The sequence below is a fragment of the Lactuca sativa genome, chromosome 6 (assembly GCF_002870075.4).
Source record: "Lactuca sativa cultivar Salinas chromosome 6, Lsat_Salinas_v11, whole genome shotgun sequence".
NCBI classification, from domain to species: domain Eukaryota; kingdom Viridiplantae; phylum Streptophyta; class Magnoliopsida; order Asterales; family Asteraceae; genus Lactuca; species Lactuca sativa.
The window spans coordinates 35,451,921-35,524,009 of NC_056628.2; the positions used below are offsets into that span (position 1 = coordinate 35,451,921).

Genomic DNA, 72,089 nt, shown 5'->3' on the forward strand with positions numbered 1-72,089 from the left:
GTACATTTGCGTGTCATTTATTTAAATAATGTTCTAATCATGTATTTCGTTAGAATTCCTGTACTGATCATGTTTTTATGTCAATTTCAGATAGTTCGATTAGAGCAGTGATTTGGGAGCAGTTGGATGCACGTTTAGAGCTTAAAATGGAGCTTGGAACTTATGAAGGATCATGAGGAATTCTTGGAAGTTGTTTTGGTCAAGAAGAAATTTGATCTAATTGATCACACGAAGATAGAGTCTGCAATATGAAGCTAAAGGATGTTGCTGATAGCTTTGACCCCCTGTCAATATTTTGACCATATCTCATGAACCATAACTCTGATTTATGCGATTGAAAATGTTCTAAAAAGTAGATGAAATTTCGGACTTCTTAGGCAAAACATACGATCGCAACTCTTTTCCATGAATCGAAAATTTTATTGCAATTTGTGTTCTGAGGTCTTTTAGTGCCAAAAATTCATCTGGAAGTGAAAACTCAAAACATACGATCGCAACCTATGTAATGCGATCGAACTTTGCCAAAAAGTGTCGAAATAGCTTCCTACCGTGACGCGTTTTCTTGAAAACCTACGATCGCAGCCTCAATACATGCGATCACATGTTTGGAGAATCTTGTTCCATAAACTTCCACCTTGAGTATAAATACAACCCTCATAATCAGTTGTAAGGGTTGGACGATTCCAGATGAAGAAAACCACTTCTGAAGGTGATTTTTGAATTCTTTCAGCAACTTTTGAAGATCTGAAGGCTGCGAATCATCACACACATTTAATTTATCTAGATTATTCAGTAAATGTTTCTTTTATCTAGTTTTATTTTGTTTTTGGCCATGTCTGGCTAAACTTTAGTTTTCGTTTTTTTGCAAAGACTAGTACTTTTCATGTGATTAGTTTTCAAATTTGATTTTCGTTTTGTGTTTCTATCTAGATTTTTCAGTTTTGAGATTAATGAATGTTTGGTTTTAAATTCTTGTTAGTCTGATCACCTATATAGGGTTTTATCATTCCAGTTAATTAGTTACTATAATCCGCAATTGTTCTTGTCAACTGGTAAAAAGTAACAAATATCAGATTGGTTCCGTTTTGGGATTTAACTCTGTTATAAACTGTAAAAATCATACATTTACTCTTCCAAGCTTGTGAGAAATATTGAGTATTGCTAGTAATTTTACAAAGAACTTAACACATTTTTTCTGATTTAACTAAGAGCTTGTTTAATTGAATAGTAAAAAGTTAGGGTTAATTCAAAGAGCTTGTTTTGATTAACTAATTTAGGTAAAAGAGAAATTACTAGAGCTTGTTAGTTTTTCTCAATACCAGCTTAGATAGAACGCATCTCAAATAATCAGATCTGGGTTAGTTGCATGAGTAGGAAAATCGCAACAGAACTGAAACCACATTTATTATTGATTTTCGTTTATTTTAATATCACTAGATTTTTTATTTTTTATTTTAACTCAAATCCCCTTTTTATATTTTCTATTTCTTGACTAGAATGTGCCTGATGCACAAAGGCATTGACCATTAGGCTGTGTCCCTGAGGATTCGAGCCTGCTTCCCTGTGTTATATTTTTCGTGTAACCATCAGTGATAATTTATTTTTTTAATACGCGCATGACAACATGTTAACAATTAGGCATAAACATTTTTCCTTGGTCGGAGAGTATAGATTACGTATAGTCATCTGACACTGATCCGAGAGTATGGATTAGGAATAAACATTTTTCGTTAGTCTGAGAGTATGTACTAGGCGTAGTCAATCATTCCTGATTCGAGAGTATGGATTAGACATAATTATTTATTCTTGATCCGAGAGTAGGGATTAGGTGAAACCATTCATTTCTGAATCCGAGAGTATGGACTATGTGAGGACCGGTAAGATGGGGTAAATTGCTTATGAGAGAGAGATATTTGTATATTAATAGTTTTAAGATATATATATATATATATATATATATATATATATATATATATATATATATATATATATATAATAACATCGTGGGATTGAAATCCCCATGTATCCAGGTTTCCCAACGTGACCCACTCAGTTTCTTTGTATCATAGGTATTTGACGTTTGGGCCTGAAAAGAGAATAAAGAAGATATAGCTCTTATAAAACCATAAATTTTCAAACAAATTTTTTTCATTTAAAATCACATAATTCTTATAACACATTTCACAAAATCTCATTTATTCAATTTACAAAACGCGACTCCATAACATAAAAGACCGGTGCCTTCCCGCGATCCTGAGAAAGACCTGAAACACATATCACATAACATGGTAAGCACGAAGCTTAGCGAGTTCCCCAAAATACCACACACAACTCATTAGCCACTCGAGGCTATAACATAAAAGACCCTCCTGTCAATGTGTCTCAGTGGGACCCTCCGGTCCTAACTTAGTAAGCATAAAATAATACACAACATAAATCACATAGACATAATGCAGGATATCAAAGTACTCAATATAAACACATAAGACCCTTCGGTCATACAAAAATTACCACTCTAGGTAAAGTATAGTGAGAAGACTCACCTCAGATGATGAACAACCCCTATAAACGCTGCTGTTGCGCACCAACCTCTATCTTTGCCAAACCCACAATTAAACCAATTAGGAACTAAGTCCAAACTCTCACTTATTAGGTCTAAAGGTAGTCCACTAACCAGCCCATCAATAATCTAAAACCCATTGGGCCCACCAAGGCCTAATAATAAATGGGCTCTATCGAGGCCTAACTCTCAAATCTAAATGGCAAGCCCAACTCTCAAGGGCCCAAAGCACACACACACACACACACATATATATATATATATATATATATATATATATATATATATATATTCCTCTGGTCCAAAACTCTATTGCAACAAGCCCAAACTCCAGGCCCAACACTCAAGGCCCAAAATGAGACTTAGCCCAAAAGTCCACAGTGAGGTTACGTGGGGCGTACCTCTCTTGGTACGCTCAGCATACTCATGAATCCAAATTGGCCATTGGGGACAGTTGGTCAGTACGCGGGGCGTACTGGGATTACACACAACGTACGACCCAACTTCACTCTTTCTACTCATTTGGTCTTAATCAGTTAAGACCTTGGATCTATCAAAGATCTGGAATCCCTAATAGCTCTTACTCCATAAAGTTAGTGATTTTAAGCCTTGGCATGGCTGATAAAGTCACAAACACACACAACTCTCACTCTTCTATCACACAATGCTCATATCTCATGCATGGCTTGATTTCAACGTCCAAGTCTTGATGTTTATGACATTACACCACTAAATACACTAAAAGGGGTTGATCAAAGTCTCTGGAGCTCAATATATCATAAAGTCTCAAACTTTTGGGACAAAACTCTAAAATACTCTACTAAGATGCACAAATCAAAAGAGTGAGAAAGCTTGAAGCTTTATACCTTTATATGAAGCTCCCAACATAGATATGCTCAGATCCAAGGGCGTGGATTCTCACTCCTTCTTCTCCAAATCTTCTTCTTCAATCCAAGAACACACAAAAACACTCAAAGGCTCTCAAATGCACTCACAAGCTCCATAAACGAAGGTTTGGGGTTAAAGAGGGTTTGCAATCTGAGGATGGTGGCCAGGAATGAGGCCATCTCATTCCTTATATAGGGACACCCCTCAACTAGGGTTTTCATTCAGTGCCTAGTACGCCCAACGTACCCTCTGGTATGCCCAACATACTAGGTGGCTCCGCTTAAGAGTCACACACATGAGTACGCTAAGCGTATACATACATACGCCCAGCGTACTCATCTGCCACATTTATCAAATAAGGGACTTATCCTGCCAAAACTTCAAACTTCATAGCTTCCTCGACATAAATCTGATTAAAATGAACCTCATACCCACATAAAGGTGTCGAGATGCCCCACGCTTCTAGTAACTCGTAGCAACCCCGGGGCTTCCTCATGCCTGGGTTGCAGGCCACAAACCCTAATCTCAGACGATCCGAAACAGGATGTTACAACTCTTTAGTATATTGAGATTTTGTAAGTCTCTGTTTATGCTTATGTTTTTGATACCGGTTATGGCATCCCCAGCCTTATTAAATCAATGGAAACATTTCTTCGGAAATACTTTTGCGGGACCAAATTCTGCATTAATGAATAAGCTTTGTATTAAATAATCTTAAATAAAAAGTTCTATAATGACCATGGAATTGGGGATTTCACGGTTTGTATAGGAGCATTAGTTTAAGCGAACCCGGAAATTTAAGGAATTTTATAGACTTAAACTTATAATGCTAAACAATGATTATGAGATGAGTGTCTATTTTTTCAGGTTGTATACCTAAATTGACAAAGAATTAGAATACTTTATGTAATGTGCCTTAATTGCTATTATATGCTAAATGATTTATCACATGCCTTAGATTGCCTATCTAAGTTGTTATTACTTGATTAGATTTAAGGTCTGTTGCTGACCTTGAATTAGGAAATTTTATGTGTTTAGGTTTCTAAACGTTTAATTACGATATTAGAACTAGTATATAACTTTTCAGAGTGATAAGGAGAATTACCCGTCTAAAACCTTCCCTATCTATATTCTCGTCTCTGTAGACTGAACGCCTGTTTTGGTGTATAGAACATCATGATAAGGAATCATAGTTGACTGAGAAAATGGAGGAAATGAGAAGGCTTACGATAGTGAATGATACCTATCAGAAGATATCGTAAAGAATGGTATATCTTCTTTATAATACATCTGATAAATAATATGTCTGGTATGGGAGAAGTAGACATTCGATTGGTGGAAGGATATAACTTTTGCTGTAAATCCATGAATTCGACCCATCGTCTGGCGTTTCAACCTTCGACCAAGTTGAACCAAATTGCTATTAAAGATACACATGGAATAAATGTTAACGGAGTCTAAGAAAATTTGTTATGCTTGTTTGGACACATTCGTATGTGTTAAATTGTTGTGTGAAATTTGGGTATAAGAACTTGGGGACTGTGAGGCAATTCTTGGGATGAGTATGAGTAGGTGTGCAAGGTAGTAGATGCCTATACTACTGGAAGCATATGACTCACACTTGGATCAGGAAGGGTCATAAGGTACCAAAGTACTAGTAATTGATTTCGTTTTGAACGTTTCTGTCGTTACCATCGTTTCGGTAATGACTAAAGAAAATGATTGTTACTCCGACCCTAGTGGTCATACCAAATCGATTCTGGATAAGATTATTCTTAAAAATAAGTTATAGAGAACCATGTTCGATATAGCATCTGACTTCAGCTAGAAAATTGAAGGAAACGATAACTGAAGCGGTCAATAGAAGTATCACAGTCGCCGTTAAGGCTAAAAGAGCTTGTAGCTCGAAGTGCTATGTGCTATAAAGTGATTATATCACATTAGAACATGAATGAAAGGTATCTTCCATTCTAGAGTCTGACTCAAAGAGACCTGAATCTATCATTGCATCGTCCGATAAGAGGTCATTAGAACATCACCTATTGGTCTGTTACGATAGTCAAAGTAGATGGAACAGGAGTTTTCGATGAAGATCAAATGTGGGATGGGTACAAGATTTAGCACCACCAAAAGTCAAAAAGTCTAAGAGTTGGAAACTCTATAGAAAAGACGTAGGAATTACAATTATTGCCCTCAAGAGTTGGAATCTCTATATAAAAGAGTTGGAAACCTTCCCTTTGACAGCATCCACTAATTCAGAACTTAATTTGAAAGCCATATTTCGACCCTGACGTTTTCGGGATGCTGCTAATAAACAACAAATGACAAGTGCTTTTCCTTATGTGGATACTATTTCAATGGGAACTTGCTGAGTCGATCCACCTACACGTCTTGCTTTTACTGCTATACCCGGAGTTACTCCATGTATTGCTTGACGTAAAACAGATAGTGGATTTGTTTCTGTCTTTTGTTGAATCTTTTTCACGGCTCGATAGATAATTTGATAAGCCAATGATTTTTTTCCGCGTTTCACGAAAAAAATAGTATTAACACTAAACGTCTTCAATGCATGACATTATAATTAACACTAAAAAATATTCAATATATATATATATATATATATATATATATATATATATATATATTCTTATTTACCTAGCTTTTATAGATTTTTTAAAGACTAACACTTATATTTATTAAAGCTTTTAAATTTGATCCATAACTTGTTATTAATATAACAGTAGAAATATATATATATATATATATATATATATATATATATATATATATATATATATATATATATATATATATATATATATATATATATTGGCAGAAATGGTCCCTGCACTTTGCTCCTCATTTTTTACATATTTTGATATTTTTGGTCATTGCAATCAATATTTTTATACTTTTTAGGAACCTTTTTAATATTTAAAGTTTGGACACAAAATTAATATATATATATATATATATATATATATATATATATATATATATATTAAAGATATGAAGCTGATGAATAGTAAACTTGACATATTTTTGGCAGAAATGGTCTCTGCACTTTGCTCCTCATTCTTTACCTATTTTGATATTTTGGTCCTTGCAATCAATATTTTTATACTTTTGAGGAACCTTTTAATATTTAAAGTTTGGCCACAAAACTTTAACAGTTTGACAACTTTGATCCCTTTTTTAAAAATTTGCTATTTCCTACCCCTTTAATTCTTTAACCGTTTTGAAACTTCTGATCCTTGCAGTCAAATTTTTACATTTTTTTCATAAAAACATGAAAAAAACGGTCCGGGGCAAACTCCAGACTTTTCATCCTGACACTTTCTACGTTTGCCATATTTATCGATTCGGAAACAATATTGAAAGCTTCTGACCCCCGCTACGCGGGGTAACCTTTCTAGTTATATTATTAGAAATTCATAACGAAAATTGATTATTCGTATATAAATATTTATCATATTATTGAAGCAATCATTTGCATTAAATAAAATTAAATTAAATTTAACACAAAATTAAAATAAACATCATACATTCATTTTTAAAATATTTTACATGCATTTAAATAAATACTACATATTTATGAATTGATATTATTTTTTGATAAATTATAATTATATAAGAAATAAACTAAAAACATGTAAGTTCAAAATTGAGAGACTAAATTGTACTGATAAACTTTAACACTATATTTATTAGTTAGTGTTGATAAATAATGTAATACTATATTTAGTGTTATATTACTATGGACGTGTTTGACACAATGTATTTTGAAGCTTCTAGCGTTTAATAAAATGTTCCGTTTTGAATAAAAAATCTCATTTGACCATATAAGATTTTAGAGTTTAGTTTAAACAAAACGCTCCAAATTTAAAAGTTATCTCACGAAGCATTTAACAAAACGCTACCAGTAGTAACTATCTGCTAACAACTAGTTTTGCGGAACACGCCCTATATATAGTGTTAAATTTAGTGTAGGATTGTAGTATAATGTAACTTTTAGTATAAAAATATAATTTTAATGTAGAGTAATTCCCTAACCATTAAAATGATAATTCATTTGTAGCATCATTTATAAAACCATTCAAGAAAGTGATTTTTTTTTCTTTTTCTTTAGATTTTAATAGGTCAAAAACATATGATTTTTCATTTAAGATATAATATATCACTATAAAATTCAAACTACTTTATTTACATCAACCAAATATTTAAATTTTCTAATAAATATCTATGATAATAGATATTTTTATTTGATGATATGTATATAAAAAAAATATAAAATTTCTAATTTCTTATCACATGGACATTGGTCGTAGAGGAGAACCATACTTAAATGGGCCCAGTGTTTGTTGGGAGAACTTAACATAACAATTAATTAAACCTAATCTGTTCATCTGTTGTGAAGTTAGGCAAAAGTGTATTGTATTATCACATTTTTTAACATAAAATCTCATAACAAATTTGATGTTTATTGTAAAAAAATTAGGACCTGCTACTATCAAAAACTGGATTGCAGAAGACTGTGTTTATATTTTGGTATATATCTATAGTATACACACAAAAAAACGTTACCTACGTAAAATAAAAAGTAACATATAAAAGATATACAATAACATGTAACAATGCGTTATATAATTATGCGAGTACATATAGCTGACACCACCCTACATCTCAAACAAAAAACACAAGAATAGACAGATAAAAAGATGTCGACATAGAGCTACGAAACTGTCATAGGGGTGTGATGCCTACAATAAGGATACGGTCATATTTCGGACCCCTACTTTTCCAAAAATATGATTTTGCGTTAAGATTTGAAACTGTTAACAATAGTACGCCACAGCCAAGTCATAGATGCTTGTATAGAAAAGAAATAAGTACAACTGCACATTAATAATGTACTTGTCTTTTTTAATTAATTTGTCATCGATTTAGTAGTTGATTGAATCATTTGTAGTATCACTTCATATTGGTGTAATATGAGTAGGAATGATCATATTAGTTTTGTGTACTTTTTGTTTATTTTGATAAAAGTTTTAAAATTACTATAAGTTTGGCCAAAGAAACTACTCGGTTAAACTTATCATATTTTCATATCAGTAAATCACGGTTTTGGTCCCTGTGGTTTACACATATCTGCATTTATAGTCTAAGTTTTAATTTTTGTATATGACTCATCCATGGGGTTTTTGAAAGTTGCATCGTTGGTCCTTGAGACTAATTTTGTTTGAAATGCTGCATTCAAGGAGATCTGCCCTTGAGGGTAAAATCATCTCTTCAAGGCACCTTTGCTCATAAGACATAACAGATTACCGAAAGCAACGATCCTAATTATACCTATGATTACACCATCACTCTACATTATAAAATTGATATTTTTTTTCCGAAAAACACCATTCACTTCTTTTGATAACTTTCCTTTGATCACTCTTCTTCATTCATATCATTAGAATAAGAAAAATCAAACGGAAAAAAACTGAAGGAATCAAGATGTTTCAACCCACAATGTGGACCATTCAAAGTTCATGAACTGATGTGGATGCTAAGGTCATTTACAACAAGATTCATGCACCTCTCTTTGTGCTTAGATACTTGAAAATAAGGGACTTTTGTTACCTTATATGCATTTTTTACAAAATATATTCTAAGGGGGTGTTTGGATAAAAATATTTTTAGCTTATTAGCTTATTGTTTATTGTTTATTGTGGTGGGAATAAGCAGTTTTTTAAAAAGTGTTTGGATTATCTTATTGTGGTGAGAATAAGCAATAAGCAATAAGCATTTTTAAGTGTTTGGCAAATAAAACAGCTTATATGGATAAAATGATCAAAAAGGGTTTCCTCTTATATGTTAACATATTTATAATAGCAAATAACAGCAACAACAATTGATGAAGAAAATCAACAATAATCACAGGACAATTTCTGGAACAAAAAAAAACACACACACAAACACAATCGTGAACAGCATGGTGCATCACCGATTAAAAAAAAAAGAAAAAAACACACACAAACAGGGGCATGACGGTTAAAAAAAAAAGAAAAAAAAACAATCATGTTGCATCACCGATCAAAAAAAAACAATCATGTTGCATCAAGAATGAAGAACAATCAATGGTTGCAGGGAAATATAGCAGGGAAGAACAGCATCACCGATCAAAAAAAAAAAGTTAACAGGATGGCAGGGAACGATAGCAGCAGAGAAAAAAAAAGAAAGAAAGAAAGATCAAGAACATACCTGATTGTCAATGGCCTCCAAGGACGATGGCCAAGGGAGAACAAGAATTGCGATCGGAAGCAACCACTGGTGAAGCAAACGATGGGAAATTGAAGGGTTTATGGGTTTTATGTATTGTTTATTGAAGGGTAATTCGGTAATTTCTGAATCATTAAAAATAAGCAATAAGCAATAAGCATTGCTTTCATAGCTTATTAAAATCAGCTTATTTTGCTTATTCCTACCATAATAAGCTGATTTTTTAAGCATCCTATCCAAACACTTAAATTAGCTTATTGCGGTGAGAATAAACAATAAGCAATAAGCTAATAAGCAGTCATTTTTTCCCTATCCAAACACCCCCTAAATCTTTTCACAATGAACATCAATCATGGTGAGTTATTCACTAAAGTTACATGAATAAAGTACTTAGATGGAAGGGTACCATATGCATACTATAAAGTTAGTTTTCCATCTTTTACCGCTTGCAAATGACTAAAATGTGATTAATTTGTCTAGGTAGTATATGGAACATCTTTCATTTGGTATTCTGCAACGGATCTTTCTATCGAATGTTGTTTCATAGCTAATTTGTTACCACATTTTCTATGGAATGTGTTTTTCATAGCAAACATAAGAATTTCTACGAAAACTGTTATCAAATAGAAATCCGTTGGTATATGTTACCGATAGTTTTATGGAAATAAAACATTCGTAGCAAATTTGCAATGATTTTCTTTTACGAAAATATGTTTTATTGTAATTCTGCTATAAAATTAAATATTGTGACTAATCTGTAGCGAAATTTCTAACATAATGAAATTACATAATTACTTTGCTATGAAAGTAGCATTCATATTGTGCTACAAAATTTATTTTCATTGCTTGTTTGCTATGAAAAAAAGCCTTGTTACATTGTTAGAAATTTCGTTACGAAATTAAATTTTATAGCAAAATTGCTAAGGAGTTCATATTCATAGCTATTTAGCTACGAAAATTTGCAACGAGAATAAAACTCGTGGAAGCTTGACTATGGAGTCAATATCCATTGCAACTTTTGTTATGAATTAATATTTTGTAGCTATTTAGCAACATATATTAGCTACAAAAATCAATTTCATAGATAAATTGCTATGAAGTAAATGACAATTGCCATTTTGCTACGAAATTAAATTTGTAACAATTTTTCTAATGAATTATACTTCATAGTTATGTTGCTACGAAGATTTGCTACAAAATCAATTCCGTAGCTATTTTGCTATGGAGTAAATTAACCGTTGATGTTTTGTTACGAATACTGTTAAAGAATGAAATTATGTTGATATTTTGACGAGTTCCATCTGATTTTGATACATTTTTGTGCCTAGGGGTTTAGGATTGAGGTCTAGGGGTTATAGCTTACAACGTATTGATTATAACCCTGAAATGTTACATTGTCTAGGTATTTGGTGGGATGTCAAGTCCACCAAGCAAATTATAGTCTTTTTCTTCCAAATAAAACATAATACAGTAGTAAAAAGGGGATCAATCCACAGGGAAATGATTGTATTCAATAACCAATGCAATCCAATAGAACAAATGTAATAAAACTAACTAACTACAATTAAACTAAAAATGGGGTTTTGTGATTGTTTGAAAACTAAAAGGCTTGAAGAATTAAAATACTTGCAATTAAGCAAGATGGTGAAATGCTCAAATATTAGAGAAAGTTGGTTAACTAAGGCAATTCAACACAATGAACATTTGTGTGTTTATCATTAGGATTTAATATGTAAGTTTATCATTCATCCCAAATTGGTTATAAAAAAGCATGATATGCCAAAAATTCCCCAAAGGTAGTATGGAGGTTGGAGAAGCCCACAACACATATTCTTAAGCAAAATCAAGGATTCAATTGAAGCAATTGAACCCAAGAAAATTGATTAGCCTTAAGAATGAAGGAACTCCTAATTTCTGGAGGATGTCAATGCTTACACATCCATAAAGGAGCCATGATTCATAAGCTAGAAATGATTTCTACCATCGTAAAGCCCTTGTTCTAAGAAAATTCAATGATTCATTGCTAAATCAAAGAAAGAAACCAACAATTGCTCATTCAAGTACCAAGCTCATGATCAAAGTATTAAACAAGTAAAAGAATTATAAACTAAGGATCAATAATATGTGATAAATAACAATAAAAAATGAATCATTAAAACCTCATAAATATCCAAGGGTTTTAGCCTAAGTTAACTAAAATAGAGAGATTAGCCACTCATGGCAACAAGACACTAATCTTAAAAGTATTTTAACATCAAGAAATTAGAAATTAATAAACGAATGAGAAGATGATTGTTCTAGCTCTCCAAAATCCCCTCTTAGATGCTTCAATGGTGAAAATTTAAAGTATGTGCTACAAGACCTAACCCTTAAGGTCAATGATGGACCAAATGAAAAAAATACCTCTAACTGTGTAGTTGTGCGGTTACCCGTGCAAATTTGCATGGGTGAAACCCTACCCTGACAAATAATGATGGAATATTATTGGTTCCTTTTCTCTACTACTCCATCCTACTACCTTAGATTTCTTTTTGTCCCCTCCACTCCTCACATGATTCAAAATGGACCAATCATCTTCAAGCTTCAATATGGATAGTCCAATCCCATTTTTACGAGCCCATGACCCATCCGAGTCTTCAACACACAAAGCAACAATGTTGAAGGACACATGAATGGTGAAGTTATGATAGAAGATATATGTGACCAATGTTGAAAGGAAAAGGTAGAATTTGAGTTCAATAAGGAGTAAATGTGAGGCAACAAATTTCCGTGAAGAAACAAATGAAACATCTTGCTACATGATGAAAATCATCTTGTGGTTTAACCTAATAAAATTCCCTCACTTCTTTTGAGGGGTAGATAGCTAGGAAGAAACAAGTTACAAGTGACGAGATCATTCAGACCTAACAAGATTTTGAAGTTGAGTTGAAACAAGTCCATGTGCTTTAAAGCTTCTTGTCATGGTATGTTGGGCTTGTAGGCCTAAGAAATGCATTAAATCATGAAATGAGATTTTGGTTTGACACGTAAAATAAAGTGAATAAAAGGGGATAGGGACAAAATTAAGGAAGTAAATAGATATTTGGATAGTATGGTACTCGATAGTAGACAAGGAATGATATACATGATTGGGTTATCTTATGGATAACGATGAAAGAAATCATCGTTATTATAAATTGACTTGAAGATCTTATTGAGGGAAAAGTGTAAGTTTTTTCGAATTTAGAGTAAGACCGTTGGGAAGAAAATTAAAATCATTAGTAGGAACTAAGTGATAAAACATAATGGAATGGAAGTTTAAAAGTAAACTTAAACTGGAACGTGTAATGCACTGTAGTGTAAATATCATGTTTTATGCATAAGGTCATAATGGAGTGCAATGGATTGAGAATGATAAGTATTGAAAATAAATTATAGAAATGAAATGGCATGGGTACCATAGTATGTTTTGACATGTAGTCCATGCGAGATGCTAGTATATCGACCTTGTAAATCGTGATTTAGTATGCATTCAGGCCAAGTTGAAGATGCTATGTTATGTTTGAGACTTTAATACTAGTGAAGATAAAAAAGGGCAAGATGAAAAGATATATCAGCAGATAAGTCTTGGTAGTGGCTTACTAATGGAATTAATAAAAAATGGAATGTTTGGTGATGTGCTTGAGCACAAAGGGACATACTTAGGCAAAACATAACCTAAGTATGGAAATAGACAAGTGTTGAATTAAAGGTTGAAAGGACCCAATAAGGCTTCTTACATACTTTAAACTTTGTTGTAATATGATGAGATTTTATCTCTTAAAATAATTGATACCATTGTTATAGTAATTTGTTAAAAGTTCAAAAAGGGGACAAAAAGGTAAAAGTGTCCAATATGGTTAATACCCCTTAATGATGTACTATTAATTATTAGAATGGATTAGATTTGTGAAAAAAGACCAAGGTGATATGGTCATCGAAGAAACTGAAGAGTGATGAGAATAAATCCTAACAAGATGGCACACGATGTAGTTCTGAGGACGAAATCATTTTAAGGAGTAGATAAATGTAACATCCTAAAATTTAAGACTAGCATCTAAACTTAATTAAGTAATTAAATAAAGGATGCTTTAAATAATTAAATCATTAAATGATAATCATATCATTAGTCGATATGAAGCTTAGAAAGTTAAAGGTTGAAATGTTAACATTTAAAAGTTAAGGAACCAAAAGTGCCACTTTGGAAAAGTATGTTTGACTAAGGGTTGACTCACCAAGGTTAAATGGATGAGAAAACTTAAGAGTGTGATGGAAATTAAAGGGCTCACTATGTCAATCCTTAAGTTAAAATAGAAAATAATGGGAATTAACAAGTTTTAGAGGGACTAAAGGTGACAGGTCTTGAAAAAGGAAGCTTCCTCTCACCTCACCTAGCTAGAAAATGTGTGGGAGGATCTAGATCTCCTCATTGGATATTTTTTCTTGATTGGAAACTCTCCCATGGTGTATTATGAATCTCTCAAGCTAGGGTTTTAAACTCCTCAAGTTTTATCAAAATGGAGCGACAATTGGATGGATGAAAGGCTTGTTAGGTATACACTCTTCTTCTCATAGCTCTATTTTTCAAGTTTGTCAATGGGGTAAAACCCCAAATTCGAAATTATCTTCATCTGTGGATTAGGTTTTGGTTTGCTAACCTCTATTGGGTTGGTTTGATGATTCTAATGTCAATCCAATCATCTCATTAATGGATTTGAGGATTTGGAGGATAACCACATAAACCCTAGAAACCCAAATTGGGGATATTGTAATTGATGATGAAACTGGATTGTATTCTATGACATAAATGTTGTTTGATGGAAACGAAATCAACTGGAATACTCAAACACATCCATGATGGTAGAATCATATATAAGTTAGGATTTAAATGGATTTGAAGACAATATGATGAAAACAATGACATCCTTTTTAGTTCAGCGATTGATGAGTAAATGAAGTTTATAATCATAAATGGATACTCTTGGAATGATTTGAAATCGAAAACATAAGAGGTTGCTTGATTCATAGATTAATAAATGGAGTTATTGACCATAAAGGCATTTTAGGAAAGATATTGATAAATGCGTAATGATTTACATCTAAGAAGTGAATGACATTAATTAACATGAATTGCCACTCTAGATATGTTATTAGAACATTAACAAGAAGGAATTCTAGTGAAGTTCTATCTCTAGTGATTGTTTTAGCCCAATGGTAATTTAGGACATGGAATGGAATCGATGATTCCATAGTTACATTAGGTACTTACAGTGAGATTGGTTGTGGTTTTATGTACTTGACAACGTTCATATGAGTGTTCAATAAGTTGGGAACAAGTTTTGGGAACCTTGGAATTTGCAATTTGAAAGTAGACTAGTTAAACTTTCATTTAAGCTTAAGGATCATCATACCATTAAAGGTTTTAATGAGAATTTAATGGATTAATTAGGATGTGTTTAGATTATAAAACACCTCCTAATTACGTGTGAGAACCTATACAAGTGGTGCCAAGTTAATTGGAAAGGGACTTCAAGAACTATACAAAGTACATGGCCGAAATGAAAAAAAACTACACATTTAGGAGTGCAGTAGGGTTCACCGTAGGGTTATAGTAAAACCTCCCACCGTTACGGTGAACTCTACTTTCATTATGGTGAAGATTGTTCCAAAAATCCATGTTGTTAAACTGCATGTTCTGAAACCTTCCCAAAACATTTTAAATATATATCGTTATCATATTAAAGCTTAGGAAAAGTTAAGAACCCTTGTAGGGGTATTTTGGTCATTTATTGACTTTTATCATGTTGTGTAGGTGGTATTTGAGAGTTTCACTCTAAGAGATGAACTAGAAGAACACTAGCTAGCCTTCTTATGATTTAGGTGAGTACGTGTTGGCATTTTCCCATTTTGGGGTACATGGAAAAATGATTTTATGATAATGAAATACTAATAATTTGGTATATAAAACATTTTGAAATGAAAGTGTTAAATGATTTTTGAAAAGTATGTTTTGAAATAATGCCTTGAAGGCAAGAACGTTTTTGAAAACAAAGAATGTTTTGGAAAAACGAATGTTAGATATGTGAAATTTAGGGTGTTATAACCGTGAACCAATTTAGTGGGAAATGGAGTTCCGAAAACTAGACTTAATAGCCGGATTTCGATTAAGGTTTGTTTCCGGTTCGATTGGGTTCCACCGGGTCAAACTCTGATCCTTAGTGGGGTTGGGTAAGTTTTGGTTGGTGGGGTTGGTACCACATATGTTGTTTTAACAGTAAAAAATAAATAAAAGCGTTTTTTAAACTGCATGCTCAAAGTTAATGTAAGTTATATATATAATTAATCAGGTATATGTTTGCATTTCATGCATTGGGTAGCAAGCAATATAACTATGAAAAGTCTTAACATTATTTCAAGGGTATGTATTTTGTAGTCATGTTGAAAATTCTACATTTATGTGTTATTTTGGTTAGGACTATGTTGCATACTGAGTTATATTAATGCTACGTGGAAAAAAGGGGGATGGTAGAGTGGAAAATATGGACCGTGACTTAGAGCTTAAATCTTAGTGTTTGGGGATCATGAATTATGGATTATAACATATGGTTCATGGCAAAGGGTGTAGGAATTAAGGCTTAGGATATAACTTATGACTTATAGTTTGGAGCTTAGGGCTTATGGCTTAAGGTTTAGGGCTTAGCTGTTATGGATTAAGGTTTAAGGATTATGACATAGAGCTTATGGTTTTATGGATTATTGCTTATGCTTGACGAGTTAAAGATATGACTCAAGGCTTCAGTTTATGGCTTAAGGATTACACTATAAGCCATAAGGCATGATCTCCAAACATTCAGAGTTTTTAGCCAAGGTCTACCAAAATAGAGAGTTTAGCCACTCATGGCAATAGAACAATAATCACAAAAGTCTAATTGCATAAAGAAACTACCAATAACTTGGAAAGATGAAAAGAAATGAGTCTTGAGCTTCAAAATCGCATTCTCCTCGTCTCCAATGGTGTAAAATCGAAGTTATGGCTGATAGATCTGATCCCCCAAGATAATGGCAAGCCAAATGACCAAAACTGGGCAGTTGCGTGGGTACCCGCGCTACAGAGATTCAACCCGCGCAAGTGCTGCTGGAATGCAATTGGCTCATTTTTCCTCCACTAACCATCCCACTACCAAAGATTCCCTTGGTCCCCTCCATATGCCACATGATTCAAATCTAACAATCATCTTTTAGCTTCAAATGTGGATGCTCCAAGCCCAAAATAAAAGTCCAAGATCCATCTTCACAAGCCCACTTCATCCAGACCTTTTGTTTTTTAAGCCCAAATCTTCTTTGGTAGATCCGCCAAGCCCAATAATGCATCGGAAAGCCCACTAAGCCCAACTCCAGTCAAACCGCAACCGCAATGAGCTCCAAAATCCTGCAAAATTCCTCATGCGAAATAAAAAGTCCCCGATACGATCCATAATAAAGAAAATAAAGAATATACAATGCAATACTAATAAAAAAGAGTTAATAGTCTAAAATAAACTAATAAAAATAAGGAAATAAAATAAGCTATCAGAATAACAACACGTTCCCTAGGAAACATTGGGGACCGAACCACCCAAAACCATAATTAGATAGCACCTCAAAATAACACCAAAATATGTGACCATAATTAGATGACATCTTGAGATTGGTACATGATGTAACGATTACTGCTTCACTAACTATCACACTCACGTATCACCATTTTCTTTACTTTCATTATCGTGTGCTTGATTGTTTGTAAAGCAGAGAATGGAGGAAGTTGGTTTAAGGAGGAAGAAAAAAGGGTGTCTTTAAATTATAAAACAGATGTTAAGAGGAGAGAAGACATAGGTGAAAAGATGATTTTAATATCATGTGAGGGGCATATAATCTTTTTTAACGGTGCATTTTAGACGGAGTTAGTCTTAGGGACCACCGGAGCAACTTCCGGAAACCACAAAGATGGACTGTGTAAAAAATTCGAAACTTAGACTACAAATGCAAACGAGTGTAGACCATAGGGACCAAAATTGTAATTTACTCTTTCAATGTTTGTTATTTACTATTTCACCTTAAAGTTTGAACACAAATCTGAGTGTCCCTAAACAATGCACACAAATAGATATGCACTTATACACGCTAAGAAAGTGTATTACAAACACTTCTTAGTATTTGAAGCATTTAACACACATACACACACTACCAACTTTCTGAACTCTATTCATGGTAGCATTAAAACTTACTTTGGTGCAATGAGCGGTAAATAACCCTGCAGTTTCATTTTGGGTAATAACATCTTCCCAGACCATAAAGCCCGTTGTTTTATCTTCTCTAATCTCATCCATTTAATTCCTTACCCCCCTGATTTTGTCTATATATATAAAGTCTCCATGCAACCCAAAAACCAACTATGAACAAAAAATAATGGTACTATAAAGAGAGTGATGGAGATAGAGGTGGTGGGATCGTCAATGGAGGGTGGTGGTGGTGGCGGTGGCGGCGGTGGTGGTGGAGGCGGCGGCGGCGGTTCTTACTTGGTATGGGAAGATCTGACGGTGGTGCTTCCAAATAGTAGTAACAAGCCGACGAGGAGGATACTGAATGGGTTGAGTGGTTTTGCTCAGCCGTCTCGGATCATGGCAATCATGGGTCCTTCTGGTTCGGGGAAATCCACACTTCTTGATTCGTTAGCCGGTATACATCTATCCATTTTTTTTTTATTTTTTAACAAAATATACATATGATATATTTATTATTGTTAAAGAAAAAGAATATAGATGTATTAGGTGACACAAATATTTTGTCTTGTTTCTGTGCAACTTTATAATAGTATTTATCTATGTTTTCTTTTTATAATAATTATGTTTACAAGTATGAAGTATTCATAGATGTTCTACAGATTTCACTAGTTTTTGACAACAGAATTTCCAAAAATACTTTTTTGTATTTTTTATAATAAGTTTAATACGTATTTTTTTCAAAGAAAACCAACTTCGTATGTAAAATTTTCGAATCTAATGTTACAATACACATGTTTTTCTTGTTAGTATAGAGTTTTAATCATATATCTGAATACTTGGTTTTCTCATTTAAAGATCAAAAAATAATTATTCATTCCTACTCATAAGATTCATAGAATATTTCAGATAATAAACTTTAATAAATGTTTTGATTAATTTTTATATCTTTAAAGAAATGTTTAATATGTCATAAAGTAGGGACAAAATTGAAAATCCAGAAAATAGCCTTTTGCCTTCTGGTGTGTAATGAATATAATATTTTTGAATGACTCAATCTTTATCATTTACTTAATATTTCGATTATCTTTTTTCATGATTTTACTTGTGAACCATTTTTGTTATACCAAGAAACGAAAAGTTACTTTACTTTTAGCTATTTTTTTTTTTAAACGAAGTGAAATGGAGAAAAGGAAAAGCAACCTTAATTTAGGATTGTGACCAAAAAGAATTTTATATCTAGTAATTTTCCCACAAAGTAAATAACCTTGTAATTCAGATGAACCGGGTCTATCGGTTTGATAGATATTTTACTGTTTAAACCGGTCATATCAAATGGTACACCTATTTAATTAAAAGTACGTGGTTTTATTGGGACAACACATGACATGAATATACAATTATGCTGTTTTGGAATTTTACGTTGTATATCTATATAAAAAACCATGCTTCTACAGTAACTTTAATTAATAAAATAGTGATATATCATCACTATCATAAATAGAAAACGATATAAATGAGTTTTTTAAGTACTGACAAAGAAAGTTAATATGAGGATGAGTGGTAGCTACTGGTGTTTACTGCTGGCAGAGAGTGGTTGTTTGAGCTCATGGGGTGGTCGGGAAGCTTCATTCATTGCATTTCTAAATTCTAATACTTCAAATAACCAAAGTAAAAGTTGGTCAAATAGCATGAATTTGGAAATTAGCTGGATAATATTTTTAATACATATTTAATATGTTGAGAGTAGAAGGAAAAATCATTTTTTGTTGATTTTTTGATCGTGATTAGCATACCAAATATGATATTATTAAGGATAACCAGAAAATACCCAAAATAAGAAGTGCATATTTTTTAAAATAAGGATGCAAGAAGTTTATCCATGGAGCCAACTTTTTCGAAACATTCTTTGTATGCAAGAATATTATCATTTTGTTAATATATATACTGTCTGTTTTGGTCACTTTTGTGACTAGCTTGTAATATTATATAATTAAAAATCAAAGTTGATCATATAAATATAAATTTGCCTCACTTTTGAATAAAAGGATATATATTATTAACACTGTTTTATTTTTATGTATAATAATTATAAATTTTTTTTATTAAGTAATATCCGTAAATCTGAATATATTATTAATATCTATATAAACTCCATTTTTTTTTACAAAACGCGATATTTTTATTTTCTAGTAAATATCTATAGATAATACACTTTTTTGTTTGATGATACGAATAAAAAATTTCAAAATTTTGATCGCATAGACATTGCTCGTGGAAAAGAACCATACTAAAACGGGCCAGATGTTTGTTGGGAGAACTTAATGTAACAATTAAATAAACCCAATCTGCTTTGAAGTTAGGCAAAAGTGTCTGCATCATCATGTTTTAAAACTTAAAACCACACCACATATTCGATGTTATATAACAAAAAACAAGAAATACGTTATATAACTATAAAATAGATACACATGTATCTTTAATGATAAATTAAAATCTCTATAAAAAGAACCATACTAAAATGTGCCCCCACCTTCTTAACCTTTTGCATCCGCGCAATCATATTTTGTATGTTTATTTTTCATAAAATATGACTTCGCATTAAATTTTGAACCTTCTAACAGAAAGATATATTACGAGTCTTTCGTTTATTTTAATAAGAGCCATAATAAAAATAATTTAAAATATAGAAAACTCCAATATTTATGTATGCATTTACCATAAGACTAAGTCATTGATGGTTGTATAAGAATGAAATAAATACCATCATACATATATAATGCATCTGTCTCATGCAATATCATGTGATTATTGTGTCATTGATTGAGTCATTTGTAGTATCACGTCCTATTGATGTAATAAGAGTAGGTATAAGCATACTAGTTTTATGTGCTCTCTATATTTTAATAGTGTTAAAATAATGAGTTTTGTTTGGCTTATGAAAGTAGTCGATTATATATATATATATATATATATATATATATATATATATATATATATATATATATAGAGAGAGAGAGAGAGAGAGAGAGAGAGAGAGAGAGAGAGAGAGAGAAAGAGAAAAAGAGAGAGAAGATAAAGTTTAATAAAAAAATTATTATTAATCTTGAAACCAAAATACCAGAAATTTTTTTCAATATTTAAAACTTGTTTTTTATTAAAAAAAATAATAATAATACAGAAATTATAACTTTTTACCTTTTTCCAATTATACTAAATTTGATGAAAAAATTATTTTTTTCATCAAATTCATAGTATGAATCTGTGCATATTCACGATTTGAATTTGAATTCACACAAGTAAATCCGAAAAATATATATTTTTTAGCATTTTCAATTTAGATATTTTTAGTTTTTTTTGATAATAAATAAGCTCTAAAATTGAAAAAATATTTGGGTCCTTAGAGAACCATTAATATTGGACTTTTCCACACACACAAACACACACACACACACATATATATATATATATATATATATATATATATATATATATATATATATATATATATATATATATATATATATATATATTGTGTGTGAGTATGATGAGTATTGGACCATTAGATTTGATTTATAGATGGTTAAGATTATATGGTGTACCATACAATAAAATATAATACATATAAACATTTTATTTTAATAAAAGAAAATTAAAATAATAATTATAAAGACATAACTGACATTTTGATTAATTCTCAATAAGAAAGTTGAGATAATTAAGGAGTACAAAATTATCATAAATCAAAAAGAATACCCGGTTATCAAAATCACTAACATTCTTTGGATATGTAAGAATTGATAGTATACAAATCATACCGAAAAATCGAAGAATTCTTTCAATAAATAGAGAAGACCGAAGAAAGAATGTCATGAAAAAGAATGTTTCCTTATAATATTCTTAAGAATATGATTTCATTCAATATATATATATATATATATATATATATATATATATATATATATATATATATATATATATATATATATATATATATCGCTATTCTAATAAATGAATAGATATAATCTCCTATTGACAAGTGGTATTACATTATAACTCTTCATTAAAATTATATGACCCTATCATGTCACTTGTCAACATATTAATTATCCATTTCAAATTTCAAAATTTAAATTTCTCACCATAATTACATTAAATTTTATTTTTTTTCACTTTAGTTATATTAAATTAAAAACATTAGATTAAAAAATAAAATATAATTAATACAGATTATAATCTGATATAACTTCACGTATTTATTTAAATCAACGATAATAATTTTATATAAGTAAAAAAATATCTTTTAAGTAAAACTTTTAAAATAATTGCTTAATAATTTTAATTTTTTTAATATGAAAGTTTATTTAATTTTAAAACTGTGGTTCTCATGGGTTATAAACTAGTATATATATATATATATATATATATATATATATATATATATATATATATATATATATATATATATATATATATATATATATATATATATATATATATAGAGAGAGAGAGAGAGAGAGAGAGAGAGAGAGAGAGAGAGATATGATAAAAGGGAATATGTGGGTGTTAGTTATGGAATGTTGGATACAGAACCCTCGATGCATTGTTGTTTTGCAAGATATTCTTTAAAGTTGTATCCTAAAATTTTCGTTTTTCTCCTCTGGTCGTGCCATATATCTATTACATGTTAATCAATATGAATACTTAATCCTTATTCTTTATCACCACTGCTTTGTTAATCGCTTTATTCTGCAAATCGTGCTTGAAACCCATAGTTATGAATTGTTAGTTCTTAAATTTAAATCAAGTGTGAAAAGATATGTGATTCGCCATTCAAAATTTAATGATAGAAATTTAAATAGCTAAATTTCCTTTGAAATCAGTAATGAAATTTGCACATCTTTTTAAGACATAACAACACTTATGTTAGGCATAAATGAAGAATATGTTAGAGGTGTTATCGAAGTAAAAAAAAAAATAGCATTCATCTTTTATTGAGATTATCATAGTTTACATATATATTAAACACGATCTTGAACATTTTGATAAAAGATTTGATATAATTTCCTTCAAAATGACTAGTATTGAAGGTTCCACATCTAAGTCTCCATACATTACAGCTCTCTCTCTCTCTCTCTCTCTCTCTCTCTCTCTCTCTCTCTCTCTCTCTCTCTCTCTCTCTATATATATATATATATATATATATATATATATATATATATATATATATATATATATATATATATATATATATTTTGATTCTTTCGTTCTTAAAGAGTATGATAATTTATGTAATAATCTTAAAGAATATACCTTATATAGCATATTATTCTTTAAAAATAATGTATTACAATATAATCAGAACTATTCTTATAACATAAAACACGCATTTTATAACATAAAATAAAAATATACAATAATTTGAATAATATACAAAACTTGTTATATTACATTTTTTAAGAATCTGTCATAATGCTTGAAGAATATACAAAATATATATAATATATACTACATTCTTTAAAAAAAAGTATGCATTCTTAAAGAATCTATCTTATGGTTGTCACATGTCTCTATCTTTACCTCTTCGCATTTGAACCTAAACACAAAAATCATTCAATTACAACTAATGTTTTCCTCTAACAAACAACAAAAGAGAAAAGTTATAACATTTGGTACCAATATTATTTATTTTTAATTAGGAAAAAAGTTTAAGTCACAGACAAACATTGACTTTATTTTGACCTTATGACTCCAGAAGAATGTCATGTCTTTTAAAATGGTTTCACACGCCCTTGTTTCTTCATCATCTTGATTCTCATTATTAGAATTTTCAACAAGGTGTACTAATGCACCAGGTTAGACAACACACCTGCAATTCATGTACAAATTAAAAACACAAAGTAAAACATAACTTCATCCAAAATTTCAAGCCTATATTTGAACTATAGATTAAAACTTGTTAAGTTACAATAAATAAGACCACCAATTAACGGTCATGGACGACAAAGACACAACCATCTTATGTATAGTCTACCAACACACTTCTAGATAATGAGCAAACCAACATCTTTACCCATTTGAATCTTATAACCAAAAACTCATTACTAGCATCAAACTAAACCATTTAACGAACATCAGTTGCTTTTTTGCTTTAACCCAACTCAAAGAAACCAAACAACAAAAAACTTGAAATCTTAAACCATTCCAAGATAACACTGATAAAAGTACTAAGTGAAACTAATTTATTTAACTGCATGAAGTTAATTATAGAGTTCAAAGAAAAATAACTAGCCTAATGATACCATAAAAATGACAAAACCATATGTTAGTGCATATTGCAAGAACACATACAAAGCATTTTCACAAACAATTGAGAGGCAAAAGTTTTTATACCAGAAACCTACAAAAATAAACCAAAGGCGTCTCTAGGATTTGAAAAAAGGAAAAAACGAGGATCACCAAGAATCAAAGGAGTTGAATAATCCTGAAATGCGCTTCAGAAGTTGGTAATCTACGCACAAAAACTCAAGATCTAATACCACAAACCAATTTACAGGTGTATGTATCAGCAAACTATGGGTGTGCAAAGAAACCGCAAAACCGAAAAACCGAGCCGAACCGGCCAATCCGAAACTGAAAAAAACCGAAACCGAAAAAACCGGATATCAACGGGTCGGTTTTTGGTTTTCATATTTAGGTATCCACGGATAACCGAACCAAACCATTTGATTATATATATATATATATATATATATATATATATATATATATATATATATATATATATATATATATATATATAAAGTAAAAAAAAATATTATTTAATTAATATTGTTTTGATTGATCTACGAGTCTAATAAGCTAAACAAAAATCCATACCGACAACTCCAATTTTGTAATTCTAAATCCATTTGATTTTCTTGTTATTTTTATTATTGTATTTATTATATAAATTATAATATATGCTATTTAAACTTAATTACGTTTTTTAAACTTCATTATGTTTTTTTAAACTCTTTGACTTACTAATTTTAAGAAAGAGATAACTAAAATGAAGTTTGTAGTTTCAATTGAATTTAATTTTTTACATTTTACTGGGTACGTGTGAACCGAACTATGGTTACCCGCTTTCATACGGTTCGGTTTGGTTTTTTTTTTTTCAATACGGTTCGGTTTCGGTTAGTGCGCATGAGGTACCCGCCCCGTGGTCACATCTCATAATTTTATTACTATCTGAACCGAACCGCCCCATGAACACCCCTAGTCAAAACAAAAATAACGGGGAAGAGGGAATGACAACTTAGGTGTTGTTTCAAGGGGCTACGACATCAGGAGGAGAAATAATGCTCGCCGACAAGATAAAAAGGGCGACAGACGGTGGTGGGGACATCGTTCCAACACAAGGCTTAGTGATACAAATAGGTACCAAAGAAAGTCACATAATTGAAGATGAAATTAAGAAATTGAGAAGTTAAACCTCAATGGAAGCTTGAGCTAGGCGATGAACAATTAGCCTTTTCTCCATCCACCAATCGAAATAGTTTACAATATTTTGAACCATAGTTCCTTGAAGCATGACTTTTGAAACCCAAATAGCATATGCTTTTCTATCTTTCTCGTCATCATCAAAGTAGTTGATCCTCCGCCATGGAAGGTCTCTTGGGTTAACATTGTACCTTTTCAACAAGGATGCCCTAATTTCTTTAACTTGGAGGTGTAGATATAAGGGTATGAAACTATGCCTATTAATTGATTTAAAATTTGACCATAATTAATTATAATCAAAGTTACTATTTTTTTTCTCAATTGATTGATCCACATTTATTCACACACTCACATAAGTATATATATATATATATATATATATATATATATATATATATATATATATATATATATATATATATATATATATATATATATATATATATATTCTGATTTATTTTAAATTTAAATTATATGCAGGAAGATTAACTGGAAATGTTATAATGACCGGGAACGTTCTTCTGAATGGGAAAAAAAAGAGACTCGACTATGGGGCGATTGTAAGTTATCCAAATCTATCTCTTTTTTTTTTTCTTAACGAATGAAAATTTGTTTGGGTGGAGTTGATTTAAAATATATTTTTACCAAATGTATATATATAATTTATGTATAATATTATTAAAAAATAACTTTCTTTTGTGTAAACCAACTTAGTATATCTTAACCAACTACCTAGTATCATAATGGGCACTAACCTCCTATATGGGATGCTCAATGTTCAAATATTGGAGGTTTTAACTAAGAGTTAACAAAGAGAGGGTATAGGAATTTGGGATTAAAGTAGGTCCAAGACCGATTCGGATGGACCCGGATCAAGAAAATTCGAAAACCGGTTAACGAGATTTTGTCGGATCGGAAACCGGACCGGTATATAGGAACTATTTCTGGTTTGTTTCTGAGTATGGTACCGTTTAAAGTGGGTTTGAAACCGGAAAACCTAGAAACATCAAAGTGTGTCGGTTGGAACCGGGTGATGGGATGTCAAGTCCACCAAGCAAATTACATAATTTGTTTGCAAATAAAACGTAAGATAATGGTAAAAAGGGGTATCAATCTTTGGGGAAATGGTTGTATTTAATCACCAATGCAATCTAAAGGAACTATTGTTAATAAACTAACTAACTACAATTAAACTAAAGGGGGGGGGGGGGGTTGTTTGATTACTTGAAAACTAAAAGACTTGAATAACTAAAAACTTGCAATTAAGCAAGATAGCGAGATACTCAAATATTTGAGAGAGTTGGTTGACTAAGGCAATGCAACGCAATGAACATTTGTGTGTTTATCATTAGGATTCAACATGAAGCTTATCATTCATCCCAAATTGGCTATAACAATCATGAATCATGATATGCCAAGATTCCTCTTAGGTAGTATGAAGGTTGGGGAAGCTCACAACACACCTTCTTAATCAAGATCAAGGGGTTAATTGAAGAATTGAACCCAAGAAGTTAATTAGCCTTAAGAAAGAAGGAATCCCCAATTCCTAGAGGATGTCAATGCTTGCACATCCATGAAGGAGCTATGATTCATAAACTAGAGATGATTTTTACCATCATAAAGCCCTTGTTCTAAGTTAATTCAATGATTCAATGCAAAACCAAAGAAATAAACTAACAATAGCTCATTCAAGTGCCAAGCTCATGATCAAAGCATTAAACAAGCATAAGAAATATGATCTAGAACCATAAAGATAAGATAATTGATAATCTAGCATAATCCTTCAAAAACCCACAAACATTCAAAATTTTTAACCAAAGTTAACCAATATAGAGAAATTAGCCACTCATGGCAACAAAATAACAATCACAAAAGTCTAATTGCATAAAGAAACTACCAATGACTTGGAAAGATGAAAAGAAATGGGTTTCAAGCTCCAAAATCGCATTCTTCAGCTCTCTAATGGTGTAAAATCGAAGTCATCGCAAGTGTTGCTGTAATGCTATTGGCTCTTCATTCCTCCACTCCACCCTTCTACTACCAAAGATTCCTTTGGTCCCCTCCATAGCCACATGATTTAAACCAACCAATCATCATTTAGCTACAAAAATGGATACTCCAACCCCAAAATAAAAGTTTATGACCCATCTTCACAAGCCCAAAATATCCAAGTCTTTAACTCTTAAGGCCCAAATCTTCTTTTATGGATCCGCCAAGCCCAACAATGCCTCGAGAGCCCACTAAGCCTGTCTCCAATCAACCCACAACCGCAACGAACACCGAAAACCTGCAAAATACCTTATGCAAAATAAAAAGCACCCGATACGATCCATATGAAAGAAAATAAAGAATATACAACGCATTAATAATAAAAACATCTAAAAATTCTAAAATAAAATATAAAAAGAAGTAAATAAAATAAACTATCAAATCACCCCAAACTTAAACCTAATTTGTCCTCAAGTTAGAACAAGACTAAAATGAACTCGGGATGAATTAAACTAAAAAGAGAAAAAGAAAGATACCATAGAACTTGGTCAATATCAGTCAACATGGTCAGAATTAGTCCTTCATGGACCCTACGCATCGTCAAAATGTTCCCCGCTTCAAAGCCATAAACAACATTGATGGGCGAATAGATTCCGGCTGGATGCGGTCGCGGTGTGCAAAACAAAGGAAACAGAGGATGCGTACAGTGGGGGCACTTTGAATCACCAATGTAGACCATAGTGCACGAAGGAAATGAACCTATTCACACACTATGATTCCTTCATTTGTCAGACTAAAGTGTATAATAACGAAATAGGGCTTTGAAGCATGGCCTCTGGGCAAACATCCGGTTTCAGAGGCTTCTCCCTTGTACTGTCATTTACAGTCTACCGTCTTATCGTCATAACCTTTTTTCACCAAAATAAAATAATAAAAATCTAAGTAACCTAAACCTAACAACTTACATATTCAATCTTGAACTTCGGTCTTCAGTTTTCTTTGCTGCTTGATCTTTTGTCTTCTTATTTCTCTTGTTTTTTTTTTTATAATAAACCATAGGTCTTGAACTTGGATTCTTGTTCTTCTTTTTGTGTTGCTCTTTTTCTTTATTTTTCTTCTTTATTTCTGTGTTTTCTTCTTGGAAGGTCTAAGGAATTTCACCATATAATATAGGATGGAGGCTAACATGAACACCTAATGATCATTGACAATGTGCCAAGATCAACTAAAGAGGGTAGGATATGACTCAAATATGGGTGTTACCGAAAAACTTGGTCCCAAAAGATATGAATTGGGGGACTCACTTCAAAGTTCATCAAGCACCTCAATGCAATGTGTGATAAACAAAATCTATCTAACTATCTACTCTAAACCCCTATAAAAATGATGAACTATCCTAAAAAGGTGGTGAGAATCTAATTAAGTAAGGCTCGGATGAGACTCAGGAGTACTAAGGGGTACTCCCCCCAAAACCAAGATGCGAGTCTTCAATGTCTTCAAAATACCATACCGGGCTAATCTTTGCTCGCACACATCGGTTTGACCAACCATATCCCTCTGCACCTAGACCCAATCCAGCTACCTGCATCTGACCCCCACACAAGCAGTCTCAAAGTGGTATGTGAGGCTCAAAACGTGTCCCATTTCTCAAATACAAGGAATTCCATATCAAGACTCGGGACCAATCTATGATTTAATACTTATGACTCGGTGCTATGGTACATATAGGGATGAGAAGACAAGAGAGAACAAAAATGCATGGACTTAAACTAGAATGCATCTAAAAATTATGAAAATTAGAAAAGATAGAAACAAAATATGCAATATTTTTGAAATTTTTATGCAATTTTTATGAATGACCTAAATGACTTACTCTAAATGCAACAATATACAACCTAAATGCAATAAAAAAAAAAAAATATAAGAATACCTCACCCCAAGGTTAAAATTAAGCATTGTCCTCGATGCTTAGGATGAGAGTAAGGAAGGATCATACCGGGATCAAGGTGGAGGAGGCCCATGAGGGGGGTAACCGCCTTCGGGCCGAAAATGATACCAAAGATCCTCCATGTAGTTGTTGGCGTGAGCTTTCTGCTCCTTGATACGACGAATGGCTACTGTATTCCGGTTGCCCTGGAGACGCAATGAATCAAGCTGACTGTAGATATCAAGAGGGAATTCGTGCTCGGGATCGGGATCATTGTGTTGCTGATAGGATTGATACTCATGTTGTGGCTGAAAGTGTGATCCTGAGGGCTGATCATGATAAGGTGGTGGCAATTGTCGGATCGGGAGGTCATAATGGTGTTCGGCCTCAAATGGACTACCAGCATTGAAATTGTCGACTTGCATTTCATCATCATCATCATCATCATCGTGTAACTCTTCAGGAAAGAACCAATTTTCGGGGTCGCTGGTGGAAAAGGCGGAGATGATAGGATTAGGCAAGATGTAAACTGGTTCCTTGACATGATCGAGCCAAGAAAAATGGTTATGACGGGTAGGATGAGGTATCAGTAATTCCATCCGGGTGAGAGCTATGCAGTCAAGGAGGTAGAGAGGTGGGTCATCCACTGGCACATACTCAGACTCGGGAAATTGAAGGCCCACACCAAACCAATTAGGGTAATGAAACCTACGATGCAAATATCGCCAGTGGTCTTCGTGCGAATGCTGTCACATTTATCTAAGAAAAAGGTGGCAAAACTGGGACAAGACCATGTGAGTTTTGGTTGCGCGAGGTGCAGTTTCTTGGGCACCTTGTCAACCAGAACGAGATTTCGCCACCTTCGACTGTGTTGATGTTGTCCCGGTTTCGCCACCTTTCTCTTGGATAAATGTGACAACATCCGCACGAAGACCACTGGCGATATTTGCATCGTAGGTTTCATTACCCTAATTGGTTTGGGTGTGGGCCTTCAATTTCCCGAGTCTGAGTATGTGCCAGTGGATGACCCACCTCTCTTCCTCCTTGACTGCATAGCTCTCACCCGGATGGAATTACTGATACCTCATCCTACCCGTCATAAGCATTTTTTTGGCTCAATCATGTCAAGGAACTAGTTTACATCTTGCCTAATCCTAGCATCTCTGCCTTTTCCACCAGCGACCGCGATACTTGGTTCTTTCCTGAAGACTTACACAATGATGATGATGAAATGCAAGTCGACAATTCCAATGTTGGTAGTCTATTTGAGGCCGAAGACCATTATGACCTCCCGATCCGAAAATTGCCATCACCTTATCATGATTAGCCCTCGGAATCACACTTTCAGCCACACCATGAGTACCACTCCTATCAGCAACACAATGATCCCGATCCCGAGCATGAATTCCGTCTTGATATCTACAGTCAACTTGCTTCATTGTGTCTCCGTGGCAACCAGAGTACAACAGCCATTCGCCGCATCGAGGAGCAGCAAGCTCGCGCCAACAACTACATGGAGGATCTTTGGTATCATTTTCGGCCTGAAGGCGGTTACCCCCCTCATAGGCCTCCTCCACCTTGATCCTAGTATGATCCTTCCTTACTCTCATCCTAAGCATTGAGGACAATGCTTGATTTTAAGCTTGGGGTGAGGTATTCTTATATATATATATATATATATATATATATATATATATATATATATATATATATATATATATATATATATATATATATATATATATATATATATATTTTATTGCATTTAGGTTGTAGCTTCTTTTGGATAACCGCAGACACATTTGCATTGACTTGAATCTTTTCATTCGCCTTAAACTTCCTCTTATTGGTGCACAAATCCTTAAGAAATTTGGCATAGCGCATAATTTTCTTTATGGCATCCAATAGTGAAAGTTGATTTGAACTTTGTGGAAAGTCTCAAGAAATTCTTTCTCCTCTTCTAGTTTCTTTGAGGGAGCCAACCGGGATGGGAAAGGTGGTGGTATGACCAATGGCTTGATGTTCTTGTGTGAAGAGTTGGGTTGATCAATGGTTGGCATAATCGGGTCCTTTGGAGTAGCTTCAACCTTCGGAGGCTCAACAACAATAACCTCATCTTCTTCTTCTTCTCTTGAAACTCTTTTAGGGTTGCTTCTCCAAGTGTTTTTCCACTTCCAAAAGTTATTGCACTCACATTGGGGTTCTTCTTGGTTTGAGATGGAAGTTTACCCCTTTGTTCCATCTTGTTGAGAGCGGTGGCTAAGTCTCCAATTTGTGCTTGAATGTTGGAGAAGGTGTTCTTGGTTTCTTGTTGAAATTGGGTTTGGCTTTGAGCAAGAGAAGTAACAAGTTCTTGAAGGCTCATTTGATGGTTACCATTGGATTGGCCATGTTGTGGAGGTTGTTGGTAATTTGGAGTGAGATGAGATGTTTGTTGATATGGAGGTTTTTGTGTTGAGTATTGAGAAAATTGGGGTCTCATCATAACATGTGGTGGGTTTTGCTTTGGTGGGTATGGGTTGGTTGTGTTATTCCTCCAATTTGGGTTGTAGTTATTTTGAAAGCAATGGGTCTTGGTTGACCTTGATATCCTCCCATTGCATTAACATCCTCCGGTTCACTACCAAGTGAGGGACACTTATCCGTATAATGCCCCGTCATTGCACAGATGCCACACACCATCAATTGTTGACCGCTTCCCACCACCATTTGACTTAGCACATTAGTCAAATCCAAGAGCTTTGATTCCAAGTCTTAGGTGTTGCTAACTTCGCCAACCATTTGTGGAGAATTTCTCTTCATTTCATTTCAAATTCCAAAGTTCCTTTGATTTTGAGAAATGGTTCCAAAAAGTGATCTTATCTCTTGAGGTGTCTTGTTGAAGATGTCACCACCACTTGAAGCATCAATCATCATTAGATCTTTTTCATTCATACCCTCATAAAATTATTGAAAAAGTAGCTTTTCGGGAATGTTGTGTTGAGGACAACTTGTACACAAGTTGTTGAATCGTTCCCAAAAATCATGAAAAGTCGCATTCTCTCCGTGACGAATCCCCAAAATGTCACTTCTTTGGCTTGATATCCGGGAGGTGGGATAGAACTTTCTATTGAAGGCTTTGAGTAACTCTTCCCATGTGTGAATAGATGCCGGTGGTAAGTATAACCACTCTCTAGCTTTATATTACAAGGTGAGTGGAAAGGTGGTTAGCTTGAAATCATCAAATGTAACATTTTCGGGTAACATGCTAACATATATCATATGAAATGACTTCAAATGCTTTTGAGGGTCTTCTCTATCCAAACCATGGAACTTGGTAGGTTGATGTATGAAACTTGACTTCAATTCACTTCCTCGACGGTTTGCAGGATAAACAATAGCATGAGGTGTCTGAGTAACATCCGTCTCCATCATTTGTCGAATTGTCAACTCTTGAGGGGGATTGGGTGGAAAGGGGTGATTGGGATATTGTTACATGTAATTGGGAGGTTGTTGGTAAGGTATGTATGGGTATTATTGGGGATTATAGATTGGTGGTGGATAAGGTTGGTAGTTAGGGTATTGGTTGTAAGGAGGTTGTTGTTGTTGGTACATTGGGTTTTGGTACATTAGAGGGTGTTGGTAATTGGGTTGATTTAGGTAATGTACTTGTTATTGAAATTGAAAGCATTGGTTTGAGGTTGGTTGTTTTGGTGGAACTGTTGGTTGTGTGGTTGTGGGGTTTGATAATTGAGTTGGTTTTGAGGAGGGGCTTGATTCCAAGGTGACATATCAATGAGAGGTTCTTGTGGGTGTTGTCTAGGTTGATGGGGTGGTGTATTGGCATCTTGATTATTTGGGTTTGGGTTGGGATTGTGAGGTGGAGTGTGATTCATGGCTATGTAATTTTCAAACAGAATGTCTTCAAAGGATTGAACAACAATTGGAGAATTCGGCTCGGTGTCGGTATCACTTGAAGTATGAACTTGATCTTCTATGTTGATTAGTGGAGATGATGAAGAGGCTTGAGCAAGTTGTTGTTGCTTTGCTTGTTTTGCTAACTTTTTCAATCTTTTTGCTTCTTTTTCAATTTATGGATTGTAGAGTAGTTCACCGGTTCTTGTAGACCTAGGCATAAACAATCAAGTAAGAATAACCAATTTCCCCGACAACGGCGCCAAAACTTAATGGGATGTCAAGTCCACCAAGCAAATTACACCATTTGTTTGCAAATAAAACGTAATATAATGGTAAAAAGGGGTATCGATCCTTGGGGAAATGGTTGTACTTAATCACCAATGCAATCTAAAAGAACTATTGTAAATAAACTAACTAACTACAATTAAACTAAAGGGGGGGGGGGGGGGGTTGTTTGATTACTTGAAAACTAAAAGACTTGAATAACTAAAAACTTGCAATTAAGCAAGATAGCGAGATACTCAAATATTTGAGAGAGTTGGTTAACTAAGGCAATGCAACGCAATGAACATTTGTGTGTTTATCATTAGGATTCAACATGAAGCTTATCATTCATCCCAAATTGGTTATAACAATCATGAATCATGATATGCCAAGATTCCTCTTAGGTAGTATGGAGGTTGGGGAAGCCCACAACACACTTTCTTAATCAAGATCAAGGGTTTAATTGAAGCAATTGAACCCAAGAAGTTAATTAGCCTTAAGAAAGAAGGAATCCCCAATTCCTAGAGGATGTCAATGCTTACACATCCATAAAGTAGCTATGATGCATAAACTAGAGATGATTTTTACCATCATAAAGCCCTTGTTTTAAGTTATTTCAATGATTCAATGCAGAACCAAAGAAATAAACTAACAATAGCTCATTCAAGTGCCAAGCTCATGATCAAAGCATTAAACAAGCATAAGAAATATGATCTAGAACCATAAAGATAAGATAATTGATAATCTAGCATTAATCCTTCAAAAACTCACAAACATTCAAAAGTTTTAACCAAAGTTAAACAATATAGAGAAATTAGCCACTCATGGCAACAAAATAACAATCACAAAAGTCTAATTGCAAAGAAACTACCAATGACTTGGAAAGATGAAAAGAAATGGGTTTCAAGCTCCAAAATCACCTTCTTTAGCTCTCCAATGGCGTAAAATCGAAGTCATCGCTGCTAGATCCGATCCCCCAAGGTTTTGGTGTGCGAAATGACCAAACTGGGCAGTTGCGCGGGTACCCACACGACGGAAATTCCACCCGCGCAAGTGTTGTTGTAATGCTATTGGCTCTTCATTCCTCCACTCCACCCTTCTACTACCAAAGATTCCTTTGGTCCCCTCCATATCCACATGATTTAAACCAATCAATCATCATTTAACTACAAAAATGGATACTCCAAGCCCAAAATAAAAGTTTATGACCCATCTTCACAAGCCCAAAATATCCAAGTCTTTAACTCTTAAGGCCCAAAACTTCTTTTATGGATCCGCCAAACCCAAAAATTTCTCGAGAGCCCACTAAGCCCGTCTCCAATCAACTCGCAACCGCAACGAACACCAAAAACCTGCAAAATACCTTATGTAAAATAAAAAGCACCCAGTACGATCCATAATAAAGAAAATAAAGAATATACAATGCATTAATAATAAAAATATCTAAAAATTCTAAAATAAACGATAAAAAGAAGTAAATAAAATAAACTATCACCGGGTAAAATGAGTCTAGAACCGGAAAACCAGAAAACCCGAGAAAACCATAATTTTTTGGAAGTTACTTAGTGGGTTGAACTTTGAAAATTATATGTTTTTTATATCCCGATTTCGGGTGACTGTAAGTCATTAAATATTAAACCAAAAATAACAAAATTATAGTCTAAAATTATTTAAAAACTCTAAACTATACGTTGGAAAACATGCTAATCAGATTTTAATCGAGTTAGTTGTGTATGTTATAAAGTTTTTACAGAATAAAAAAAACTGAAAGCTTCCAGCTTTGATATCTCGACTTTGGGGAATGTAAGTCAATAGGTATGAAACCAAATGACATAATTATAGTCTTAAATAATGTACGAACTGTAAATTACACGTTGATAAAAAATCTCATGCTACTCCAATTTCAAATTAATTAAATATGTCTGTTTTAAAATTTTCACAGAAAACAAAAAAAACGGAAAAATAGAAAATTTCCATCTTTGATATCTCGACTTTGGGGGAATATAAATCAATGAATATGAAACAAAAAATGATAAAATTATAGTGTAAATTCATGTAAAAACTTTAAACTACGTTTTGGAAAAACCGCATGCCAATCCGACTTGAAACGAATGTGATATACATGATTTAAACTTTTCATAGAAACTGGTTCCAGTTTCTAACACCTGTTCCAGTTCTTAAACCCGGTCTACCCGGACCTGAAGAACCCAAAACCTAAATTACCTGATACCCGGATAAAGCAGTTCTTTAAACTCGGAGCCCGGATCGGTTCTACATATTATAGTTCTAATGGTTCCGGTTTCGGTTCGGTTTTCCGATTTTAAATCTCATCCCGAATATGATGTACTTCTTTGTCTTAGAATATCATCCAAAGGGCGATCCCTCTCCATATCTTTGCAGAAGCAGGAAACCAAAGTGGACGGGCGGGAACCCAATTTAGTATATCTTAAAATACAATTTAATAGAAAATTTTTAACTTCCTCGACCCGTGTGACACATTCACTTTTTAGCGGCTTTCAATGCTGACTCCAAGCCTGTCTCTCCCCTCTTCCATTTATTTAACGCATGGTTGTGCAGAACCACCTTCAATAAAGAATACAAAGGCTTTGAATCGGCGAACATATATATGTTAGCCAAATTTAAGCATGTCAAGAAGATCCTAATTGGCTGGATAACAGCTGAACGTCTAAAAGAAAATGGTAATCTTGCATAGTTAAGGATCAAGGTGGATAATCTGGAAAGAATATCCAAATCCAAGGAGCTTACTGTGGATGAAAGATCTTCCCGAAGAAACGATAAGGTGAAAATTTCAGAACTTGAAAGAATTGTTAAGCTTGATTTACAACAGAAAACCAAGGTAAAATGGATCCAAGATGGTGATGAAAATTTTAATTACTGCCATAGTATGATTAAAAATAAGAACAAAAAAAATAGAATTCATGGATCTACAATCAATGGGGTTTGGGTGTCGGATCTAAAAGAAATCAAAAAGAGGTTAAAAGTTTTTTCATTGCAAAAATTCATGAATTTTGGCCTATTAGGCCAAGGGTCATTAGTTCCAACTTCAAGTGACTATTTTCTGATCAGAGTAGGTTATTGGAGTCTTCTTTCTGCATTGAAGATATCAAATAAGCATTTTGGTGTTGTGCGGGGGACAACGCATCGGGTCTTGATGGTTTTACCATCAAACTCATCAAATCCATATGGGATCTTATGGATGGGGATATAATAAGATACATAAAACACTTTGAAAGAACTTGGGCCATAGTCATCGGTTGTAATTCCTCATTCATCACTTTAATTCCAAAAGTATTAAACCCACTTAACTTAGGGGATTATTGATCTATCAGCATAATCATATGTGTGTACAAGATCATTGCTAAACTTCTTATTGTACGTGTAAAAGAAGTGGTCAGTTCGATGGTAGATAAAGTGCAATCAACATACATTGAGGGCTGAAGCATTCTTGAGGTACCCTTGATCATGAATGAAATTTACTCATGGTCTAAGAAGTAAATAAAAATATCTATCTATTCAAGGTAGATTTCAAGAAAGCTTTTGATTCCGTCAATTGGCAATATCTGGACTCTGTTACAAATTAAATGAATTTTGGAATCAAATGGAGGCAATAGATTAAGGGATGTCTATCATCCTCATGTTCTCCCGTGTTGGTCAACGCTTGGTGTGGAACAATCCCATTTCAAGAAAAATTTTATATGATTGAATCGGTTAAATATGGTTCACTTGAAGATTATATCCCCGCGAATGGTTTCTCTTGGTGCTGGAAACAGGAGCCCTCCAACTCGATGGAATTACATGAACTACTTCAACTATATAGGGACATAGGTGAACTGAACATTAGCGGTGTCTTGTCAACTTATGGTTTCCGTTTCAACATGACATTATATGTTGTTTATAAGGTGAGCGGTATGATGCGACTTATCGATTCGAAACTGATTCTATTTAAGGGCCCTAAGATTTGTTGGTCAAAATAAACCCATTAAATGTCAGTTGTTTTGTATGGCGTGCCTCAATGGACATGATTCTAGTGGTAGATACCTTACTAATGAGAGGAATGCATATTCAAATCATATGTGTTGACTTTGCAATAATGGTATCAAATCAGTAGACCACATCTTTCTCCACTGTGAGTTTGCACATAATGTACATTATTGGATTTTTAATTGGTGTGTAATAGAGGTTAGAAGGTTTTCAAGTGTTATGGAATTTCTCAATTCTACTAACATTTGGGCCAGCCGTCATAAAAAGGAATCGATTGGCAATACAATATTGTATTGTATACTCTAGAATATATGGGTCGCCAAGAATGAGAAAAAATTCAAGAATATCCATGCATCTCCCATAAAGGTAGCGGATGTCATTATCTCTAATTCATTTTCGTGGTGCAAATACATGAGTCAAAATAGATGTAGTGGTTGTGCTGAGTGAATCTGGTTGACTTTTACTCATTTAGCTTCATTCCATAATCTTGTCTTGATTTGTAATATGTTTCTCATTTTCTTTTCCTATATTGTATTTTTGGTTGCGGTTTAGCCATTTGTTAACTGTCGACATTTTTAATGATATTGGCTATTGCAAAAAAAATAAAATAAAAATAAAACTAATTGAATTGAGTCGTGACCTTCAATAATTTTTGAAAGATATAATAATTTTTTTTTTCAAAATTCTAATCAGATGATTGAATTCTGAAATCCATAAAAAAGTCTTGAATTTGGAAAAAGTTTCATCTGAGGGAACAAGTAAGATTGGTACAATGTAAGTATTTTATTGTTGATTGACTACCATGAATAAACTAGAAATTAAATGAAAGTTAGATGTCATTTGTGCGTTTAACCGTTAAATTTAACTCTCTTAAAAAGAAAAATATAATGATAATACTCAAATGGACAATTTTTTTATGTGTATGTAATAAACCTAATATCTCATAAGAATACAGTAAACCATAATATTTAATATTTAAGAATGTCATATACCAAATTCTTATAAGATAAAGCTTTAGAAATGGTCCTCATGCTTTTTCCAAAAAGTGGCAATGTGAGGATAACTTTCAAAAACACTTCAAAGTTGCCCCTGTTGTTTTCTAAAAAAAGGCCATAGATGGAACCTTTTGTTTACTTTCAGTATAATTATGAGCGTTATCTTCCCACACGCTATGAGGGACATATTATATGTAGAAAACCAACCACCATACCTCTAAATACCAATCCCATCTAACATCACCACCATTGACACTATCACCACATTACCATTGTTGCTACCAGAAAACCAAAAAAAACACATCTACACACCACCACCAACCCTACCATCATTACTCACCTGCCATTGACAATCTTCATTGAGAAAGACTAACTAGAAAAACCAACTCAATAAAACTCTCCTATACCCTATCCTTTCACCGAGGAAAAAATATCATAAAATTACAACCCATCCTTTCAACAAAAACCGATCCCAAAAAGCTAATTCTAAAACTATCTCAAACCCTAAATCAAAATAGGAAGGAAATAGGAGGAAGGGGCATGTGTGATAAGGCCATAGAAAAGAGCGCATGTGAGGAACATATGGCTATTTCCATATTTGTACGCGAGAAAGAGTGAGGTGTAGGTTCCAGGGTGGTGCCAAAAACATTGGAGTTACATGAAGTGTTGGTCTTGATGATCGTCAAGGTGTCGAAGATGCCAGCTATCTCAAAAACTGATCCTAAAAAGCTAATTATAAAGCTATCGCAAACCCTAAATCAAAATAGGAAGGAAATAGGAGGAAGGGGCATGTGCGATAAGGCCATAGGAAAGAGCGTGTGGGAGGAACATATGGCTAATTCCATATTTGTAGGCGAGAAAGAGTGAGGTGTGGGTTCTAGGGTGTTGCTAGAAACATTGGAGTTACATGAAGTGTTGGTCTTGATGATCGTCGAGGTGTTGAAGATGCCAACTATGGAGATGTCAAAAGTGGGAGAGGCAAAAATGTGCTCGAATGGGATTAATAGTGAATATGTTAACATTCTTTAGACTATCCTCATTAGCAACCCAACCCAGTCCATTTATCTTTTAAAAAACTAATTTCTCTATCTTTCATATACACAATCTAAGGTTGTAAAACCTTAGCTACAATCTAAGGTTGTAAAAAACGTTTGACGTTAACTAATCGGTGGATCGATGTTAACCGATTAATTGGCCAGACGAGTATTAATTGGGGACCCTAAATTACTGATTCTTTGAACTTAAACGAAAAGGAGACATGCTTTACATGTGCAACTTTTGGAATAGACGAGCCATGTCAAAATCAAAAAGTTGGACTAAAACCGCAGAAGCATGTAAACCAGAGTGACCAAAACTCTAATTTACTCTATTATTATTAGATACATTTATATATCACTTATGAAATTTAAATATTTAAATATAATGATAAGAGCATTCACAATACATAGTATAATGAGAGAGTTGAATGAGGTGACATGCCTAATTGGCATTCAATAGATTAAACTCTATCATTGTGTGATGTCATGTTGATATTCAATAGATATGAAGTTCAATGACCATTGAACTCCTCAATGGAAAAAATAAAACATTTTAACTATTAAATATACATTCTATTGAATTCTATTGAGTTCAATTGTATAGTAAATAAAATGATGATGTTTCAATCCATTAAACTCTAATAAATTTAAAGGATTGAGGATGCCCTAACAATTCATTGACAACTTGATGGACCAAACCCAAACCATTTCGATACAATTGTCCGTTACCCGAATCACCGATTTCCCACCCATCTACGGTGTTCAACGTGACACATTATTTGAGTGAATTTTTGATTTAAAATATCTAACTTTTTAGCAAATATTTTGAACTCAGGCTTATGTTACCCAAGAAGACATACTACTCGGAACACTCACCGTGAAAGAAACCATCACATACTCGGCAAAACTCAGACTACCGGGAGACTTAACCAAATCTCAACTCAATGACATTGTTGAAGGAACTATAATCGAGATGGGTCTTCAAGATTGTACCGATAAACTCATCGGGAACTGGCATTTAAGAGGCATAAGTGGTGGTGAGAAGAAAAGACTCAGTATCGCCCTCGAAATTCTCACCAAACCAACCCTCTTGTTTCTTGATGAACCCACCAGTGGCCTCGACAGCGCCTCCGCCTTCTTCGTGGTTCAAGCTCTCAGAAGCGTGGCTCGAGATGGCCGGCGAACAGTCGTCTCTTCGATCCACCAACCGAGCAGTGAAGTATTTGCACTCTTTGATGATCTGTTTTTGTTGTCCGGAGGTGAAACCGTGTTCTTTGGTGAAGCCAAATTGGCCATAGAGGTATCTTGACTACACTCTTTTTATATCTTTACCATGTTCTGGTTTTACTTAATGATGGGATTTTAGTTTTTTTCTGATGCTGGAATACCATGTCCAAGTCGAAGAAACCCTTCCGATCACTTCCTTCGTTGTATCAACTCAGATTTCGATAGGATCAACGCTACATTACAAGGTTCTCAAAGACAATTGGTACGAAGTTTTTCACTTAATTATGCACACAAACTACAAATTCTAATTAACTAAATCGTCGTTTTATGTAATGCAGGACACCAAAGGCATATGCGACACCATCTTATCTTGTTCAACAACGGCTCATATCAAAGGAATGCTTGTTCACAAATTCAAATCTTCGAAATATGCAGCAGCTGCAAGAACCAGTATCAAAGAAATCTCAACCATTGTAATCTTATGTTTACTCTTTATCTGCTATTATATATATATATATATATATATATATATATATATATATATATATATATATATATATATATATATATATATATATATATATATATATATATATATATCAGTATATAAGTTTGTTGATCGATCGTTTTAAAACTGTTCGTAGAAAGGACTTATGGTTGAAAGAATGGGCGGGAGCAAGGCCAGTTGGTGGAAGCAGCTAACAACATTAACAACGAGATCATTTATAAACATGTGTAGAGATGTTGGGTACTACTGGTTGAGGATAGGGGTGTACATCGCTGTATCTATCTGCGTCGGGACTGTATTTTATGATATTGGGACGAATTATCACGCTATGTTAGCGCGTGGAGCTTGTGGCGGATTCATATCTGGTTTTATGATCTTCATGTCCATTGGAGGCTTCCCTTCGTTCATTGAAGAAATGAAGGCAAGTATAACGTTTGGATTAATTGATGACTTTGATAGATTGTAACGTTTAAACGATCGATTTGTTTCCATGCAGATTTTCCATCGAGAAAGGCTCAATGGGCACTATGGCGTTGGCGTGTTCATTCTTTCGAACTTCATATCATCACTCCCATTCTTGGCATTCATGTCGTTCAGTACTGCACTGATTACTTATAACATGGTGAAATTTCATTCGGGGTTCATCCATCAATTGTACGCTTGCCTTGATCTTTTGTTATCGATTGCTGCCGTTGAGAGTTGTATGATGGTGATTGCTGCGGTTGTTCCAAACTTCATGATGGGAATCATCATCGGTGCAGGTTTCATTGTAAGATTCATTGACAATCGAGCTTCTTGAATTCACCAATAAAAATATAAAATCTTAATATATATGTTTGTCTACATTCTCTGGTCGGACGTGAATATGATCCAATAATGCATACAATCTTGATTTATTTACAGGGTGTTATGATGATGACAGCGGGATTCTTTCGTCTCCTCCCTGAACTCCCGAAGGTCTTCTGGCGATACCCAGTTTCGTATATCAATTATATGTCATGGGCGTTACAGGTAACACTTTAAAACTCCATGGATGTCCACATGAATGCTTCTTCTAAAATGCGTTTTTCTTAGGGAGCATACAAGAACGACATGATCGGACTGGAATTTGATTCTGAATATGAAGGTGAACCAAAGCTTCCAGGCGAGTTTATTCTTACCACGGTGCTTGGGATCTCACTCGACCACTCGAAGTGGTGGGACTTAGCAGCAGTTGCGGCCATAATCATCTCTTACCGACTATTATTCTTCGTTATACTCAAGTTGAAGGAACAAGCGAAACCGGTGGTTCGAGAGATTTACACCCGAAGAACCCTACATCATTTGAAGAAGAGGCCATCTTTCAGGAAAACTTCACCATTTCCTTCAAAGAGACACCAACCTGCTCATTCTCTATCATCTCAGGAGGGCCTTAATTCTCCACTTCATTAGATGGATATATGGTTTCATTATTGGGTTGAATGATCATCGTATTCGGTTCGAGTCTATATGGTTGTATAAGTGTACACGGAATTATACCATTTTTTATGTATGCAAATCTACAATCACAACGTGAATTTGATTGTTTGGGGTTCTTTTGGGTATTTTCATCCATAATCCTTTAAACTTTATAGATCCTTCTGTTTTTCATACTAATCTTGTTATTATTTTCTTATAATACATTGGATTTTACAAAATAAAATAAAATAAATAAAAAATCATTTACTACAAAACCTAATTTATGATATTTATTTAAAGATTAAAAAGATTTTTTCTCATTAAAATCCATTCAACTACAAGGTGCAATCCCCTTATAGTTGTGTTTAATGATTGAATTCAAACCAATCAATATATCTCATTCAACTCTTTCATTACATTATGTATTATAGATGCACTAAGATGATTCGAAGACCATGTATTAGTTAATCGTTAAATTAGTAATGATCATAAGGGAGGACGGTATCGTATGTTTTTTGAGGGTAAGTACCGGTGATACCAAAGGGTTGTGATTCCGTGAACATTGGGATTGACGGGTTGGAGAATAAATTCGAATGTAGCGGCTTTACCAACCCGTGGCACCTTTTGTTTACAATTCAAACTAAATGCATGCATGTGATTAGTCAATGCAATGACTCCTTTTTTTCTTTTTTTTTTTTTTTTTTTTTTTGTTACACAATTTTGTAAAAATTACATGATTCCTTCTTTCCTTTCTCTTTTGTTTTTTTGGTTATATAATTTTGTTAACATTGCATTTTTTTAATACATGAATTCGTAAATATTAGGTTTTCTTTTAATTATGGGTAAATATCATATTAGCCCATCAAAATTTTGTATTTGTTTTAAAAGGTCACTAAACTATTTTTTTGCACATTAAAGGAATAAACTCTCATATGACCGTTTAATTACATCCTTTTACCGATTGTAAAAGGTATAACCCATATTTTCGTGACATGGGCCTCCACCGTGGATTATTACTGTTGTAATCTTGGTCCCCAAGATTGCCTAGTCATCGTTAATGGTCACCCTTATAAATTAAAGGGACACCCTAAGTCCATCTTCCCCATGCACTTTGTTACCCTAATCCATAACCTTTACATAATACCACCGAGTTCGCTTTTTTCCCACTTATAAATCAAGAAGATGGCCCCAGAACAAAGTTTTTCGTATGGTGGTTTCAGAGTTTTGGAGTTAGACGTACCAACTGATTACGAGCTTCACGCCATAGAAACCCAATTGCAAATTGAGGAAATGAGAGATGAACTGCAACAATAGCTTGGCGAGTTCAAGGAGGAAATACGCTACTTGAAAAGGATAGTGACCGTGATGGGTGCTGTTGGAGTTGCAGTGATGTTGTTGATCGGGGTTCATGTTTGTGTCGAATGCTCTGGGTGGGGATTTTAGGGGTGTAGTTTAGTTCGTAGGTAGCACGATGACGATTAGCGTTTTTTGGGTTATTGGGGTTGTCGAAGGTTGTTTGTTTTTGTCGCTTTATGTCTTATGGTTACGATATTCAACAAACGTCACACAATTTGGCGTTTCTGCCATCGGCTGAGGGTGTGACACATTTAGTCAAGTTTTTTAAAAATTAACTTAAATCATCTTTGTTTTATTTAAAAATTTCACGCTTCATCCTTTGTTAGTTTTAATTTACACATTATGTTTCTTACCAGACATAAAACGACTATATTGTTATTAGTCTGTATGTTATTAGCTCACATGTTTATGGACCACCCTTTAGGCTTTATCCCATTAGGGTTTTGTCTTAGCTAGTATTTATTCTCCCCTTTCTTCTTTCATGCTGATGCTCGTTTTTTTGTTGGTATTTATTTGCTGTTGATGTTAGTTTTATGTTGTTGTTCGATTGGTTGTTTCCGCTGGTTTGTTGCTCTTTTCATTCTCATATTGATTATCTATTGTTGTGGTTATTTATCCATTGCCAACATGACTGGAAAGGATGATTCCCATAAGTTAATCAGTCCTCGACTAGATGGAAGGAGTTATACATATTGGAGTTATGTTATGAAGAACTCCCTTCGTGGGAAGAATATGTGGGGCTATGTCACTGGGCCTAAAACCAAACCCTCAGTGCCTCAAGCTAAGAATTTTGATTTGTTGCTTGATGCTTAGGAGACTGATAACTCTAAGGTCATTACTTGCATTAGTAATCCTATTACACAATCTATTGGTATGAATTTGGCTAAATATGACACAACAAAGGAAGTTTGGAATCACTTGGAGAGACTGTATACTCAGTCCAACTTTGCTAAACATTATTAGTTAGAATATGGTATTCGTGCCTTTCAACAAAATGATCAATCAAGATTTCTATGCTGCTATGTCTGATTTGTGTGATTAATTGGCTCTTACCGAATTTAAAGAGTTAAAAGATTTTGAGCCTTATATTGCTAGGAGAGAAGAACAATGTTTGGTCCAGTTTTTGATGGCCTTGCATTCTGATTTTGAAGGCCTACATGGAATGATTCTTCATCGCTCACCCTTTCTTCAGTGGATTCTGTTGTTCTTGAGCTGATTGATGAAGAGACTCGTATCAACTCTCACGCAGATAAAGGGTTTAAAGTGACCTCCATTTCTACTTCCACTCCTACTGTGCTTGCTGTTTCCTCTAATTAGTCTTGACAAACTCCAAGGGTTTCTTATGATGAGTGTGCATTCTGCAAACAGAAAAGTCATTGGAAAGCTTAGTGTCCATTGTTAGTTAACAAGGGTAATTCTGGCCAGCCTCAGTCGGAACAACATAATATGTTTGGTCAACAAAAGTTTCAACCATGTTCCTCTGGTACTCCTCCATGGACACCTCGTCCTCCATAGTTTGCTGCTGCTGTTACACCACCAGTTAACATGAAATCTGTTGTAAACATGCCACCATCTGCATTGGATCCTAAGGTTTTTGAGAGTTTCAAATATTATTTTTCCTCTAATCTCACTTCCATATTTGTATCTATGCCTCATTTTGGTCCTACTTCATCCGGTACCACAGGTCCCTAGTTCCTTTTGGGGAGAAGCAATCTTAACTACTGTTTTTGTGATTAATCGTATCCCTACTTCATTGAATTTAGGAATTTCTCCTTTTAAGAACCTATATGGTCACCTACCAGACTACTCTGCCTTTCGAGTTTTTGGATGTACTTGTTTTGTTCTTTCTCCTCATGTTGAAAGGAACAAGTTGGAGCCGAAATCTACCATTTGTGTATTTTTGGGGCATGGTGTTGGACAAAAAGGATACCATTGCTATGATCATGTGAGTCAGAAGTTATATGTTTCCCGACATGTCACGTTTTTGGAACATATTCCTTTCTACTCAATTCCTGCTACAACCCACAATGTAACGAAGTCAAACCTTATACATATTGATCCTTTCGATGAGGAGATAGAGGCTTGAGACCCATCTATTCCACCTGATCCTTCAACTTATGACACACCCACTTCTTTAGAGAGTTTCTCGACTCCTCCTTTTCCTGAGTCTGCTCCTTCAAATGTTGAAACTAAAGATCCACCTCCACCACCACTCCTTAGGATGTCTACTCGTCATATCAAGTCCACCAAGATTCCAGATTTTGCTTACTCTACATATTCATGATCACTTGCTTCATTTATAGTGAACATCCATCATCTGTCCGCACCTGAATCATATAGAGAAGCTGTATTAGATCCTCTTTGGTAGAATGCTATGGATGAGGAACTCACTACTCTTCATCAGACTCATACATGGTATTTGGTTTCCCTTCCTCCTGGGAAACATACGATTGGTTGTCGTTAGGTGTACAAGATAAAAACAAAAGCCGATGGTTCTGTTGAGCGGTACAAGGCCAGATTTGTAGCAAAATGGTATTCCTAATATTATGATTTTGAGTATGAGGAGACCTTTGCCACAATGGAAAAGATGACTACAATCCATACTATGATTACAATCATATCCGTTTGACAATGGAAGATCTTTCAAATGGATGTCAAGAATGCATTTTTGAATGGTGACCTCCATGAAGAGGTTTATATGTCTCCTCCCCCAGGAATTCGGCACCAGCCGGGTGAGATTTGTCGACTTCGCAAAACTTTGTATGGTCTCAAGCAAGCACTTCGTGCTTGGTTTGAGAAATTCTCCATAATGATTACCACTCTTGGATTTGTCCAGAGTAATCATGATTCAACTTTGTTTGTTAGATTCTCGAACGCAGGACGAATTCTTTTTTCCTAATATGTGGACGACATGATTATTACTGGTGATGGCCATGGTGGTATTGAGTCTTTGAAGCATGATCTAGCTTATCGATTTGCTATGAAGGATTTGGGCTTGCTGCGTTATTTCTTGGGTATTGAGGTTGCTTAGTCTAAGAAAGGGTATCTTCTTTCTCAGACTAAATATATATCTGACTTGTTTACATGGGCGGGCCTCTTTGACAATCGGACTATTGATACTCCTCTTGACACCAATGCACGGTACTCTCCTACCGATGGTGTTCCTTTGTCCGACCCGAATCTTTATCACACTGTTGTGGGAAGTTTGGTTTATCTCACAGTTACTCATCCGAATATTGCTCATGCTGTTCATGTTTTCAGTCAGTTTGTTACCGCTTCTGCCTCTGTTCGTTGGGGAGTTGTTCCGTATTCTGAGATATCTTCATGACACTCAGTTTCAGACTTCCCTCGACGTCTTCTCTTGAGTTACGTTCCTATAGTGATGCTGATTGGGATGCCGATCGTCATGATCATAAATCCACCATCGGATTTTTCGTATTTCTTGGAGAGTCGCTCATTTCTTGGAAGAGCAAGAAAGAGGACGTTGTCTCTAGATCTTCCACGGAGGCTGAGTATCATGCTATGGCTATGACTACATATGAGATTATCTAGTTACAGTGGCTGGTTGCGGATATGTGAGTTCATATTTCTTCACATACTCCCCTGCATTGTGATAAAAAAAAGTACGAAACAAATTACGAAGAATTTTGTTTTCTATGAGCAGACGAAGCACATTGAGATTGATTGCCACTTCAACCGTCATCACTTACAGCTCGGAACCATATCACTTCCTTTTTTCATCACCCTTGTAGCTTGCAGATATTTTTACGAAGGCATTGCGACAAACTCTCAATGCTTATTGATGTGACATTGTGAGTTTGAGGGAGGATGTTAGCCTATATGTTATTAGCCTACATGTTTATGGTCCTTTTAGGCTTTAACCCATTAGGTTTTTGTCTTAGTTAGTATTTATTCTATCCTTTCTTCTTTGTAGCATTTATGTTTTTCATTGAAAACCTTGTAACTTCTCTCTTTCAATAATCATATGGTAATATTATCAATTGTCATCACTATTTTATTTAAAACGTAAATCTTCTAGCCTTAATGAGAATGTTCTTCGGCCAAAGGACACACCTTTCTTTTTATGACATTATACATTTTTTTTTTCTATCACTACACATTTATAGAAGTCTTGTATTTTTTTATTATTATAATATTATATGTCAAGACCACTTTTATAATATGATGACTCTTCGTTGGATCAGAACACGATTCAGACTACTTGGTACATAGTTGCTCCTACTAAAGCAAATAGTCTGGTATGGAGAACTAGATTTGACATACTTCCCACCCGCTTAAATCTCGAATACATATTGAACCCACCTTATGCCCTCTTTGTAATAGCAAGCACGAAACCAAGAAACATATCTTTATTGAGTGTTCTTTGGTAAAAGATGTGAGAGTGTTTCTCAATACGTGGCGGAACGACTTCCCAAAGACTGCAGATTCGATACAATAACTCTTTGAAGCCGAAGCTGGCATGGTTATTGCTAAGGAAGTTCATGTAGATATAATGATTGTTCTTCTTGCCCTTGTTTGAGTTATTTGGTGTTTCAGAAACAACTTTATATTCAACAAGATGAGGAACATCAAAGATCTAGATAGTGAGATTAAACTTCTTGCTAATAATCGAATGAAGATGATAGCTAGGAAAGGTTCGGTCTAAATGGTTAATTGGTGTAATACCACTGAATGTTAAAATATAGAGAAATTAAATTACCTTCTACCTTTTATGCCTACAATTATTCCTACACATTAAGATTATGACAAATCATCATTCAATTTAATTTTATTTGATATATTCCTAATATAGTCTTAATGAGTTAGTTAAAAAAATATGGAATGATGACACTTGTAATAATTTTATTAGGTAGGAACATTTGTAGGCATAAAAAGTAGTAAACAATTTAATTTCTCTTAAATATATTGTTCGGCGACTCTCTTTTAATTAAAAAAATCTTTGTCGATGGATTTTCCATGTACAGTTATGTAACATAAAAATCAAAAACAATATATTTGATTAACAAATTAATACAAACACATACTCTTTATGCTTGACTATCTTTTTAAATTTGCAACAAAGTATATGTATAACTCTACAAAAGGTTGAAGTTATATATATGTGGACATCATTCCTTACGTCACATAGATGACGTATTGACTAACAATTCAATAATTGCCCTCTATAATTCTATATAATCATGTGGCTGCGCCGCTCTTGTAACTTGTAAGTGCACTCCAGTGCTCCACACTTTATCTCTAACTTCACCCGCCGGAGTGGCAGCTCGTTGGCCAGAAGAAGGATGCGGTGTTCGGGGAAGACGGTGGCAAGGGAAGCAAAAGATCCGGTTCCACCGCGAGGCTCCATCATCAAAGAAATTGTTAATGACATACTCACCAGTTGTAGTGGCGGCAAAAACAACAAAGCCCAGGTGTTAGTGCTTTAGCTTTTGCAGAATCTGATCCTTAATTTATGGATTCCTCACATGTACATACTATGCAATAATTCTTATGTGATAATTACTGATGTAACCAGATCTGCTTGGTGAGGAATTTGTCTGAACTTTGATGTTGATCTAGTTCTTATTATTCAAACTGAGCTTCAGTTTCTTGTATTTGAAAGAAAATCCCGACCCCTTATATCATCAAGTTTATTTTTGGAAGAAACATCGAACAATATTCATCAAATTTATTAGCTTTTGTTTCTTAACATTAGATTTTATTTTTGTGTCGTTATAATCTATCAACACACTAAATGTGTTAATATTTTCTGTGTAGTTTTACATGAATAAAGATGGAACATAATGCAAGTTTCTGCTTTTCTGACCATATTCCGTTCAAAGTATTGTTATAAATTATGATGACCATCAACTTTTTTTAACACCCAATAAAGTAAAAAACGTCTTTTTGGCATATTTCTTAGTTACTCTAATATATATATATATATATATATATATATATATATATATATATATATATATATATATATATATATATATATATATATATATATATATATATATATATATATATATATATATATATATATATATATATATATATATATATATATATATCGAATATTACCTTTTTATTCAATTTGTTAAAAACGTAGTAAATTATAGTTATTTTTAATTAATTTTTTTTTCGACATATTATTTTATTAGTTTTTTATTTTATGAAATTTCATATAATATTTTAATATAATAATTATAATAAATATATTAATAAATTAAAACTTATTAGTTTATTTTGTTTATTTATTTAAATTATTTGTTTAAATTTAAATGATAAAAAACATTTAAATTTTAATAATTCATTATTTTTTTTAGTTTTTTTTTTTTATAAATTTAAAGCTCTCAAATATTTAGACTTTTATATTTAATTTTTTTAATTAACCTATATAATATATGAGTCTCATAACTAATATAAAAATAAAAAAGGGTTTTCATTTTGAATATTAGCTAAATATAAAATATTATTGAATTTTATTCTATTATTTATAAATTAAGTTTAGTTGATATTTTATATTTGCTTGATTTCAAATATTCGATTTAATTGGATCCCGATGGACATCACACATTTATTTCAAGAACATTCAATGCTTAACTCATTCTTTAATTAGAAAACGATTGAATTGATACATAGGTCATACTTCAAAAAAAAATCCATTTATAAATGAAATTTTAAATGAATTTAATCCATATATAACGATTTACAAAAATTATTTATACAACATAAAATCATATACACAACGAGTTATTAACATACCTAGATAGTATGAAACGGTTTATATAAAATTATTTAAACAACATAAATCACGACTTGAATTTCTAGATCAAATTCAAATTTTGCGCAAACTAAACATTGATTACGACGAACACTAGTTTTCTCATTTCTAATAACTATGGTGTAATCTTTAATTTTATAAACAACGTTTGTCGACATGTTTTCCACTATGTATGATGCAACAAATCATGTAGTTACCGTTATCACTCACATATGATGCCTATTAAACTAACAGGGTATATAATACATACTAATTTGCAACTTTGAGGTAACTACATATCAATATACACCACACAATAATTGTAACATTCATAGCGTTGAATTATCTGATAATAATTAAAGCTATGTTTGTACAATTTGATAAGTAGCTCATACAATGATCGAGTTCTACACTTGTACAATAACAAGTTCTACACTTGTAGTTGTTATTTTTGTCTTTGCTTAACAAAAATAGTTATTATGTGTTTAGATAACTTATCGTATTGACACTACTATATAAAAGTTTTGTATGCATATCAATTGTTTGATAAAATGACTTATTAAGACAAAATGTGATTTTTAGTTTGTTTGTTTTTGGAGTTTTGGAACATTTTACAAAGAAATAAAGTCTAACTTTTGGAAGGAACGTTAGATTTTTGTGAAAATGATCCAAAATGGCAACTAATAACATAAATTTTACCCATTAGGTCAATGAAGTCTTAATTTCACCAAATAAGAAAAAAGACTTTTAATTTTGGTTTTAAAGTACCATTGTCACTGATTTTAACCGGTTACACCCACTTTTAATGATAGGGCCATATATGTTTCAAGAAAACCCCAGAGACCTGAGCCATAATTTTGTGCTCATAATCAAATCAAGTACACACCAAATATAGTTATGAGCTTAGACACCTAATCCAACAGTCTCACACTTGAATAAGTCTAATAACTATTATTGCAAGTATGAATTCAGAATCTGACTAGCAATCATAGCTTTCAAAAGCCGTTGTTGAACTCTGATCTTATCAATAACGTGTCCTTTAGATAAGTGATCAAATATTCCTCTGTTCTACAAGATATCGTATGGACATGAGAATCATTCTCTCTGCCTAATATTTGTTTTCCGACTTCTGATTTATGACGACTGACTCATACTATAATTGAACACATCAACTTAGTCCAGCTTGGCCAAATGCTTAGGGTGTTAACACTAAATCGTCTAGGGGCCCACAAATATCGTTTTTATCCCATCTAGGGTAAAATGAACGGATAAACTTCGACTCATATGCTTGTACTATTTACTCGTCAAATCACACACAACAATCCGTTTTATAACATCAAGTTACTGATGCGTTTACGTATTATCAATGCACAAACGACTTGTAAACAACAACTATATGTCTCCGTTTCAAGAGTATAAGATATTATCGTCTCACATTCACTCGTGATAAAATCCATGAAGTGATTCAAATGAGTGTGGGTTTAATGCAATACTTAAATTCCTATTTCAGGAGTACTCATGAACACTGCATCAAACATTTGCTATGTATAAGCACGTAGACAATCTACAGTCGGATTCATGATAGTTTTACCTCATTACTTACTTCCAAAGTGTGATCGACTGTAGATGTTTGAATAACCTAGTTATTCGAGAAGTAAAACATGCAAAGTGAAACACAAGAGTAATCTAACCCAATATGGTCTAAATTTTTTTGAATATAGATAAAACACTTATTATTTAATCACCATATTAATTAAACCTTATTGATTGTTTACTGTTTCGAGTAATCAAGTCAATACTTGAATTAAAACAATAGTCATCCCGTGCTCCAAGCATGCACACTATGTTTATCTATGGTCCTTCCTTTGTGAAATTTATTGAACACATTACTAATGATGCTCATTTCATAATTCCCTAATCCTTATAAGTGTAAAAATACAAAATTCTTTCCACTAATAAAATGTGTTAGAGTCTAACCTTTCATGCAATGATCTTCCTTTTGTAATGTCGAGGCTCCAAAGTCACAGAGACTTAACCAATGATATTACAAAACGTTCCATTGGAGATTGGTACAAGACAATTCCCGAAAACGAAGTCTCACATTCAAGGTACATTCCTTGAACATCCTTCTTGCACAAAAGTTTCTAACTTACACATAGATTCTTAACATCCAACTCCCATTATGAAAATATTTCCATAATTTCCATATGACTATCCATTCTCAATAGAATCCTATCTATTCAGAATTATATCAACATGGTCCATCTATTACTATACTTCAAATTGTTTACAAGCAACCAATCTTTAGCAAACATTAGATTGTCCTTGACAGTTGTTTAACAACTTTAGTCATATCCGGTTCTGGTCCCTTTTCCCTTTTAATGCGCTAGGCATTTAGAAAAATCAGAACATGCAAATATTATAGCATATGCAATCGATCCTATACTCAAAGCATATGGGATACGATTCATAATAAAGACATGATACTAGACCAGTCTCTTGCTATAATATTTCCATATATAGAATTTCCTATGTTGAAACATTTCAACATGAAATTCATATATTCTCATGACTAAGTTCCATTAAAATTTCAATATAAGCTATTAGATTCGGAATCAAGTATTAGTGCTCTCTCCCTTAAGTCTTACTATGGCGAAATAATTTCCAAATTCTACAACTTTGCAAATTTAGAACTTTCTTTCCTATAATCAGCATGCTAATCTTGCATCACTTAACATAATAATCACGCTCCCACTAGCATAGCAATTATGTTATTATCAGCATAACAATTATGTTCCCACTAGCTTTGACATGTACTTAAAAATCTGGTGGACTTCTAGAAATCAATACCTATTGACTTTCTTACCAAAGTTCAAATTTCTGATACGTGGTGCTTCGATAAGTCTTTATCTAGACTTCTCAAGCTCATACACCTTTCATTAGACAGCTTATGTGTGCGTCTAATCCTTTTTCAGAACTTATAGCAATAAGTCTCGAATGTTCAAACTAATTGCCATTTCTCACAATTCGAACTATGAATAGGGATGTCGTAATCATACTCAAATTTGAGAATGCAATTATCACAACTGCTAACTTTAATCCTTTAAAATCTACAAGTGAAAGCGTTTCCTCACAATCATTCTCATGAAGTAGAGAGAAATCTATTGCCACTTAGATTTTATGATGTATCTGTTCCTATCCATGTGAACTTGTCATTTTGAACCACTATCATAAGATAAAGCTTCTGACAAATTAAACTCATATGGACTGAACCTGTTTATTCTTAATTTCTTGCCATCCGACAGCACATAAGGGCCTACCAGTTCTTCCAGGTTATTGAGCAGCTCACCTACACTGATCAAGATGCTTTGCCTTATGAGAACTCATAAAACTCACATGCATAGTTAATTTAACTGGAATAGGCACTAAACTAAGAATATGTCAACATGATAAGTTGTTAACCTCAGGTCGTGTGCTAGTGATAACTAGAAGGTTTATTCTTGTTTAGTTCTTGAAACTATTCAAGACCATAAAGACTCCCACTGACCTCTTGACATATAAGATTCTCTGTCAAAGAACATTTCTCAACAAGCAAATATTCAGGAGTTAGTGTGGGTTCTTACCAATAAACACTTCATATAATTGGTCTTAGTTGGTCTTTGTTTTAGCCAAAAACATCACAACTACCAATTTCAAATGTGAAAGAGTAAGAAACATTTCTACTCCATATTTCATGAGGTGTTGTAAACCTATTTAGAACATGTTACTCAAGGTAGTTTCTAGAGTATGACTCTAAAATTTGATCTTGGAACAAAGTGTGACTCATCTTCTTGATTTAACCATTTCAACAATTTATGATACCCCTTCTTAGTCATGTAAATGCACTAAGGTGTCCTTAGAGGATCAATTATGACATGGTTCCATAATCATTAGGATGATCATGAAACATGATACTAAAGTACTCTCATTTCCTTTCATATTGGAGAAACTTTTATCTTTCTACCTAATTGATTCTTTTTACTTGTTCTGCTATACTTTGAAACTTTTCAAGGTATTAGAATTATACTTAATTTTGTAAGTGTAATCATATTTACTGAACCATTAGTAAATCATGACGAATAGCCATTATTATCCTTTGTGGTTATCTGACCAGTCCATATCAATGTGTACTAGATCCTTCAGTCTTTCACTTGACTCACATATACATGTGAACAAGGAATTAGTCTCAATTTCCTAAAGATCAAGATTCTCATACATCACATAATTCAACGTTCCAGGTTCTGTCCAATTGAAACTTGGGTGAAGAGAATCCTTCCTCACTTGGTAAATTAAGAAACTACCACGAAGGATATAACTAAGAATCAAATCCATTTTCAATATTGCTAACAATAGAAATATAAACACCAACTTTCACACATGCCATTGCAAGGAAACATAAAATAAGATAAAATCAAAAATTTATTTATTGATAAAGTGCAAAAAAAACTTGTCCTTACAACGAAAATATAAATGAAAACTGTGTTTCTAGATATTCCTAAGTAACCTATTATAACTCCTAAGCAACAGCTCAAAAATCCGATCATCAAAACACATGATTAAAATCCATTTCTCACGATCAAATTCAGCTTGCTTCTTCTTTAAGCTTCCTTCCTTTTCTTCGATCCTACAAAACATCAAAATGTAATCTTATCACATCATGTATTAAGAATCTATAAATAGGAACTCAATAGTGGATATACCTGAAGTAGAGTCATATGATTTGGCTTTACTATCCTTGCGATCTTTCAGGTAGATATGGAAGCTTCGCATCCAATGCCTCTTCTCTTGGAAATAGAAACATATGGACTAGCTTCACATCCAATTCCCCTTCTCTTGGCAATAGAAACATATGGACTCTTTGGGAATGACACATGGGACTATGTCAGAATTTTCCTTTCTCTTATGATCAAACTTTTCGACCATGGCCGATTTCTCTCCCTTGGGAGGAGAAGCCATTTCCAGACTATCACCTTTGCCATCACCAATGCTCATGGAAATTTGAGAGGTAGATCTTCCAGACAAATCTGCTTGACAGGTGCACCAAAGCATTGCTGCTTCAAAAATAATTAGCAAATAAGTCAGATCAATAAGGGTCACGTTGTGATCTTTCATATAGTAGTCTTTAACAAACTGACCATATGACCCGGGAAGTGACTCAAGAACCTAGTCAACTTCCAGCTCCTTTGGGAAAACGACACCCAACATTCCCAGTCTTTCAAGGTGTGACTTCATGTTTAGAATATGTGCGTATATAGAGTTTCCATCTTCATGCTTGCATGCTAATAGGGCTTGAGTAACCTTGAACTTTTCAAGTTGACGAAATGTGGGCCAAGGACAATCACTAGAGGAGGTGGAGGAAGAGAAGTATGATTTCCAGTTCCACCTTTTCACGAAGTAGGGATCGATCTTTCACCTTGATCGCCATGTGGAATATCATCTTCAAAAAGAAAGCCTTTTCCAAAGGATTGAGGAAGGCTATAGTTGTCAGAACTAGATATCTACAAAGGGAGAAAATTCAAGTTAGTTGATTTAAGTCCTTAACATAACATCCAAATGAAATATTAAGGCTAGGACCTAACACAATAATTCACAATTCGGATGAGGGATTCCATAATCCAATTGCAAATTATTTGAAGGTAGGTAAATGACGATTTACCAATTCCATCACGAAAATGAAATTTTAAACGAATTAGGTTTTAAATGAAATTCTTAGATCTTTACGATTCATTGAACTTTTCAATGGCATGTTTAATCTAGATTATGCCCTTCAAGTTTGTGACTGGGATACCGAGGATCACAAACAAGGTGTGAATAACCATGCAAATTAGCTTGGTACACTCGATGTCATTTATCACCTAATCAATGTGCCGGTTAACCACACACGATCCATTGATCAACGATAATTTAAGAGAAACCCATTGCCATCCTTCATTAGTCCCTATTAGTGTGCCGATTAACCACACACGCTCCATTAACTGACCAATAAGGTTCAATGTGCAACTTCATGGGTTAACATCAACTTCACATTTTCCTAGAGTAACTAAGACTTGGGAATTTATAAAAGCATTTAGTTAATTTATAATTCATTATACTTTTAATGAGAATTTAGTGTCCTATCCTACCCGTTTGGCTAACGACCCTCCACTAGTCAGGGGTGCAGTGGATAAGATTGGATACCCAATGGCGGTCATTTTACAAGCCGCTTCCTTAAACACCCCTTACAAACCAGCTTCATGAATGAGACCTACTAACGGTAAGACTGACCTTTTCTTATACATATATATAAATTAAACCTTTAATATTATAATAGTATAAGGGTGTATGTTAAACTTTCAAAATACTAGGGTTTTAGAATTCAATATCTCAAAATTAAAACTTTTAATCAAGTTTTAAATTCCAAAACTTGAGGGCAATTTTGAAAGTTTTCAAAACCTCTAGATCAAATTTAAAACAATTAAATTAATCATATGATTTTATCTTTATCATAAATTTGACATTTTCTTTTATTTGGGAAGAAAATTCAAATCAAAATTTACAAATAATTAATTTATCACAAAATTTCATAATTATCTTAAAATTTGACAATTATCTTTCAGTTAGATGAGTATATTCTTTACCATATCAGAAAATTCAAATGTAATAAGTAAAAACAACTTTTGGTAATTATCTGAATCTAATCTAGGCCAAAAAATCGAAAAATCTGTCAATAGATGAGTCGCCACGTCGTGTCATGCCATAACACGTCGTGTACAACTATAAACACATCGTGTTCATCAGGCAGAGTCCAAAAACGATTTTCTTCCAGCTTTGCACAAATCACAAATGCATCAAATATAACAGAAAAACACCCTAGGCTCTGATATCACTGATGAGTTTTGAGCATTACAACATTCCTATGGTGCACATGCAACCTTAATGCTTTCGATCTAGATTTTTTTAAAGTTATACATGCAAATAAATTATCTTAAGAAAAACCCTAGATATAGCATACATAATTTCGATATTCATATATATAAAAGGGTTGGAAGATTACCTCACTTGTTATATTGTAATAACATGAACAATCCTTGACTCTTGAAAGCATAGTGCCCCAAGTGTTGCACCTCTAATGGAGTCACAAACACCAAATCCAAAGAATGACTTGGAGAGATGATGAAATCGGCCAGGTTCTTTTACAATCATGTAGGGGCCGAAATCCTTAGGGTTCAAGGGGTTTTATATGGCTAGGTTGCTTAGTCTTGAAGTTGGACTTGAATAAGGAAACCCTAGTTCATAACTTAAGCCCAAAGCAACCCATGGACTTCCATAAGATGCCTTGGACCAAATCTTATAAGCCCAAGCTATAAATTTCGTCCACTACCATCAAGAAGCCCCTAGGCCTAGTTTCATAACTATCAATGATTTGCAAAACAACCCCTTCATTATTAATTAGTTCCTTTAATCCTAAAATTAATACCAAATTAATTTTTGATTAATTACTAATTAATAATATGGTTTCCAGATAATATATTAATCTTATAATATATTAATAAAATTATTTTGAGTACCAATTTATTATTCATATAATAAATCCTACTCTCTCTCTCTCTCTCTCTCTCTCTCTCTCTCTCTCTCTTTCTCTCTCGACTGGTCATCCCGTCAAGTTTCATGAGTGAAGGCAACCCAAAAGGACCATGCTCATAATCAGATCAAGTACACACCAAATATAGTTATGGGCTTAGACACCTAATCCAATGGGTCTTAGAATAGATCGAGATGTCATCAATAAACACAATCACAGAACCTCGGCTTGCATACGCGGTTAATGAGGTCCATGAACGCGGTTGGGGAATTGGTAAGCCCGAAGGGCATCACCACGAACTCGTAATGACCATAAAGAGTCCAAAAGGCCGTCTTCTGTACATCCTCCTCCGTGAAACTCATCTGATGATAAACCGAATGCAAATCAATCTTGGAAAACCAAGATGCACCCTAAAGCTGGTCAAACAAATCATCAATCATCGGGAGTGGGTAATGGTTCTTTACTGTTAGCTTATTCAGCTCCCGATAATCAATACACATCCGATGAGATCCATCCTTCTTCTTCATAAATAGGATCGGTGCGCCCCATTGCGAACTGCTCGGATGAATGAACCCCTTGTCTAACAAATCCTACAGCTGTGTAGACAACTCTTACCTCTCTGGAGGAGCTAACTGGTACAATGCCTTGGCTATCGGAGCCGCACCCGGAACCAAGTCAATCCTGAACTTCACCCGCCTCTCAGGAGGCACCCTAGGTAAACCCTCTAGAAACACATCTGGGTACTCCCGCACAACCAACACATCATCCGCAGTCGCCTTACCTTTATCATGGGTATCCATAACATAGGCGACATATCTAGAACAACCATGATGAAGATATCGTCTGGCCCTAGCTGTTGAACATAGAATCGGCCCATGTTGAGCTCTCTCTCCCTAAACTACTAACTCTCCCCCACTTGGGGTCCGAATACGTACTAACTGATGTTCACAATTGATCAACGCCCCATTGGGGCTCAACCAGTCCATCCCTACATTAACTTTACTCCAGTACAGAGGAATAGGGACCAAGTCGATTGGAAACTGCTCACTGAACATCTCTAGACTATAATCTCGATGATCCCTCAATGTTTGAACTGATTGATCATCTGCAATATCAACCTATAATGGAAAATCTAGCTCCCCTGGAGCTCCAATAAACCGCTTGATGAGCGCAAGAGATACAAAAGATTGGGTAGCCTCGAATCAAACAATTCCAAGGCAGAAATACTGTTCATAAGGAACGATCCTAAAATAAAACACACAAATGCAATTCAATATAAATAAAGAGATAAAAAAAGATACATACATGTTACCACATCAGGTGTTGTGCGAGCCTCCTCGAATGTCAGCTGAAAATCCCAGCTCTTCACCATAGGTGCATCCTCCTTGCCTTGGCGGCCACCAATATTACGAAGAGTTGCTAGAGCGGGTGCTACCATCGGTCCTGATGCTGCCAAATTCAAACAATAGGCCTTCTTGTGTCCCCTTTGATTGCAATGGAAGCAAATAACTTAAGAAACTAGGTTCGTGGTGGTAGTAGTAGTACAATCCCTGCTAATATGACCCATTCGACCGCGCTTGAAACAACCATAACCACCCACCCTACACGCCCATTGTACGTCTTGTCGCACTTGCCACAACGGCTCCGACCCTACTGGCTTCTTGATATCGAATCTAATACCTTGGGCTTCTTGCCAAACCCCTTGAAACTTGAGCCTGATCCGACTTCCTCTTCCTCTCCATCTCCAAATCAATCTTACACACTCTAACTAGCCCTCACAATTATATCCTCTAGTGTCTTGAAATTGTACCGACTCACAAATTGTCGAATATCAGTCCTCAGAATCTCATGGTATCTCGCCTTCTTCAACTCCTTCTCCGCCACATATTGTTGAACCAACAACACCCTCTCACGGAACATCGCAGTGATCTCAACCGTCATCTCAATAGTATGGCGAATGTCCTGGAACTCCCTCACCAACTGCTGCACCTCAATTAATGGCACTAACTCAGCTTAGAATCTATTCACAAAATCATCCCATGTAATCGAATCAACCGCCTCATCAATCAAGGAGCGCCCAACCTCCTCCCACGAGTCTCAAGCTCTGTCTTTCACAAGACATGAAGCAAGTCTGACATTTGCCCCTTTGGGACAACTACTGGTGCAGAATGTGTTAGCGACATCCGCTAACCATATCCTACTCGTGATCAGGTCCTTCTCCCCGAAGTACTTTGGATACATGTAGGCCTATACTCTCTAAAAGTCAACGAATGTGCCCCAATCAAAGCCACCATCTTAGAACAGAAAGAGCCCAAGCGCTCCTCTAACACCTACATGACACCCTCATTGATCGTACCACAGATTACAGGAGTCTGCTCAAGTATGCTGCGGGTAATCTCAGACGAAATGAACTCCCACGTCTGATGTGACATCCCCAAAATCTCGGCCAGAAAAGACCGATTTTCATTTATGCTTTTAAATATTTTCAGAGTAAATCCTTTTGATTTGAAAGAGTTGCGGAATTTGTTCCCAAAAACAAAACATGATAAAACATTGTTTACCGAAGCATTTCATAAAAGAAATGTATTTTCATTATAATCAAAACTCGGGGTGTCATGTTCCGATACAGACCAATAAGCATAAACGAATACATTACAAGTCATTAAACAAATATAAACATATGCAGACTTGTAAACAAAACAACTTGATGGTTCATCCATCTCATGCCCTTCCGCCACTACCTGTAATACAATTTAAAACTGAGTGGGTCAGGCTTGGGAGCCTGGTGAGCATATAGGGTTTTCAACCCACAATAAATAATCATATTTAATTTTCACCAACCAACAATAACCCAATTACCCATTCCCGTTATTCTCACTTTAATGTCCCTAAAACAACTAACATAAGGGACCTAGTCTAAGAATATTTCATCGGGGCGACAACACATGCTTCGGGGGTACCTCAGCAATATAAGTCAAATAAGGCAACCATGAGGGGGATGGAGTACAGCGAATGAACACCCAAGTTCATTAACACCTACAGGTGGCGAACCTGCTAATGTTTCCACAAGACTGTCTAGAATAGCCAGTGGTCGTCATCTAAACTCCGCTAGATGACTCAATCAAACAACAACGAGGCCTCTCATCTGTTTATTACACACCAACTGTCTACCCATGTTCTACCCAACATATTAGTAGATAAAAATATACATTTGTATACATAGTTTAAAGAAAACCTGTATAGCATGCTTTAATCAACACATATATCACATAACAGATGAGGCACACACACACATAACACATATCTCATAAAGAAATAAGCAGATCTATAAGATAGAAGAGAGTGAATACTCATTCACACATAACACAACCAAATATATACACATAGCACGTATTTTTATATAAAATACTTCGTATTATTGTATTAGAAGAAATAACTACACACTCACTTGATCAGAAGATGATCGGACAGCACTACGGCTTATAGAAGTAGTAATCCACAGCAGATCTGGAAGATCTTCTCGAAAATCGAACTTCTCGCGGGCAGAGCTTCGACTCGGGAACCGCACTTTTCGGGATCTTCAGGATCTCGGGACTTGCCTCGGGGCTAGAGTATGATACCGGGACTTCGGGGTGGCTTCGGGGGTAAAAATGCAGAGCTTCGACTCGAAAATGAGAGGGAATTAGCAAATGACTCGGCTGCCTTCGGATTCCTTTTATAGAGGCTGGAGCCTCGGAGTACGCGGGGCGTACAGGCGTACGCAGCGCGTACGCGTCCGAAATCGTCACTGCATGCGTCATCCGAAGTGTCGACACTATGCTGAGTACGCGGTAGCGTAACCTCGTACGCGGGGCGTACTCCGGATCACACCGGTGACTCGGCTTCGGATAATGCTTCCGATTTTGAATTAAAAATAAATATAAAATGATTAATAAACTTCGGAAATTCATAACTTCTTCATACGAACTCCGTTTTCGACGTTCTTTATATCCACGCGAAGGTGAGACCACGCTCTACGACTTTCGTTTAGACTCCGTCGGCAAATTTTGACTTTATTTTTATTAATTATTTTTAATAGGCCGGGACAGAAACTTTCGTTATAAATTCATAACTTCTTCGTTTGACGTCCGTTCTCGCCTAACTTTTTATCGTTTCAATACCAACAATGAGATCTTCGATTCTCATTTAGATTGCTTCGGCTAACAACCGCTCGATCTCAAATCGAGTAAAACAGGCTGTATATCGCTAAGCCGGAACTTCGATAAATCATAACTTCCTCATACGAAGTCAGATTTGGGCGTTCTATATATATTCGGAAACCTCGTTTCAAATACTACAACACTAACCAAAGATATTAAGTTTATTTTACACTTAAATTTTGACGCTTATTTTATTCTTAATTAATCAAACCACATAATTAAGCAATTAAGCACAAAACACATAATACTCAAATAATACAATCTTTATTATTTCAAAACGGGTTACAGAGGTTAACTTAGACTATTACATTGCTACAAATGGCAAGCCCGAAACACAGGCGTTACATCTGATCATCCAACTGCCTGGTTCCAAAATGTAACGCCCGCAGATTCGGGCTAGTCAATTTAGAGACAGTAAGCGTCGAATCTGAATTTTTGATGGAAGATTATTTACAATAAATAATCTTTTCTAAGATATAGTATATGTCACAAGGGTTCCATACATATAAAGAACGTTGAAATCTGAGTTATAATGAAGAACTTATGACCCGTTGAAGTTTTACGACAAAACCGACACGACACCGGAAATCGTAAAAAGTGAGTTTGCGATATAATAGTTTTTAGATTTAGCAATCTAATAAAATGTCATAGTAGACGTTAAACGGAGAACGTGCATAAAAAGAACATCCAAATCTGACTTTGTATGAGGAAGTTTTGATTTTTCTAAGATTTAGCCTAGTAGTGTACAACTCGGAAATCGGATTTTAGATCGATCGATTTTTTGCCGACACAACCTAAATGAGAATTTAATATATCATTAATAGGATGTCAATGATAAAAAGATAGTCGAAAACGGAGTCGGTATGTAGAAGTTATGAATTTTATACGGTCGTTAAACAGTGTAATCTTCTCCACTATTAAATTTAAAATCGGTCGAGACTTAGCCAATGGAGTCAAAAGAAGAGTTGTAGATATTGTCAATACCTACACATGGACATAAAGAACGTAAAAAACAGAGCTCATATGAGAAAGTTACGAATTTTAGAAGATAATTAGTTTTTGGAGTAATCTGCGAGTGACATATGGCACAATCCTGACCATTGCTTACTCCCCATGCCATGCCACCAGATGGTGACATGTGGCACACCAACACGAGGAGTTAGAGGCCCAGAACTTGCCGAGTTGAGCCAATTTCCAGTCTACAAATAGCATGCAAGGTTCTCACATTTTCTTCACATCTCAACCCTTTTTTTTTCTCTCTCTCTAACTTCTCTCTAAACCCATCCCAACCCTTAGTACTTTCCAAATGCTAAGAGGTGAGTCCCGGAGTACCAGAATGCTCCGATAAGAAGAGATTTCGGCTTGGAAGTTCTGCCACTACTGAGCTCGGTTCCTAGCCAAACCTCCTAGTAAGTGAGTTATGCTTCCCCTACTTTAAGTATAACTTATGTTTAAGTTCAATATCATTATTATGAACTTATAAAAAATATATATATTATAAAATATAATATACAAAATGTATTATAATATCTTTTAACTACTCGCGGTACGGGGAATCTGGTTTGAAGGGCCGCATAGGGTTGTTGGATTTCAGAAGTGTTATAATGCAACATGTGTTGGGTTTTGAGTACTATAACACTCCTATGGTGCACATTCAACCCTAGATGCTTTGGATCTAAGTTTTCTCTAATTATACATGAAATTCCTAATTTCCAAAGCATACATCCTAACTAGCATGCAATTGAAGATATACAACATAAAACCAAGTTAGATGAATACCTCTTGATGTAGCTCGTAGTTCTTGGCCTTTAAAAGCTTTAGAACCTCAAATGTGATGCCTCTAATGTGTCACAAACACCAAATGCAAAAGGAGGCTTATGAGAACTGGCTAGATAGCACCAATATCGGTTATGATTCTTCACAAGAATACATTGGCCGATTTTACGGGTTAAGGGGATGCTTTTATAGTGTGGCAAAGACTAGGGTTACATCCATGCAAACCGTAACTCACCATGACCCTTCATATTTCTTAGGCCCTTTGGGTTTAAACCTTCATGGACTATCATATAGGTTTAGCCTATCCTAATCAACCATGGATCACTAACCCAAACTATAAGTATTACTGATTTACTTAATGAGTCCCTGTAAATTTAATTAGTCTCTTTTGATCACTAAATTAATTCAAAATGTCAATTACATTTTAGCTATTACAACTCCTTTTATTCAATCATCAAATGTCAATTACATTTTAGCTATTACAAGTTTCTAAATATTTATCTAATCACTAAAAGTAATATCGTCCTTCAGCATGATACTCTTAGCATGCTGCAAGTGCTTAACCCTACTTAGTCCTTTCGTATGGGGATCTGCTAGGTTATCCTCTGACGATACCCTCTTTACTACGAGGAGTCCTTCTTCTACTCGATGTCTTATGAAGTGGTATTTTCTGTCGATATGCTTGGATCTTCCATGATGTCTCGGTTCCTTGGGTAAGGCGACTACTCCTTCATAATTGCATAAAATATCTAAAGGCTCCTTTATGGATAGTACAACTCCAAGGTCTCTGATAAAGTTTTTCAATCATATCGCCTCCTTCGATGCTTCACTCGCTGGTATGTACTCTGATTCGCACGTTGAATCAGCTACAATCTCCTTCTTGGAACTTTTCCATGTTACTTGTCACATCCCTATTTTCACGGCCAGAAAAGACCGAATATGCTTATGCTTTGTTTGAAAATCAGAGTAACATGTTAAATAAAAGTGTTGCGGAATTTGTTCCCAAAATAAAATATGATAAGGATTTATCAAAGCATTTCCAAAGAAATGTTTTTCATTAAAAACCCCGGGATGTCACGTTCGTTACATATCAAAAGCATAAATAGTACAATATAAGCCTTACTACATTTATTCATATCTACAGGCCTATATCCGTAAACTCTCATCCCGAACATCATATCTATGCTCGTACGCCAGTACCTGTAATACAAGAAACTAAGTGGGTCAGACTTGGGAGCCTGGTGTGCACATCGGGTTTTCAACCCACAATAAATAAGTTTATTAACTTCATCAAACCAATCAAACTCGATTACTCGTTCCCGTTATCCTCACTTTACGTCCCTAAAACATCTAACATAAGGGACCTAGTTTAAGGACTTTCATTGGGGTGACAACACTACTTCGGGGATTCCTCAGCAATTTATGTGAAATAAGGAAACCATGTGGGCGATGGAGTACTGCTGGTGAGCACACAGTTCAAATAAACATCTACAGGTTGCGAGTCTGCTAGCATTCCACTGGACTGTCTAGAATAGTCCGTGGTCGTCGTCTGTACTCCACTAGATGACTAGATCATCAATGACATCGAGGCCTCTCGTTATTTTATTTTATCACACAACAACTATTACATCTACCCATGTTTTACCCAACATATTTTGTAGATATAAAATACATATACAGTTTAAATCATTTAAAACATGTATAACATCATTCATCCAGCGTAGATAGCAAGTATACAGATAATATGCACACATAACAAGTAATTTATATAAAATACTTCATATTTATGTGTAAGATTAAAGTAACTATGCACTCACTTGTTAAGGTGGCGATTCTGAACTCAGACGGTGCTTCGTTACTCTTAAAAGAATTTCCTTCGATAAAACCTAATATCATTATCACTAGGGTTTAGTCTAATATTCACCGAGACTAATTAATAGTCTTGCTATTTTTACTATTATATAAGCGTTAAACAATACTCTTCACCCACTATGTACAGAAAGGGGTCAGACATAAAACACCGGAGGGCAGGACTATTTTGGCGTATAGCACTTCTGAAATCCAACAACCCTATGCGGCCCTTTAAACCAGATTCCCCGTACCGTGAGTGGTTAAAAAGATATTATATTGATACTTATATAACCCATAATAATAGCCTAAATAATTATTATAAAGTCCTAATAACGTTACTATAATTAATTAAAAGCTATATTAAAAATAGCGTAGGCATAGCTCACTTATAACGAGTTTTCTTGAAAACCGGGCTTCGCTTGGAGCAGCGTTTCCGAACCGAAAGGCTTTTTTTCTCGAGGCTTCCTTTGGGTGCTAGGGGTTTTACCTAGACTTTAGGGGGCTTAAGGAGTTAGAGAGAGAACCTAAAGAGAGAAAGAAAAGGTTGAAATGGTGTGGAAATGAAGGCTGCCTCGGCCTCCTTTTATAGCCGCAAGGCCTCGGAGTACACTAGGCGTACTTTGGAACTACACTGGGCGTAAGGGTTCGGTCGTACAACATGTGTCGCGAAAGGGTTGGGTCATCGTGGGCACTTCTGGACCTTGGAAATCGAGTTCGCTGGGCGTACAGAGCTTCGTACACGAGGCGTATCCGTACGCTGGGTGTCCGATGCGAACGTTGGGCATCCGAGGTGCGACGTGTCACCCATCCGAAGCGAAGTGTGGGCAACAAGGGACGACTGGGATCGCGCCACGTCATCAATCTCGCAACATCTTCGCAAATCGCATACTCGAATTCTAAAATTCATAACTTTTGCATACGAGCTCCGTTTTCGACGTTCTTTAAATCCAGACGCAGGCGGGACCATACTCTACAACTTTTGTTTAGATTTCGTCGGCTAATTTTGACTTTATTTTAAAAGTTATATTTTTAACAGGCCGGGACAAGATTGGTCCGTTAAAAATTCAGAACTCCTTCATCCGACGTCCGTTATTGTCTGTCTTTTTATCGTTATGCTACTATTAACGAGATCTTCAATTCTCGTTTAGGTTGTGTTGGCTAAATACCGCTTGATCTAATATTCGAACTTCGGGCTGTACACTGCTAAGCCGAAACTTCGAAAAATCATAACTTCCTCATACGAAGTCAGATTCGGGCGTTCTTTTCATGGACGCTCTCGGTTTAATGTATTCTACAAATTCCGTTTAGATCGCTACGGCTAAAAGATGCTCTATCATAAATTCACTATTTAGATCTCCCGGTGCCGTGTCGATTCTGTCGCGAAACTTCGACATGTCATAACTCATTCGTTATAACTCGGATTTCGGCGTTCCTTATATGTCCGAAATCCTTGTCACGGCTACTACCACTTCATGTATTGATATCGGGTTTATTCAAAACTTTAATTTTGACGCTTATTTTTATTATATCTTTATAAACAAATAAATAAACACATAATTCACATAATACTCAAATATCTCATCTTTATTACTTCGAAAAGAGTTACAATAGTTAACCTAGCCTATCACATCATCTATTAATGCTTAGCCCCGAAACATGGGCGTTACATTATTGCTCCTCCATCTAGGGTAAACACCCAGCCCGACTGAGAGCGCAGATCATCTCTTCCGGTCTGAAAACCGGTGTCACAATATCCTGTCACTCTCAAGTCTTCTCTCCCACCTAGGGTAAGTACCCAGTCCTTAGCCCTCTGCAAGTACTTAAGAATGTTCTTTACTACAGTCCAGTGAGCTCTACCGGGGTTCCCTTGATATTGACTGTCCATGCTCAAGGAAAAAGCCACATCAGGGCGAGTACACGTCATAGCGTACATGATTGATCCAACAATGGAGGCATATGGTACTTGACTTATATCCGCTATCTTTTCATCAGTTCTCCGACTCTGAGCCTTGCTCAGTTTGGTATTGCTGTGGATCAGTAAGTCACCTTTCTTGGAATTCTCCATGTTAAAACGTTTCAACACCTTATCCAAACTCTTTGGATTTCTCATCAAAACAAAGATTCCATCTGTGAAATGTTTGTTTCAATCCATAGATGGATTTCTCAAGCTTACACATTCTATTAGGGTACTTTGCATTGACAAAACCATCTGGATGACACATGTAAACATCTTCAGCACCCTTTCCATCAAGGAAAGCGGTTTTGACTACCATTTTCCATATTTCATAATCATGAAATGCAGCTATGGCTAACATAACCCTTATAGATGTAATCTTCGCTACTGATGGAAAGGTCCCATCATAGTCTACTCCATGAGTTTGAGTAAAGTATTTCGCAACCATTCGCGCCTTATATGTTTGTACTTTCCCATCCATGTCGGTCTTCTTCTTGAAGATCCATTTGCACCCGACCGTCTTACAACCTGGTATGTTATCATCCAAGTTCCAAACTTGATTGTGATACATGGACTGAATCTCGCTGTCCATCGCCTCTTTCCATTTTGCAGACTCGGGGCCTGCCATGGCTTCCTTAGGTTCATCTAAATTTATCAATGTACTATCACTGATAAACATATCATCCTCAGTTTTTATATGAAAACCATATAACACAGGTGGAACACTAACTCTACCGGAACATCTCATAGGTACAAACTCGTCAATCGGTTCAAAACGAGTTTCCTCCTCGGGTTGAACGCTAGTTATTGAGGTTCCTTCATCACTTAACTCTTGAAGCTCTTCAAAGTCAATTTGCCTCCCACTGTCCTCTTGGAATATGAGTTCCCTCTCTTGCGGAAAACCCCTCTCCTGACAACGAAGACAACATTGTCACTCAGTGTGTAGAAGAGATACCCAAAGGACTTCTTTGGGTAGCCGATGAAAACACGTCGCTCACTACGAGGTTCGAGATTGTCATGAGTCTCTCGTCTTACGAAAGCCTCGCAACCCTAAACTTTAATATGTGTAAACAAGGGAACCTTCCCTGTCCACATATTGTGAGGTGTTTTGGCAACCTTCTTAGTTGGTACTAGATTAAGCATATGGGCGGCAGTCTCTAAGGCATACCCCCAGAATGAGATAGGTAAAGAAGCTCGACTCAAAATGTAACGAACCATGTCCAACAAGGTTGGATTGTGCCTCTCAGCCACACCATTCAACTGCGGTGTCCTAGGTGGCGTCAACTGTGAAACAATTGCACATTCCTTAAGATAGTCATGGAACTCGATACTAAGATACTCACCACCTCGATCGGATCGAAGCATCTTTATCTTCCTGCCCAATTGATTCTCTATTTCTTGCTTAAACTCTTTGAACTTTTGAAAGGCTTTTGGCTTATGCTTGATTAAGTAGATGTATTCATATTTGCTGTAATCATCAGTAAAAGTCACATAGAAGCAAATAGCATCCCTTGTGGCAGATCTGAAGGGTCCACACACATCGGTGTGTACAAGATCCAGCAGACCTTCAACCCTTTCACAAGTACCAGTGAAGGGTGACTTGGTCATCTTTCCAAGCGAACAAGATTTGCAAGTGTCATCCGACTTCAAGTTGAATGAATCCAAAACTCCATCCTTTTGGAGTTGGGCTATGCGCTTCTTGTTGAGATGCCCAAGATGACAATGCCACAAGCGTGCCTTGTCCAAAACATTGGACGAATCAATATTCAACACATTATTTCCTAAGTTATCTACAACCATCACAGTTTTATATATACCATCACAAGGCAATGCTTTAAAATAAGATACACCATTATAGAAAGCATTAATAAAACCAATTTCATTATCAAATGAGAATCTAAAACCTTGTTTATACAAACCATAAAAAGAAATAATATTTCTTGCCATATCCGACGAGTAACAACAATTATTCAACTCTAAATTTAACTCAATACTAAGCAATAAAGATTAAACTCTAGTGTTGGTGACAGACGACACTTTCCTATTCCCCATGATTAAGTTTATCTTCCCGTGCTCCACATCCCTACTTCCTTTTAGTCCCTGCAAATCATGAACAAATGTGAAATCCACAACCTGGATCAAGGACCCAAGAATTAGCATGTGATTAGTTATTAGATAGAATAGTGTAAATACCTTCAAAGGTGTGGTTTATTTTCCCATCCTTAATGTCTTGCAAGTATTTGGAGCAACTTCGTTTCCAGTTCTTTTATTCATGACAATGGAAACACTCTGCTTTCTTTGGATTGGTAGAGGGTTTAGCGGGACCAACTTTGATTCCACTAGAAGAGGATCCATCATGGGACTTTCCCTTATGGCTCTTAGAAGGAGCCTTCCCCTTCTTTCCCTTTCCATGTCCAATTGCCAAAACAGGGGCAACAACAGTAGGAACGGGTACAACAACCTTGCCTTTCAAATTACTTTATGCAGTTCTTAGTAGCCCTTGAAGCTTGCTCAAAGTGACTTCCTCCTTATTTATATGATAAGTCATACGAAACTAATCCTAAAAGGGAGGCAAAGAATGTAGGATAATATTATTGGCCAAATATGTGTCGAATTTCACATTCATCTTCAAAAAGCGGTCCACAAACCTTTGCATCTTTTACAAGTGGGTCGTGATGGACTCTACATCCTTCATTTTGGTTGTAGTCATGGAGGCAATGATCTCATACCTTTCCTGCCAAACACTTTGATGGTACCTTTCCATCAAATATTGGTGCATCTCGAAGGGCCAGAAGTCCTCATAGGACTTTTGAAGCTCAACAGTCAAGGTAGCAATCATAATGGATGACACCTTTGTCGCGTCCCTCTCATGAACCCCGTATTCTTCAATTTACTCGGGAGTAGCAGTTTGTTCATCAATCTCTTTCAACTCTTTATTGAGGACATAGTCTTTGTCCTTGTAGCGAAGGTCCATACAAATGTTTCGAATCCAATCGTTAAAGTTTGACCCATCAAAGATAGTTCTCCCAACCAAGTTCATGAAGGATAATGAGCTAGAAGGGTTGGAGCCTGAAGCATTGTTTGGGATAGACATCTGAAAAGAATAAAGAACAAGTTTAGATTAGATAAGAATCCTTAATATAACACCCAAATGAAATATTAAGGCTAGGACCCAACACAATATTTCTCAATTCAGAAGAGGGATGCTGGAATCCAATTGCAAAATATTTGAAGGTAGGTAAATGACGATTTACCAATTTCCACCATGAAAAACAAAATTGATTATTAAGTTTTTAAATGAATTGAAATTCCTAGATTATTTGAGATTCATTGAACTTTTCAATGGTATGTCTTAGTCTCTATTATGCCCTTCAAGTTTGTAACTTGGATATCGAGGATCACAAATAAGGTGTGAATAACCATGTAAATTGCTTGGTACTCTTGATGTCACTAATCACCTAATCAATACGCCGGTTCACTACACACACTCCACCGATCTATGAAAAGCATCATGCTACCCTTTGCCACCCTTGTTAGTCCCAAATTAGTGTGCCGGTTAACCACACACGCTCCACTAATGACTTGGAAAGGTGCAAAGTGCAATTTCATGGAATAGCACCATTTTCACATTTTTCCTAAAGTAACTAAGATTGGGAATTTATAAAAGTTTAGTTACTTTATAATTTCATTATACTTATTAATGAGGATTTATGTCCTATCCTACCCGTTCAGCTAACGACCCTCCACCAGTCAAGTAAGCGGTGAGTGAGAGTGGACACCCATTAAACCACCATTTTATAGGCAGTATCCTTATACCCCCTTCTT

At 34.8% G+C, this 72,089-nt stretch overlaps 1 protein-coding gene across 1 annotated transcript; it reads left to right on the forward strand.

The window, feature by feature from the left end:
- The first annotated feature begins 17,934 nt into the window (after positions 1-17,934).
- On the forward strand, positions 17,935-42,957 carry LOC111894147 (ABC transporter G family member 15). The gene is made up of 9 exons (XM_023890236.3): positions 17,935-18,448; positions 25,957-26,036; positions 40,423-40,887; positions 40,954-41,076; positions 41,153-41,287; positions 41,459-41,743; positions 41,819-42,091; positions 42,226-42,333; positions 42,397-42,957. Exons 1-9 carry the CDS (start codon positions 18,199-18,201, stop codon positions 42,751-42,753), a joined length of 2,076 nt encoding a protein of 691 aa, XP_023746004.1. The 5' UTR covers positions 17,935-18,198; the 3' UTR covers positions 42,754-42,957.
- The last annotated feature ends 29,132 nt before the right edge of the window (positions 42,958-72,089 follow it).

Excerpts from the sequence above, each read along its gene's own strand:
- LOC111894147 (XM_023890236.3), top strand. The coding sequence starts at position 18,199 with ATGGAGATAGAGGTGGTGGGATCGTCAATGGAGGGTGGTGGTGGTGGC. Across the intron at positions 26,037-40,422 it reads GACTCGACTATGGGGCGATT|GCTTATGTTACCCAAGAAGA; the intron begins GTAAGTTATCCA and ends TTTTGAACTCAG. Across the intron at positions 41,288-41,458 it reads TCAAAGAAATCTCAACCATT|AAAGGACTTATGGTTGAAAG; the intron begins GTAATCTTATGT and ends AACTGTTCGTAG.